The sequence below is a fragment of the Metopolophium dirhodum genome, chromosome 1 (genome assembly GCF_019925205.1).
Source record: "Metopolophium dirhodum isolate CAU chromosome 1, ASM1992520v1, whole genome shotgun sequence".
Lineage (NCBI taxonomy): Eukaryota > Metazoa > Arthropoda > Insecta > Hemiptera > Aphididae > Metopolophium > Metopolophium dirhodum.
Window position 1 is genome coordinate 72977469 of NC_083560.1, and position 60288 is coordinate 73037756.

Genomic DNA, 60288 nt, shown 5'->3' on the forward strand with positions numbered 1-60288 from the left:
AATAATTGTTAAATTACATGGAAGACATAGATGCTAAATTAAAATACGTTTGCAATATTATAGTACTCTTAAATTTAAACCTGGGTGAATTTTATAACAATCTATACACACTTAAAATGTAGAAGTCCATATTGACGTCAATTCATTGAATTAGATCCACTTTTAAATTCTAAACATAGACACCATGGATCATAAAGTAGATGGGTAGTTTATAGGTACTGATATAAAGTTAGTTTGTTGATTATGAATTGGGTCCAATTTGATTTGTTTCGAATATGGTATATTATAATACTGCAATAGGCTGGGATCCTGAAAATTATTTTCTTCCTTAGAAATTAAGTCACACAATATAATGTGAGTTTTTTCTCACACAAAATAAACTTTTTATGACAGTTATATTGTTCTAGAAATTTCATAAACATTGGGAAATTTAAATATAATAATATTATTCTATAATGTATTTGTTTAAAAAAAAAATCATTAATTCAAATAAAAAAGAAAGTATTTGTTAAACGATATTTATTTTATTGTGAAATGGTGTATTTTCTTAAATAAATACAGTATGGAATAATATATTTTCATGTTTGTGCAATGACTTTAGATTTCCTTGAACAAAATAACTGTCTAAAAAAGTAAACTTTGTGAAAAAAAACCTATGCATTATAATCTATACGTCAAGTATAAATGTGAAAAGTGTTTTTTTTAACGGGTTGACTCTTGAACCACTCTTCTAATATTGTCATGTCGTTTCTTTAATTTATAGAGGACATTGCAAATCAGGTTATAACTTTTAAGCATAATCTTAAGAACGCAACTCTTGTCCACGGAATATTGATAGATAAAATAAAAATACGTCAGTGGTGCCTTCTGTTCAGTAAAATAAAATTATAAAAATTTAAAAATTGTTTGTACCCAAAAACTAATCGACCGGTTTTGACCAAAGTTTCAGAGATTGTTCTTTGAAATATCAGGAAGAGAGTAGTTTAAACCAGGGCTTGCACTTGAAAAAACAATTCCATATTATATTATTTACAACTAAAACGTTACACAATATTTGAGTTAACCGTTATTAAGAATTAAAACGTTATTCAACTTTTAGGTTTATCGTTACTCAGAATTAAAACGTTACTCAAGTTTTGCGTTTATCGTTATTTAATACTAAAATGTTATACACATTTTGCGTTTAACGTTATTTAAAATAGTGTTAATACCTATTAAATTTAAAAATAATAACTAATGTGGGTAGTAGGTAATCGCCCGGATACGGAATATAATATAATCGATTCTTAGATTGTTTGCATGAAATAAATGTTTCCGCGAAACCAATAGACCTTTTAAATGAATAGATTTTAAAATATTTCGTTTTGTGTAATTTTTCGTTCAACGATATTCTATAAATTACGTTTTGCATTATGTTTTGTTTAGTGGTATATAATATATTTTGTTAATCATTGCGTTTTGTTTTGTGGTATTTAATTATTTTTGATTATAACTTTCCGTTATAATAACGTTCACAAATTTCAATCGTTTTTTTGTTAAATATAACGTTATTATTAAGTTTGTAAGCCCTGGTTTGAACCATGTTCGTAAACATACAACGAATTGTTATATCCAATACGATAGAGGGGGATTACCATATCGTTCGAATTACTTTACAAAGCGAGATATACCGTTACTGATCCCCATTTACGTATAGCCTGTTGCTTGATCCCGCGTAAGCTCAAAAAAAAATTATACATTTATGTACCATTGTGTGCATCTGACCAAAAAATGAATAATATAATGTTTAGAAATATTAGAACGTTAACAAATTTAAATATGTTATGTTTAAAAATGTTTGTACATTCAAATACTATATAGTCCAAAAAACGGTCCAAGCCATGTCCACGAACAATTATTTACGGTAGGAATTTTTCAGTTTGATCAGCTTTAGGTTAGGTTAGGTTTTAGGTAAATAATTGTTTATCCAAAAGCTACCATAGGTCAATAGATATTTTTTCGCCAAAACTATTTTCAAAAAAAAACACATCAATGCTCAATAATCTAGCATAATGATAATTTTTCTGTTGGCGCAAACAACGCAGGGTGGGACAGCTAGTATACATATATAAAATAATAATTTCTCTGATATTATATTAGTTTTGAGCTGAGCACAGGTTAAGTAATCAATATAAGGTTAGGTTTAGAATAAATATAATATGTACCTCCATACCTATATAGATAACCAATAATATTAGTCGCCTTTAAAAAAAATCTCGACTGTCTTCCGGTTACTTCGCTCGCGGGATCGTTTCGATAGATGATAATATATTAATATTTAATATACTATAAGTAAACGTATTTTTTAGTCCTGATATTATGAATGAAGGAACTAGCTCCAGTAGTCAATTCATTTCTGTAGTTTCAGCTGCACATATTATTGCGATGTGTTAATATTATAATATAATGTCTATCGTATACACGGCCCGCATGAGTGGGATAGGCGGATGCACATCACAAAATCTCGGAGTCACGTGCGTTTAGATTTATGACGTACATTTTGTTTTAATATTTATTATCACCCAAACACTACGCGTATGTAAGAATAAATTGAAGACGTCACACGCGAATTACAGTCCTTGAAAATTATTCTTGTTATAGGTTGACAGTCGACAGGTATAAGTAAATCGTGTTAACAATAATTGTACCTCTTCACAATACGCCAAATCGGCAGTACCTCTAAAGTTATAGTTATATACTTATATGTTTGAAATCTATAATACAGGGGTGGCTAAACGCTCAAACTGTCGATCTTGGACGATTTTATATAAGTCGATTTCCTTTGTTAGAATTTATTAATTATTGTTATACCTACATTTGTAATTTAGTAGATACATTTATTAAATACATATATTTCGGATTAACCCGTGAAATTGAATTTTCTCACATGAAAGTTATAAAAGCTGAATAGGTACCGAGCTATACTTTCTGATGATCATTTAGACTTAAGCGCAGCGTCTGCGTTTGGCAGTTAGCGACTATTACCGTGATTATAATTAACTGGCCATGATATGATGATATGATGATATGCTTACGACACACTTCAACATCAAGAGTATATACTATATAGGTAATGTTAATATATTTAAAATTTATTTAGAAATTGAATGTGAAACACTCATTTTAGATAACTTTATACTTTTAATTTATTATTTTATTCATATAAGTATGTGTATTATTAATATAAAATATTTTTTTTACATTCGTTGATTCAGAAAGGAAAAATACACCCTCAGTAGATCTTAATCAAAAAAAGTTTGGCCACCCCTGCTGTAAAATAACTTATACATTTTTAAATAAAACCTTATGAAAATAAAAGTGGAAATTAGAAATATGCGTAAATAAATTAAATTTCTTTTTTCAACAATACACATTCAAAACATCTTAAATAAGTTACTTTGTATCTGTTAAATTATAAAACTTGCATTCAACGACACCGGCAGACGACCAAACACAGAACATCGAATGAGATATGAGGGCGGGGATGACATTGAATCGTAAATGAAGATTATTTATTATTGAATAATAATTATTGATAATACCTAATAATATAAAACACGAAATATAATAATTAGGCAACAACAACTGATTTGCAAATTATTCTGTTAAAAATTCATACAATTTTGAAACTTTTACAACAATACACAAACCCACACACTAATCAACGGTATGTCGATATCCACTTGTAGATTACATATATGTGATATTATTGGCAAAAAGTATAGTTAAATCTACCGAATTTAAGAAAATATTGCTAATAATAAAATATAAACTATCTTTAGAAATAGGTGCTGTTTTCTTCACTCAGAATCAAAACTCAACACATCCTTTACGATTGATTACGGCGATCAGTGGTGGTCAACGTGGGGGGGGGATGAGGGGATAGATCCCCCGTGACCTTTTTTTCAATGATTAAGAGCTAATAACCATAAATTATATTTTGAATAATCAAATAGTTCATGTTAAAAATCAGCCATATCTCCCCCCTCCCTCCCTTGATAAAATCATTTGACCTGTTAACTGACTACTCAATGACAATGACGAGATACAAATGTACAATAGTAACGTAGATATACCAGCAGCATAGCGAGTACTCGGGTACGTTTTTGATTCAAGTATTTCTAGTAAATATTTAAACTAGTACGAATGTGGAAGTTTTACTGTATAAATCTAAATCAGAATAAAAACATAATTAATATTTATAGCTTAAAATAAATGAATTTTTTTTTCATATTTGACTCTACGCAGTAGCATAAATATAATTCGTATATTATACAATATACAAGTATAATATTTTGTTTCATATTGGGTACTGGGTAACTAATACGGCTATACGATTAAACTATTGAAGTCCCAAACAAAAGGTGTATACAAATATACACATATAGTATAATATACAATAAAATACTGATGACCATAGCAATATACAAAAAGTCAAGATCCTCACTCAAAGCAAATTACAAATTATTTCTTGTGATAACATAATAATACATCATGTACAATATACATACATAAATACATAATACATAACAAATTTATCTTATAAATTCTATACTGCACCATATTTCATTCAAAATAATTTTGAGATACATGTATGAAAGTAAAATTTATAATCATAAAATAATAATAATAATACACACATTTTTTTAGTTTTAGCTTCTGAGCGGATGCATTGATGTTTGATACTTTGATGTTAAAATGATGTGCGTTTTTTATTTTGTTTTGTTTGTGTGTACACGGTAAATATACTTGATAATGTTTTGATTTTCAACTTTAGTATCGGTTTTTAACATTCACTCATAATTATAACGAATTCTCATTGAATGGTTTTATTATTTTCTTGTAATTCAAAAATGAATAACTATAGGTAGGTATTTTACATTTTCACCAAATGTTTATTTCATAATTTTCCAAACATTACAAAGTTTTCAGTTTTCAAAATATTAAAATTTTTTATAATTATTTATAGACATTTGAAATTTGAAATATTATAAGGTTTTTTTTTCATAGATGTTACCGTTTAATTGTTTCTTGAAACTATTAGATACCTAATACAATTTTTTTTTTTGGTAAAAAACCTTGTAAATGTAATACAAGGTTCCTTATATAGTTTGTTATAATATCAGTTAAAAAATATTAAAGATACATTTTATAGCTAAGGACTTAACATTTTAAACAAAGGTTGTCATATTATTACATATGTAAACAAAACATGTTATATGTGTACAATACGTGTTTATATTAAATATCTTTTTTAATAGATATTTAAGTTAAAATTTGGACAAAATTAGATATTTAAACAGAGAATAACGAATTTTGTAATTTTTTAGTAATTTAAAAATATGAATATAAGATAGGATGGCAGACCGTGCTCACTCAGAATCATTTTTATATTATTGAATTCAAATTTAACACTTCCAGTCGGACATAAAGTATAGCAGAGTGGTACCCACTTGCCCAACATTTTTTTATTTTATTGGTCGTGAAAACTGAGTTTTGACTTGAACAACTAGGCCATTATCCGCATACATTTATAAAAATAATTAAGGTTAATTACATACTGGCCTTAGTGCCTTACATAGTAGTAATACCTACAATTTATTTTACAACTTTTAAAGATAAATATTGATATGATAAAGCTGAAATTTCAAATGAGTTCAATTCATTTATTTCTATTGTTAGTATAAACATCTCTAATAAAATAAAAATACAGGATACCTAAATGATTTAAATAATAATGGTTTTATAAATAGTTCTATTTGTATACATCTATATTCAGAAAATGATTAATATAAAATAAATTTTTGAACTGAAAGAAACAACAACTTTTTATGATTATAAGGTGCCAAATGAAGTTTCAAGAAAGACTGCTACTTATCAGGGTTATGATTATAACGTTATATTTAACAAAAAATGATTGAAATTTGTGGACGTTATTATAACGGAAAACTATAATCGAAAATAATTAAAAACCATAAAACAAATCATAATGATTAACAAAATATATTATACATAATTAAATAAAACATAACGCAAAACATAATTTATAGAATATCATTAAACGAAAAATAACGCAAAACGTAATTTATAGAATATCATTGAACGAAATATTTTAAAATCTATTTATTTAAAAGATCTATTGGTTTCGTAGAAACATTAATTTCATGCAAACAATCTAAGAATCAATTATATTATAATCCGTGTCCGGGCCATTACCTACCCATATTAGTTATTATTTTTAAATTTAAAAGGTATTAACACTATTTTAAACAACGATAAACCCAAAACTTGGATAACGTTTTAATTGTAAATAACGTAAAATTGAATTTTTTTCAAATGCAATCCCTGCTACTTATATGTCAATTCCGCTGGCTATTATTTTTAATTTCTCAATTTCAATTGGCGTTTTTCCTCAATATTTCAAAAATCTATCATCATTCCCTTATATAAATAAGGAGAAAAACTCCAGAAATGCAACAATTATAGGCCAATCTTTTTATCGTTGTCTATAGCTAAAGTTTTTGATAAATTTTTAAAAAGTAGATTATTAAAATTTTTATATAAATATAACTTTTTTTCTGATAATTAATTTGGTTTCCAGATCAATTTGGTTTCTGGACAATCCACCGCTGATGCATTAATCTCATTTTCTAATTTTGTCCATACAAATTTAGATAATAAAAAAAAAGTTTTGGAGATATTCTTAGATTTGAAAAAAAGCTTTTCACTCAGTTGATCATAAAATTTCAACTAACAAACTTAAGTACTATGGTATTAGAGGAAAAGCTTTCAAATTATTTGCATAATATTTAAGCAATAGAACACAAGTAGTAAAATTAAAAATGTTCAAAGTAGGTAATCCTTTAACAGCATTACATAAAGTTCAAGGAACAGTTTTAGGTCCAATTACTTTTATTGTCTACGTTAATGGTCTTCTTAATTTTAAAATAAATGGTACAATGATATCATATACTGATGACACAATTATTTTGGTTAAGGAAAATAATAATAATGCTTCGTATAAATCTGCTATGTCCTGTTTAAATATAGGTAGTTAAACATTGGTTAGATAATAATACATATTAGATCTTAATTTAGACAAATCTAAATATCATGTTTAGTTTTGCTTATCTAATGCTTCTTGTTGAACCATTATTTTTTTCATACAACTAACTGTTTACAGTCTGATACCTACCATCCATAAACACAGGCATTCAAAATGTTAATAGAACTAAATATTTGGGGATGATTGTTGATGATAATCTCAAGTGGCATTATTACATTCAACATGTAACAATAGCTTAATACATACGTTATTTTATATATTTAAGAGTTTAAGATACATTTCAAGTCAACAATTGTTAAGAATAGTTTCTGTCTCTTTCTCGATCAGTGATGAGTTATGGTATAGCAATCTGAGGTGGAACATACAATACATATTTAAAAATGTTAGAGATTAAAATGCATATATTAATAAAAATAATTTTAAAAAAGCCAAGTTCTATTATTCCACGGAAAGCTTATTTATTGATTTTAATGTTTTTAATTTAAAGGCTCTTTTCTATAAATATGTCATAAGTTGATTTATCATCTTTTAATCCACAACATAGTTACAACACTTGGCTAAAAACGCTAAGTAATTTGAATTATATAAAAGCGAATAAGCAATTTGAGAAAATGAGTACTATATAATATATTGTACCGACTTAGGTAAAAAAACTTAACATAGATATAAGTAAATAAAAAAAATAAAAATCTGCTTGTAAAATATATTAAATTCTATTGATCTAAATAATATTGATTTTATATAAATCCTATCATGTATCCTGTATCCGATCTCATATAAGTTGTAATACTATAAGTATAGATATAGTATAATGAGTATTATTTTGTAATTTTTATATAGGTATGTATTATAAATAATAAATTTTAACTAGGTAATAGTTATTCATATTGACATATTGTAAAACACTAATTTAGTTTTTTATTGTTATGAACTCAACCTACGACCTACTCCAAGCACAAGCTTTGCTTTTTTGATAGGTTTTTATCATATGTAAAATTAATTTATATAATATGTATTATGTATTGTTTTCTTTGTTATACAATGATGAAATATATTATTATTATTATATTTACAATAATATGAATGGTTGTTTTTTTTTTGATGTAATTATTGTAATTATAATAATAGATATAGGAAGTAATAACAGTTTTGTTTATACGGCGTTTGGCTATACTAAATCAAGTATTTTGATTTGCTTGAAGAATTTAATGGTGTTGATTTAGTTTTTTGGATTTGGTTCCTAGCTGTCTAAAATTAGATGACTTACTTTGAGTTCCTCTCTGGGTTTATTAAGGGTAAAATACGAAAATTCGATAGTAAAAATAAGATTGTATCCAGAATTTGCGGGTCAGTTTTAGGTTTTTAAACATAAGTATAGAACCCCTTCATCACCGCTGTGTCCGTATCTCCGTCCGTTAGTTACCAGAACATAGTTACGATTTTTGATAATATTTACCCGTAGTTATACTGTTATAAGATACTATTTAATTATTGTTGTTGATATTAATATATAATTACTAAGGGCCGTATGCTCGATACTTAAGAATAAGTTTTGCTGAAGCTATGTATACTTATGACTCAAATGAGGTTCATAAACGACACTTGGATTTAAGAAAAGAAAAAGGATTACTTAAATTTAGGTTCATCGAGACCTACCCTGATCATTGCTTTTACTTATTATCATAATTTTTTTTTGAATTATCAAAATTAGCTTGAGCAATACTTATTCTTAAGCATCGATTATGAATACGGCGCTAATTGTATAAGTATGCTGGCCAAAATATATTACCAAAGTATATAAATGTTACCAAATTCCGTTTAAATTGTACTTGGAGGTATAGTTTATTGCATTGTATTACAATTTATTTAAAATACGTTTGGCATCCGGGAATTTAGCACGCTCGCAAAGTGAGGTTTTCTAACTTGTTTTTTTTTTTGTTTGGTTACCATAGGGGAATGTAATTATTTTATTAATCGGTTGCTAAGGGTTACTTAGGTACTACAACGAGAAATTATAACGTTACTAGCCAAATATCTCGGTATCGCCCGTGTGCAGTTTTTTTTTTTATGGCAAATCATACATATTACATATTATACGCTACCTAAATAGGTGTATCTCGGTGTAAATCAGTTTTCATACAACCGTATTTCAAGGCGTACCGTCTTCTTGAAGTGCTCAAGCTAGCCGCGTTCTGCAGGTGTAAAATGGACAAACACGTGTGCTTACAAGTATCGTATATAATATTATATGTATAGTTGCGACCAAATATTTCGTGCGACATGATATCTGCGGAAATGGTTTTGAGATGACCGCGGTGAAAATAATCGTTAATACCGCAGGTGCAGGACGACTTATTACCGCGTATCGCATAATAATAATATATACCTAATACCACCTATACCCACGACAATAATGATATTATCGTATATAATACTATTATATTGCACACATTAATATGCGATCGACGGTCGTGTTCGTCTGTCCGCTATACCCATCATAATATTATATTCGAACGTGAGTCGTACCTTGCCATAATATCATACCTACTACCATTACTATTACTGTGGCTGTATAATATACGCGAGCGCGCGCGTGTAGGTCGAAATCGTTTCCTACTTTTTGTTTCGTTATTATTTTTATTATTATTATAATATATATATATATATTTTTTCTCATCTCGCCGCCGCGAGAGCCGTGTGAATCCGTGATCACAATAATTTATATCGCTGTTATTATAATATTATCATGACTGTCGTCATCGACATTGGCCGCTGCGGCGAAGACGACGAGGAGACTGCGATGCGCGTTGCACGGGGACCAGCGTATGCAATTTGACTACAACGCGAAGGGAAAGGGAGCTTCGGTGGCCGTGAGCGACGAGCGGATCCGCGTACGGTGGCACCCGGCAAACGAACCGATACTCCACAGGCTGCAGTCATTGTTCGGTGCCCGTTGGCTCTATCAGTCCTGTTCTGGTCAAACACATTAACTGCAATATCGGCACATAGAAATTGTGTGTATATTATATATTATTATATCGCACGTGTTGTGTGTATCCGTGTGTTTGCGCGTATTTTTCTTATATATCATATTATATTAAATTTTAACGCAATACTGCAAGCTACACACTCGATATTATAGATTTTTTTTTACACCGGGACCGGGCCGGGCACCTGACGGACAATTAATTAATCGACCACGTTTTCATCCGGTGAAATCTCGCGGGCTTTTCTCGGTTCATGTAATTTTTTTTTTATATTTTGTTTTTTCCGCTACGCTCGTGATATTATACCTATCGTCATATTATTAACCGTTTTTCACGAAGACTGCAACGATAATATTATTATTGTTAAAATCGTTATATTCGTCTAGAGCGCGCGACATCGACGTCCGGACAACAACGTGAGTGTGCACATCCATAAAATAATACAATCTGTACAGTATTTTTATGTAGGTACCTTCGTGATGATTCATTTTTCTTGGGTCCGCGCCGTAACACGGCCGCGTTTGTATTCTTATAACCACGCGGTTCGGTGTAAGATCGCGAACCTATATAGCACAATTCATCGTAATTCATCATATTATATTATGCTCAAATGCGTGATATCGATTATGGATTTTTTTTTTTTTATTATAGTCAATACGAAAGTTACGGTCACGCTCATCATACTGTATTGAGTCATACATTGTGTGTAATCATTTGTATGTTACACAGTTACAGTGTACTTACCTATACCTATACGTAAACGGTGAAAGAATAAGTTGAAAGAAATTACGGATACCAATATCTTGAAAATTTTTTTTTATATAATTATTACTCTGACTTAATGCGTTATAATTGAAAAACAAAAAACAGCGATGTATTATGTCAAAATAGAATTGTATAACTTATTCATTCAAGTATGGTTTGTACCTTAATAATGCATTTTCATTAGAAGTAGTTTTTTTTCTACTTGACGTTTGGCACGTTACGATTTTCAATCAAAACGACTGAGAGAACTACATTTTCGTAAATTATGGCATTTGTTCGAATACAATAATAATTCATTTTTTATGGTACTTAAATTAATTTAAGTATCAACTTAAATAATGTTTTGTGAGGTAATTACTTTCAATTAATTTGGCGTATAAATGTGTCGTTATGTAATTGTATAGGTACCTATAACGTTATATTAATCATACAAATTATAATAAATATCATACGTAATATACAACTAAGTAAGTACCTATATTACATTATGAACTTAACGTATAAAATATTTTAAAGTATTGAAAATAAGTTTTAAATAAATTTAAATCTTTATTGTACATTTTTTCTTATATTTGCTAATGCACGCTTGGTAATAATATTACGATACGTGCACATTATAAAATTAGTAATAATATAAACTATAAGTATGATAGACTTCATATTATATTGTAACTGAAAATAATTATTTAAAAAAATTGTATTTTATTAATACATATTTTTTTTAATATAGTTGTCAACGAGATTTATTATTTCTCCTCTCTACGCGATCACCGACGTAGGTAATGAACGAAAGTAGTATTCTTGCGGTTCGCCTTGTAATATAAAATGCATTTTACATTAAATCGTTCCAATCGTTCGTTTGCAATACATAAACGACCAATTATTAAGTCATAAAAAAAATGTATTATCAACGTCACACGTGAGCTTTATACTAACTATTGGTGTCTAATTTTTGTTTTAGAGCTTTGTGACAGCATATTATAATATAGAAACAATGGCACGAAGATAGATTGTGCATTGAGATATCGGATATCTCTATTGACATTTTTACCGTCGATTCGCTATTTTATTCGCCGCCACTGAACGAGCCGGACGGGGGGCGGACGACATGGATCAAAACCAGCGGAATTATTACAAAACGAACATAGCTGCTCTGAATTTGACCGCAGCACTGGTGAAAAGTGACCCACTAAATGAGAAAGAGGACGACGCGAAATGGCCCTGTCTCGAAGTGGTCAGCGGCAAAGGCTTGTCCACAGAGACGTCTTCCACAACCTCCAGAGGTGAAACGTCCAACGCGTCTAATCACACAAGGAAACCGCTCTGTACTATAGGTACGTGTTAACAATTATTGTTATTAAAATAGTATAAAATCGTATGTAATATGTAGCTGCCGATAATAATATTAAATGAGCATGACGAGCACGAATATAGGTTATTTCGCTCAACGGCGTATGACATAAAATACAATAATAATAAACCCAAAAGACATTTGTTTTTTTTGTCATATTTTCGTATAATATTATACAATGACGGAGCATGATAATAGCATGTAATATCATCTAATATTATATAAATATTTGACTAGCTGGTATTAAGTAGAATATGAATCCCAATAGTAGGTAATCAGGATTTAAAATAAAATCGAATATCGATCACGTACGTAGCCTTTCGGAGACTTACGGAGCCTTATAGAAGACTTTGGAAACTTTTTTTCCGAACATCGATGATTACGGATCATTCGCATTCGATCAAAGATATTCTCTCATAAACCGTTCAAGCTTTAATTTAAGGCAAACATTTGTTTACGTCTTATCAATCTAGTCAATCAAAGCCAGATAAGTAGTTTATAGTTGATAGTTTTTTTTCATAATAAACCGTAAATAGATTATTGGTTACAAAGATTTTATACGATGTTTTTTTTCATATCATTGGTTTTAAATATCAGATTTATATATAAAAGTAGGTATTTATATAATTATATAGTTTTCAATATTTCAGAGCGCAATATTTGTCGTCTGTCGACTTTCTTTAAACGTCATACTATTATATAAACTAATCAATATCTTGATCATTATCTTTTTTTTTTCAAAGTATAAATAAATGTTTTTATATTATTTACATAGTAATAATACATTTTTTTTTTCATTATTTTATCACTAATATAATTTTACGATTTTTGTGGTGAAACAAACCTTATATACTTTTGGTGACTAATACCTTATAATTTAAATAAGTACTTACGTACCTATGGTTAAAATAACCTAACCATCTTTTGTACCTCCAGTTTCACCATACATCAAGGTTATATTATGGTGTTCTTTAAACCACGTATATAAAGACCACAGAGGGTAAAATAATGGTTCAATAAAATTTCTAATTTAACCCAATTTCCAACTTACGTCATATTATACAAACTAATTTAATATAAATTTTATTTCAAGTGTATTTTAATGAGTACCTATATAATAATAAAGTAGGTCTGCGAATATCGGAACATTTTAAAACTAATTATTTAAATTTATTTATTGTTTCTAAGTAAATAAATCTTTTTTTGATAATATTATGTACAATAAAAAATAATAATAATAATATCCGCAGAAACTAAAATGTATTTTTTATATAATAAAATTTAAATAATAAAAGATTATTGGTACCCACATTATTATTTTAATTACATTTTGAATCCCATAATAAATAATCAGTTCGTTTCAAAACAAAATTCAACAACGTGAACTATCATCATATTCGACAGTTTTTTAAACACAATATAATTATAGCCGAGAAAGGTCATCACAATAGATGGAAAAAACATCGTGTACTATTCATATACTAATAATAATATGATTCTTTTATATATTATTTAGTCACACTATTTTGCATTTCACATTTTGCAAAAACCTACTACGACAGGCGATAGGAATTTTTCACCAATCTTAAAAAGAAGCGGTCAGCCTTGGTAATCGGTTTGTTTTTAGTATTGCGTATGCGATAGAAATTGAAACTAAATCAACCTTGCATCCCACCGGTTCCCAAACAAGCCGAATTAACAATTGCAACTTGTTTATTGGGTTAAATGAAATCGCTAGCATATGGGAATTAAAATGATAGGTAGGTATATTAAACAACGAATTGAAATTATAGAGCCGTCGATACTCTATAGAAAGCTATAACTGCAGCAATTATCCACCTAGTGATTTATTCACTGTACGTAATCGTAATTACTAATTGTTTGGAAATATAAATATTTTAAATTATATTTTTATAGTTAGGAACACACATCAACGCAACATAATATAGTTATTTAAGTATTTAAATAATGCAAAATATTTTATCGAGTTGTATATGCCTAGTGTTATTAGTTGTATACAGTTAAGTCTGCAGTTTCAGTTCGTGTAACATAAATAATGAAAACTACTTATTTAAAATAATTTACCTACCTACATTACGTGAATTGAAATAATGAAAGTAAAATTATGAAAAAATTGTGATATATATTAGGAAATTGTTATAACCTCTCGTTAAAAATTAAAATGTCTAAATAGTAATTGTGCGTTTGTGCGCGATGATTAGCATTAAATTTGGTACATGAATTCAATATACAAATGTTGCAAAAATTACAAAATTAGCACTAAAAAGTTAAAAGTAGATCAAGTATTTTGTACGTTACTTGGAAGGAAATTCTTAAATTGTTTATTTGTTTTTAATTTAGAATTGTTATGAATAAATAAAAAAATAAGAATTATTTCTGATATTTCATCAACAATAAAATAATAAACCGATGAATTGGTGTGGTGCCTAAAATAATGTAAACGTATGTCTAACAAATGAATAAGATATGGCAAAAATATAATAGATAAGTTATAAAATTAAAGCTTAAGAAATAAAGTAGTAGCAGGCAATGTTATACATCTATAATTGTATTTACGTACCTACCGAAAGCTCGTACACATAAGTAAATTACTTAAATATATAAATGTAAATATTTAAAAAAAATAAATAATTTTGAACACGTAAAGACATTAGACATAAGATAGAAAATAGGTAAATATAACGTTTAATATAAGCATTTCGATAAATATGAATAAGACACTATTAAAGTACGAATCGAATGTATAGATTTAATGTGATCGTGTTTCTAAACGCGTATAGGTACGGTTAGCTCGTGAAAATGCAAAAAAAGTTACATACATAATATTGTATGTGTAGCTTTATATAATATAATTTAGTTGTTATTTTTATCAATGTCAAGGTGAAAGCAAACACGATTTAATCGTGGTGAAGACCGAAATAAAAATATAGAAGATTTAATCATTATAACTATATTATTCAATCTTCGCATAATATTACAAGTTCCATGTATTTCATTGACTTGTTGCAACAAACAAAATAATGCATTTCCTATAATCACGTGCGCATTGTTCTGCGAGCAAAGCTTTCCGTATTTTATATAATAATTGTTACTTAGACAATGAACAAAAATACTGCATTGTTGTGGGTACAGTGTTAAGTTAAATATTGCTATTTTTTTTTTTACTCATTAACAATATTATTATTATTATAGTGTTGGAGACGATAAAATGTTAATAATTATAGCCCGTCTCTGATTTTATTATATTGTGTACTGCACCACTTACTGGTTTGTTAAATTACTTGAATTCAAATAAATAAATCGAATAGTGAGCTCCGATAGACGATATATTTAGTCACTGTCTATTCTGTTTGTAGATTTTTTTGTCTATGGTTAAACATAAAAGAATCGTTTAAATTAAGTTTTTGCGTCGTGAGACATACGAAAGAAGATACGCAAATTGTATCATTACGTATAGGTACAGTATACATATAATATCACATTAAAATGAAAATACATGCATTTATTGTACAGATTATAGTACCGTACATAATATTTAATAATAATAATACATAGGTACATAATTCCAACGTCACACACGTGCAATGCGCATTGTGCATGTTAATATAAAAAGTATTTATTTTGTGTAATTGGGAAAAATGCGATGCATACAACAATTTTTTTTCCATATTTCAATCATAATGCAATAATAATGTGAAAATCCACTTTAGCCATGCGTATATATAGTATAGGAACTTAACACAAACCAATTTATTACGTAGACGTGTTATTAAGATCGTAATGTGTCTATAATTATTATTTACTATATGAAAAAACTAATCGTTTTATGTCTACCATATAATATAATCTGCATAATGTTTACATGTTAACTGCTATCGGTACGATTTTTAAAGTCAATTGATGCATTATAATATTTAACGTATAAAATGTAATATTATTTTGCAGTATTTAATAATGAATAGTGATCCGCAACAAGTTTGTCGCGTTATACTAAAAATGCATTGTTTCTTATACGCATGACAAATTAAAAATATAAAATAAAAACCGGGTCAGTCGCTCTGCTGTATAGTAGGTTTCGATCGTACCTCGCCAGTCGTCATTGAGTATAGGTCACTGTTGTAATGAACGTGTTAAATTCAATGATAAATTATTGCGGTACTGAGCGGAGACGGACAAGCCGTACTTATATAACTAGGTAGGTACTTATTAGTAATTTGGTTTTCTATTAGTAATACAGAAGGTTCAATTAATTATTGCCAAACACATCGTACATCCTAAATATAGGACCTATATTATAGTTATTATAATAGTATATCATAATATATTACTGTTATTAACTTATAAGTGTATGTATCTTATTATAACGGTGTGAATAGGTTCGCGATATAGATGAATTAAAATATGCCTGAATATTTTTAAGCTCGTTATTATAATAATTGTCATTTAAATATCTAACTTTGTCAACATTTTAACTTCAAATATCTATAAAAAATGATTTGTATGACTAAAAAATAAATTACAAGCAACCTAGTATTACAATTTCAGAAAAGAAAAGAATTGAAAACCTTATGAATTTATAGCTAAAAAATGATTTGCAAATGTTTGTGATTTTGATGCATTTTGTCAACAATTTAAAATGTTCACTCTTTTTGATATAGAAAAATAATATAACAACATATCTACTTAGAAAAAAATATCGATAATTTCAAATGTCTACAAATAGTGCTAAAAGATCCTAAAGATAGGTTTAAAATTATAGGTACTATAATGTCAAGAAAATTAAAATATAAAGTGTTTGTTAAAAAATTTAAAATTTAATATTATCAATAATGATTGTTAATTTTTTTAGTTTTTCCTGATTATTTAATAAATTTCTGGAAATGATTTGTTTCACCCAAATCCCCAAAGTACCATAGGATACAATTTTTTACCGGAAATTATCCTCAAAGTCGAACATTATTGAAGCATTTTTACTGCTCCAAAAGACATCGGACACAAAAAAATAACACACGTCATGTCATTATAAAACCATTAACCAATACAAATTCATTGCTCATTCGCTTCACTCTGCAGAATCTAAAACGACGTTTTCATTGCCATAATTGTCTCGGGACTTTTGGAAGTACCCACTGTCCTCCACGTAGACATTGCATAATCGCTCGCACCTGCGAATGTCGGTAAATACCTTAAAAACAACTAATGAGTAATTACAGGTCCGAGGGAATCTGGGTATTTCCAAAACCAAACCGCGGCCACTGAATAAATTTAAATACAGATCAGTGACACCACCCACATTATAATCTTATCATTATCTTAACAAACTGCGGATTATACGTCATAATACAATTGTAATATATACAAGACATAATAATATTATACATTATACATAATATAATATAGGCATACGGCCCAGGATATGACGATACGTCAGTGATGGTTTTTGAAGTTTTCACGATTATATTAATTTATCGCCACAGCCGATATCCCACCCGCGGCAGTCTCGTGTTAATAATAATGTATAATATATATGTACTATAATCTCACTTGTCTGTCTTGTACTCTTGTCACGTGTCCGCCGGGCCGACCCGAATTTCAATGGACTCTCCCGCGGCGTGCGGTTGGGCCGGTGACTAAGTTCACGGATCTATACTATACTCGAGTGCGTCAATAGGATCCTCTATATTATATTATTCTATTCTACAATATATTATATTATTATTATTATTATTGTACATGCGGGACGGGCGTACGTTCTCTGAATCCTTAATGCGTCTCCTCCGCCGCCGCCGCCGTTACCCGTTTCGTTTTAACGTTGACCAACTGTTGACCTTGCCGACGAATAATGACGTGTGTACTCAAACACTTTAACGCTACCGCGGATCCCGAGACCGTGTGCCCCGGGAAGTCAACATCATCGCGTCGACCGTCTGCGGCACAAGCGACCACCGTCGTCGTCTTCGGTTCCACTATGTTATATTACCTATTACCTATAATACCTACTCACGATAGACCGATCGTCTACAGCATAATGTATAATAATTATTGACTAAGCGACTTACCGGGATCTTACAATATTATAATAATTGGTATGATAGGTATATCACTAGACACCGCAGTTGTGGTATACAAATCGTCACTGCAGTTGTAGCTACCTGTTGTACCCGGGTAACTAATCCGGACAGTGTTAATGAAAAATTGCAGTTCTACTTTACGCAGTTCGATTAGTTTCACATTTTGAATGCCTAGTTCAAAACCCGTTTTTTACTGGTTACGGTTTATGCAGTTTTAAAAACTATTATACAATTGTACACTATGTTAACGTAGATAAGATGCGATGAAATAAAGGTAACTGGCAATATATTATATAAATTTGTATTCATTAGTTTCGTTATATTCGATTATTATATCGTAATTTTTGAGCTGTAAGTATACAGTCTACGTCAACGAATAATCGTGGCACTTTTTTTAAGTTCCTTAAAAAAAGAAGAAATTTCAAAATTTGTGCACGAGTTTCTGCGGTTAGACCCACGGTAGGTCACTTACCTAATATATACCTACAACTACTGCAGCCGGAACGATAATAGACTGATCGGTTTACAACACTTTATATAATTCAATAATTATTGACTGTACGACTTACTGGGATCTACAATATTATAACTATGATAGGTTATATCAGTATATCACTGCAGTATGCAGTTTGGTATTATACAAATCTGAAATCGTCACTGCGGTTGTATATTTTTTTCTAAGGACTTTTATTCAACGAATCCTGTCAATGTCAATGAAAAATCGCAGTCCTACTTTACGCAGTGCAATTAATTTCACATTTTTAATACCTACGCCTAGTTCAAAACTCGTTTATACTGGTTACGAATTATGCAGTTTTAAATACAATATATTAAGCTTAGACAAGGTGCGGTGAAATATAGGCAACTGACAATATATTATATATTTGTGAATCATTAGTGACATTATATCCGATTATTATCCTTAGGTATCGTATTTTTGAGCTATAGCTACGTAAACGAATAATCGTATCAAAAAAAAGAACAAATTCCAGAATTTTTGGACGGGTTTTTGCAGTTAGCACAGATAATTCGTCGGTTGATGACCCATTTGACTAGTCCCCTATATTTCTACATAGTTAAACAATATCAGAAAATATAAATAAAAATACACGCAAAGTTTCTTTAAATCAGTTGGCTAGTTGGCAGTATCTAAACGTACTTTTAATTAACTATTATGCCGTTATCTTATTCGTTGTGACATCACAATTTTAAAATTCCAAAATTCTGCTTTTAAAGTATTTCTAGTCAAACTGTACGCGAACACGCTCTGCCAAATTATAAATACGTTTGAGATATTTACAATGGACCGGTAGAACGAAAAACGAAAAACGAAATACAATAATTAATATTAGAAAATACGTTAAAATATATAAGCCGAGCCCTTTTCATCACGGACTTCAATAATTATTAAATATAGACTCTACACTTACAGTGTATGGACGTGTGGTAATTTTATTGAAATATGTTAACGTTTAAAATGTGAGTGACGATGTTCATAAATATTTTTTTTAACGATATTGTTTTATTTTTAATTAATGTTTTACAATGTATTGAGTGTTGAGGTTTCATAATGTACACACTTTGATTTAAAAATTTTACACATTTACACTTTACAATAGATACACCTATACATTATCCTCACACCGCATACAGGTATCACTGAACATTAAAGCATCATATTAACATATTATTTATATTATTATTAAACATGCCACTAACCGCAAACCGTTGTTTTCATCTCACGTATTACCTGAACAAATGTTAACAGTTTTTAATGTCATCATTTCTATAAAATATACTTAATTATAAATTACAGGATTTTCATCGGTTTACACGTCATGCGTGCTTAATATATTATGTACAGTGTACACACAAGTATAGGCACTCTTAAAATGTATGTACCTACGTACGTGTATATTACCAAAGATGTTTTTTTCTCTTAAATTATAATTTATATTATTGTTCGCTACCTGTGACGTATCTAAGGAAATATTAAGCCACATGAGGAAATATTGAAATGCATTGATGTTTCATGCAAATTGAAGGTCGTGAGGACGTGAGTTATCTATGATATCCCAGGGATAGACTTTAGACATTGATTCCTTTTTATGGTAATTAACACGTTTCCAGAAAACCTTAACAATCAATAAACAACAGGTCAACACTGCAGTGATTTCCAAATACATGTTTTTTTTATTTACCTATAATATAAACATTTGTTTTTTTCTATTCAAACACCGGGTCAATATCCTACATGTTTTCATTTGTAAAATGTAATTTTTATTATATCATAATATTATGTAGTACTAATGGTCCAATCGCCGAAGCTGAGTTCGTATAGTTATTAATAAATAAAAATGCATTTTTTAATTAATTTCATACCTATCTTAAGAATATTGTAAATGGAACGGATCGCATTATAGTATAGTTAGTTATAGAACGTCTATTTTTAGTGTCCTGCGCAGCTGTTGTTATGATATGTATTATTAAAAAAAAATTACTTATTAAGTTTGTCTAACGATTTTTTATAACAATAGCTGTTATAGCAGGTCGAGGCACTTCACTAAAATATTATATTATAGTTGTAATTTTACATTGTTTTTGTATTACATTTACGTAGGTACCATTCGAATACTTTGACGCATATTTTAGTCGTTGAATAAGCGCCGCGGTAAGCGTGTAACGACACGTTATACGTTATACTTTTTTGGTTCGAAATCATTTTAATATATCAGTTATAATAATACTAGCATGACGCGTATAATATGTAATGTCGGAATGGAAGAAAACGGCCCACCGAGATTTCGATTCGTCTATCGGTATTTCGTGAGTGGTGAGTGATAAAAATAAACGTTGGTCTTTAAATAATATCGCCGCAGAAAAAAAAATAAATAAAAAATATAAAAGTCTCATGCTGGCAGATCCGGTAACTTTGATGGTTAATTAATGTCACCATACATATTATAAAGCAGCCACAAAACTATAATATTTTTTTTTACGAAAAGCTTCTGTAAAAAAAAACCTCGCTGTGCATCGTCGCAACTATTCGTGTGCTTAGTAAATGACATATGGTTAAAAATACGATACCGAAATACGAGGTGGTACCTAGCACAATATGGTAAACTCTGTTTTCGACCGTCTGTCAACCTGCAGCGGTACAATAATAATACATGCACAACTATAATATAATTATAATACATTTTTGGAAAATATTGACATAATATTGTTATACTTAGGTAAACGATATAAGACGCTGGTGGGTAACCAGCTATGCCTACTTTGATTACCAGCTATATATAGGTATAGGTAGGCACTCGCTTATCGTTCGTACGCTGCTCCGATAGTCTATAGTGGACACATAGAATATTGATTATTCGAATCATATATTCCTTCGACTAATTGAAGAGAAACACAAAAGACAAAGGTTTAATTGATATGAAATCGGTTTTTTTTCTCACGGAAATATAATACGAATTAATATTTAACTATGATGTACGTAACACGGGGCCGAGAAGGTTGAATTTTCCAGTGTGTGTGTGCAGTATTGGAATATTTAATTAATTCAAACATCGTCTTGAAGAACGCACGCACGTCATAGGTTTTGGCTGGTATAATGTATACCTATACATTATATATTATGTATATTGTATATATATATATAGAAGGTTGAAACCATAAACGAGTGCAATCAATTTCTAAAGTACATAGGTACTTATATTTTTTTGCCTAAAACGAACTTTAGCAGTCATGGAACGCAGAATTTTTATGTCAAACGCGGTTTTTACCGCATACTTACAGGCAAGCGGAAAACTATAAAAAAAATTATAGTGCTTATTATCATTTATTATATTAATTAAATATGTTAAAATCAATGGTATTTGGTATTGACCATCATTTTTATATTATTTAAATATATCTATCCGTGCTGCTGCTTTAATAGGTTTTCAGTTAGACACTTTGCATTATTTACGGTGTACGCCTAACTTTAAGGACAACTACGGTTTTACTATAAATGCAAGATAAATTAAACATTAATTTTATCATTGTCAAAGATCGGGTTTTTTTTATATTTTCAACGTATACATATACAGGTTAATTTTTAATAAATTGCATACTGAAAACTTCTATAATGGTATAAGCTACAGTATATACCAGGGATATATAATAACTTTTTCCAACAAGCGTGAGCCACACTCGAAATTGTATGCATCTGGTGTTCTACCACTTTTTGTTTAGATATAGGTACTACTTATATTATTACATGTAACAATGTAGCATAATAATAAAATATATATTATTATTCTTTCGTTGTTTCTCCATCATAAAATTGTATGTTTTTCTTCGCTAACAAATACTTTACTTTGTATATAAAGCCGTAATTAGGGTGTACTGTTTTAACTTTAAGACTAAACGTGATCAATAGATAATAGTATAATTAATTTCTAATAAGATCGACCGATATTCTTCTAATTATCGACTAGTTGGTGACTCTTGGTTTATACTTTCATCTATATCCGCGAGCCTATAAAATACTCAAGTTTCACGATTTTGGCTGGATTTTTGTTCTTTCTTTACATTTGAAACTGTACCCAATGCTTATTAAAAAAAAAACTAAAATGGATTAAACACTATAGACACTGTCTTACATTCCTCTCCGAGCGCCAATGGATACGCTATATATCTATATGTTAGTAGATTCCCACACTTCGCCGTCTGATTTATCGGTCTCTAAATGTATTGTTAACTCTTCATTTTAAGTTTTAACACATATACTATTCTTATTTACAAGAATAGATGGTATTCTATTAAAGTAAATAAATAATAATTTCATAGATAACACTTTATGTTACATAGTTGCATCATCACGAATATACACATCTCACTTTATGTACATCGTATGTACATATTAGATTACATTTTTTTTAATATTATCTGATTTCGTTTAGTTTTAAACGTGTAATGTACAATAAAATAAATTTAAATTCTTGAACAGAGGAGTTCTCGGAGTAGGTAGGTAAATAATAATATATTCAGTGTACCTACTATACTTTTTATCGTAGTATTGGGTGACTGAGCTTAGCTCAGGTTCAATTTCTTAAAAATTATATATTTGTTGGTTAATGTCAAAATGTCAAAATGATAATTTGATTATTAAACTTAAATAGGTGTGACGTGTGCATTACATTACGGAGTGTCAAAGTTTATCGACTGCAAAATGTTAGATTCTAGATGTGGAAAAGAGTTCTAAATAGGATCGTCCTGCAAAATAGAAATCAATCCGCTTTGGAAAATAACCAAAAAGTTTTATTTTCTATTTATACATTTATTTTTGTAAACGAAGCCGTTTTGAGTAAAAAATTGTAATAATCGTGGTGGCCAAGATGACCGAGTTATGACTACCCGTCTTGAACGTAACTTAAAACTGCAAATTTTCTCAATTTTGACGAAATTCTTGGAGCAAAAAAAAATGTATAAGTACGCACGCAATTATTTGTCTGTCAATACTATTATAGATGGGTATACGTATACCTTATTATGGTTTATATACTTCAAGTACCTATACAGCTAGCAAAATACGCGGATGTAATATGCTAAACATTAAACAATCATAATAATATACGATAATGGGTAGCCGAGTACAATGTATAGGTACGTCCGAGACAAGGCTACGTGTTTTACAATAATATAATATATTATTATTTAATACCATATACATACGGCGGTCTTGCGATGTTTCCGATTTCACATCCATGGTTCATCCTGACCAAATTGAAACGGAATCGTACATAGGCACATGGCACCTATAGTGTTGAAAACGTCACAGACGTGAGGTATGGACACGCATTACGGGTTAGGTATTTACCTTAGCTAGGTACCTAAATACCTAATACGCACAACTACATAATATCGTCACATCCTTAGCACGATTTCGCGTACCCAGATTTGGACCGTTAGTGATTCACATAATATTACAATAGTGCGTGCGCATCTATGCAACAATAATAATAGGTATATAATATATTATATATAGGCACGTCCTTGCGCCACACATTATATTGTTATATTAGCAGGTGCCTATACATATATATATATATATTATTATTATGAATCATTGTACCTATACATATTTTACTCGTATAATAAAATATTTGAATTCGTCCTTTTCCTATACTTACTTATACGTACACAATAATAGGTAATAGCTATATTATTACGTACATATACGCTTATAGTGCGGTTTGCCATGCGTGTTGCACAATTATTATTATTATTATAATTATTATTATTATTACTTATCCGCGTGGCGAAAATATCATTAAAAACTATGACCGTTGCCCAAAAAATATAGTAAAAGTTCCTGTTCTTTTATTTAATATTATTATGATTTATGATTTATGTTATTATTGTTATTGTTATTAATTTTTGTTATTGTGGTTGTTATTATTATACCTATATATAGGTACAACCATACAGTTTATGAAAAAGGTTAAGGCCGTGGATGTTTTATTTAGGTTCATAGAATAAACATATAGGCACCTATATAAATGCCTTATAGAAGTATAAGGATGTGCGTTTACGCGATTTGTTCGTGACCTTAACACTTTGACACTACGCGTTTGGGTTTTGGAGTTGGGAATCTGCAGAGTGCGTATACACGTCGTCATTGATAGTACCTATATAGCCAGTGGGGTATGATGAAAAAACTTATTTTAATGCCTTATAATTAAGATTACATCTATTAAATTGACGTTAATCATTCGTATTTTCTTGAATTTAATCACGGTCAATCGCAATAAACAGCCAAAATCTTTGAAGACCGCTTATTGCAGATCACGGCATCCTTTAACGTACCATAATCACATTAGTAGTAAATACTAAATAGTAATATAATATAATGAATGACGATATATTGTACAACTATCTTATATACATATACAAAGCCGCGATACGAATACGAATATTGTCGGCCCTTGACCGACTGATGGATCGATCGACTTAAAGGCCATAAATAATAAACTTATAATTAATTGCAGATGCACCGTATTATATCGTGCATACAAATCGATGTCCGTATTATATTATCAGCCTTGGATACGTTGATAATAATATTATTACTCTCCAAAATCGCTGCATTACACCTGTTGGAGACTTAAAAACCTTTGGCTAAGACAAAATATAATTTTGATAATATTACCTTTGACATTATGGCCGTGCATCTGTATTCAAATCACCAACAGGTTGTCGTTATCGTTGTTTATTTAAAGATGTAATCGACAAGAAAATGTAATATATTATATTGTACAATAATAATTAATATTCATTTCATATTTCGACACCTGTATTGTACGCCAATACGTCATTGTATGTACGTACCTATAAATGGCTTGTAAAGGTGATGGAATCAATTCAAGCTATATTAAGTGAAAATTAATACGATTTAAAAAAAAATCTTTATGGGCACACAAATCAATAGTATTTATTCAGATAAAATGAATTTCTTTTTTATTCTGCTATACTATTCATACTCGTCTCACTGGTGATCGGTACTTATCTATTCATACAATATAATATTATTATACCTGAGAATAGTTAATTTAAGTATAAGAATTAATAGGACGAACAATGAAGTATAAGCGCGAAGCTTGTATGAGGGGTACTCAAAAAAGAAGCTTATTATAATTTCTTGAACGTCCTTATACTTATTGCAAGGATTCTGCACAAGTTTTACATTAGAGCGGCCTATATAGGGTAACAACTAACGTTAGATATTATATGATTATTATAAATTATAATTACTTTTATATTGTAACCAATTAGGTTACCCTGCACGTTACTCTGCAACACATTATTATGATTGTAGTTAAATCTTTCGAATACGTACTTAATGAAATCATTAATATGTTCAATTAACAAAGGTTTTTTTATTATTATTATTTATTGTGTAATATAATACATATGGTTCGATGACCATTACGACGAATGAGTCTATTTGCTTTGCTATAATACAATAAATCTCTGTATATTAATTACCAAACAAATGACTTAAGTCATGATATACATATTTTTTATTATACATTGTCGCTTGCTGACCAATTAGTCGTTATGTTTACGCTTAACGAACTCAATCAAAGTCAATCGTTTTCAACCAAGGTCAATGCGTTTGAAAATGACTCGGTATAAAAATTCAACCGAAATGTTTATCGTTTACCCTGCACTCTTTTAGTGTAAGTATAATGTTCTATTATACACGGTTATTTCTTTTGTTGACTATGACTGTGTAAATTCCATTCATAAAAATAAATAAGCGTACATATACCTAGTACTATTAGTTGTCAAATAACAATAATCTACCTGATGCATTTATATAAGTTATTATTTGAAAAAATTGGATTTTATTGGAATTAATTTTCCTAAATGGTATAAAAAACAAAAAAAACAATTAATAGGAATACTTACGTATAATAAGATCGTGGTTTTAATATCCACATTTACAATTTACAATAAATCTAGGTAGGTATTACTTATAGCCGTTATTCGAGTCTCATAGTACCTACTATTGATTCATAAAACTATATCGTTAGTTAATTGTTTCGTTTTGTTTGAACTGTTGTAGTACCTAATCAACTAGTTTCATTTACCCCATTGTAATTGCCGTTTGGCATATCAATTGTAAAATGAAAATAAATAAACAAAATAAATTATACTATATAAGTACCTCAAAATATTAATTATAATTAAAATGATTTGTTACAATTATTGTTTTTAAATAACATTATCTATATACTGTATGCAGCAATACAGGTGTGTTGGGTGCTGGTAGTCGGTGCATACAATTATTTACCTAACTGATAATTTTCCTCGCATTTCAAAAACTTTAATTTAAAAACCTATTTAAGATTTCTTACCTACTATATATAAAAGCAATTTCTAACTTCTATTAAGGCCACAGTATATACATATATATATATTTTTTTTTACTAACTGATTAAGTATTATAAATATTTCCTCTTTCGTTTTATAAAGTTTCAAACGTCAAAATCAAACAAGTTTTTTAATCTTAGCCTAACCTCTTTATTTTGGAATGAATGAAATCTGGTTAGGCCTGGTTTTTTAAAAATGCATGTGATGCAATAGCAAATATACATAAATTTAAAATATAACTTAAAACAGATTCATCGCTATATCCTATTTCCCGGACCACCCGGAGTTCACGAATTATAGGGCAATAAAAATAAATAATGCATTAATATTATAATCATCAGTGTTAACCTTTCTACGTTTGACCAACCGAACGCGTTTCATTTCCCATCACACTTTTGGGATACGGAAATGATTATTTTTAGGCCTAAGGTCAACACGTAAATAATAATTACGTCGAGTCGTTGCTTAATTTGTTATGCATAAGTTGCTGCAGTAATCAAAAGGGCAACAGAAATCCATTTTAAATCCTAATCCTGAATAAGATAATTTCCCATGTATATCATGAATAATTATGTAAATTGGAAAACATTTGGCAACGAATATTAAATTACACCTTTGAGGAATCGTTGATCACATTTTTTTTGTTGGACCGCCTTCAGCGTTAAACATTATTTTATATACCTAGTTATCCCAACATTGCATTTGCACTTCGTGTCTTTAGAATGAAATAATGACCGATAAAATGCAGCTCAAAAACGATTTTAAACTAAATTTGATGCGTTTTCGCTAATATTTTTCTTATAATAAGTTTTGATTTTAATTTATATTTCTAAGAAATTATAGAAGTTTTGAAATGTTGTAATGCTGGATGCACAATAAATGTCCATTCAATTGATGCACATTTGACCTTTATATTTTATGTAAGCAACTTTTGAAGTATTAGGTAGGCACATACCTTAATATTTTTAAAAAAAACCTGAAACTCGCTCTGCTGTATAGTATGTTTTGAGTGTACATTATCATTGAATATGTCATAAATCGTAAATGTACCTATTGAAATTAACAATGATAAATCATTGCATTCAATAAAACGATTCCGAGCTTTGTCTTAATAAATATAAAAATTAATGTTGGTAATATTAGTATGAACCTTTTCAATTTCCACACACTGTTTCGCGTCTCTGTCAAAAGTGTCGTAGAATTTGATTAAAAAAGGAGACAATATTGTCTCATAACATACCTAATATTATTTTCTATAATATCTAATAAAGTTACCAGTTTATTAATAATTTATTCTCTTTTACGCCTATACGGATATGAAAATACTGATCGGTTGAAGTATACGTCGTTTCGTTCTCAATAAAACCATAATTTTTGGCAGGTGTTTAAATTCTACCGTCGCGTAAATCCTAGACATTATAATATAATATATTAAGTATCTACTTAGGTACTATAATAATAATACTTATTTATTTATTTTTTTTTTTTGAGGAATCAAAAACGTCTCTGACACCGGTGATCATATTTTCAAATTTTAATTAAAGAACTTTCCAACTAGAAAATAAAAATGTGCATAATATTATTCTGCTGGAAATCCTGTATAGGCAAGGTTTTAGACATTTAAACGGTTAAAATAAAAATATGCTAATAAACGAGTTATCAACATGTTATCCCAACAATCAACTTAACTGACTGTAGATGGAGACATGCTGCATATTATTCGAGTTTTGTACCACTACATTAGTAAATTATAATGTAATAAACGTGCCTATACGACCACTTGTGCTGCAGAGGACCTACAACGTGCGTTCGTGAATTTAGCCTTGACTCTTTGTGCATGTGCATTGTAAAAAAACCAGTGTCGTTCAAACCTTGCAAGGTGTATTGCTTTGTAGATTGTATTTGGGTTTATTTTATTAGATGACATTTGCTTTTAAACTACGTTTCCTCGTTCGTTTTCGTGATTGATAAAATAGAGTACACAAGCAAAATAACGATATGAAAACTAGTACAATATACTATACAAACAGTCCTCATTAATTTTCTAGATTTTCAAACAATTCTCTGTCACAAAATATCATAATAGTATTACTATACCTGCGACCTATGTCATATTATAGCTAATTTTACGCGTATAATATCGCTTGTTAATATATCAACTAAAAAATAATGTAATAGTTAGTGGACTGTATTCATGTATATTGTACATGCCTAAATTATTATGAATTATATTTTCAATTATTATTTAAATTCATGATGCGTTTCAATAGGTACAATACTTCTTGAAACAATACTGTAGTCGTTACGTTTTTATTAGAATCACGTTTTTTTCTTTGTGTTTTACACGAGCAATTTTTAGTTATAAATTATATTTTTTTCAAATTTTCTCGTTTAATTTTATTTGTTTTACAATTACGTGTTTTGTATGTAATTATTTTTCGGATCATAAACTTAATCAAAAATGATCAAAACATAATCATGTTCTGTAATATGTAAAATTAACACTGGAGATGCCTGCATAACTTTAAAGTGTCGTTTTTTTTATAATTACATAGTTGTAATAGTATTTACCCACACTAATATAAAGTACTGCTGGTTTCTTAATTAAATAGTTATTATAATAAACATATTATAACACCTATATGGGTTTAAAAAATGTTTGTTCATTTTAATCAAATATTTAGAGTTTAGGACTTAAAAAAATTTTTGGTTTATTGAACTTTTTTTATAAATTACGTATAAACTGCAGTTAACAATTTTAATTTCAACCCGAAATACAATGAGCGCATATCATTATTTTATGAAATGTTTAAGTTTATGTTCTTGTATACGTAAGTACTTGTATATGTATGATGAAATGTATTAATGCAGAGAATAATGATATCTAACCCCCACACTCTGTTTATTATTTTTATATACATTTTATATAAATGTACGAGCCAATTCATTATACTAATGTTATACAAAAATATTATATACTATCAATATAATTTATTATACGTATTTTATGTTACAGAGACAACACTTATACAAATTAGTAAAGTAAAATTCATGAAAAATATTTGAAAAATTGTTAAATATCGTAAAAAAATATATAAAAACATAGGTAATATGTTATTGGGTCAAGGTATACATTTTAAATTTGAATATATAATTAAATATAGAATAGCCATTGACGATAAATATATTAACTGTAAATATACCTACGGCTAGGCTATAAATAAAGCAATTTTTAAAGATCCACGAAATACGCAAAACAACAACAATAAAGAAGATAATATGTTATAATAATTGGTATAATATATACATTTATTTTATTTTTACTGATTCAATATTTTCAACAACACAATTTAATTGCAATAAAGTCAATCGCGTGCGTGTGTCTTGCGATTAACAGTGTGGTTGTACACTGTGCCACACACGTCTTATTCAAAGAAAGTGCCACTGGTTTTTACGGGGAGAAAAAGTAATTCACCTTGATTCGGGTCTATGCACCGCTGCAGAACGTGTACGTTATTTCGTTATTAGATCATATAGGTTAAGGGCAATCAGATCCAGGTGAACTCACGACGGTGAGTTGTTAATATGTACCTATAAAAACAACAAAGACAATATTATTTTCTTTGAGCAGAAAAACAATACAAAAATATTACTCTTCGTTACAATACGACGCGTTGTCGAGTGAAGCACGGTTTTAAAACGATCAAAACAAATCGTGCAAAGATGTATTCAAGTCTCCATTATATACTTTGAACAATAATAATAATAATTGAGGACATAATGCGCCTTTCTAAAAACTACAAGATTTATTTCGACAACCCGCTGAAATTGCACGCTGATATTCGTGTCCCGATCAACACTAGGGGCTAAAGGGGCATTACTATTATAATAGTATACTGCTATTAATATCGTTAAAATAAAGACGCTATTCTTTTCGGTTAAACTTTAAAAAAAATATTCTCAATATAAAATCGTACAACGGATAAGAAATAATTTAACGTAAATTCATTATGTAGACATACCTTTGTGAGTCACTTTAAGATTGATATTTAAAAATATATAAAAGAAATATGTCCCCCGGATAACCTGCCAGAACCCACAATCCTGCTCTGTTATAATCTCTGACGATACCATTACCTACCTATAATAGTATACCATAAAAAATATATTCTTCTTCAATACAAAAGTTTTTTTTTTTGTGAATCAGTAAAACAACTCACATTTTCGGATAACATAAGGACATAAGTAAAATGTATAATGTACACGTAAGTTTGTAGGTAAAAATGTGTATACCTATTTACCGATTATTGGTTATTTATATACAAATATTACGATTGATGATTGAGTATATTTGCCTACAATATTAAATAATAAATACACATTAGTAGATTAGATAATCTACCTTTTATTGTCGATGGTTAAAAACCATAAATATGGTATACGGTATACCCGCATGTACAAAATATACAATTCACATAGGTAGGTACATTACAAAATAGGTAATCAAAGTTGTGTGTCAGGCGGGAGCTAGTATTGAAAACTATAATTTACCAGGGTTTAAATAGCTAATTTTAGTGTCGACTTTCGTAAGTTATCGTGGTCACCAATATACCAATTTTTCATATTTTGAAGTATAATATAATATCATAGAAAATAATCGTAATTGTCCAGTTTTAATTATATTATTAAATTAATCAAACCATATAGTGTTAAGTCTTACGTATATGGGCAATAATATATTAATTAATAGTGTTACTAGTATTTATCACGTGTAATTGATAGAAACAATTATTATCGTTTTAGAAATTTAAATTTCTATGCATAATATATTGCATAATGCATAGAATTTGAAAAACTATTGGGAATTATTGTTTATATTTCACAAGCAATGAGCACGCATAGAGTGTAATTTTAAGTAGGTATAATATCGGTTGTCATATTTAACAGTTTATATATATTTTATTATAATATTTGAGTAGTAATTTTATTTTTGGCAATAACTACACTAATACTAAGTGGTCTGGAATATGCTTCAGAAATAATTTTTGTAGCTAGAATTTTTTTTTAAATTCGACAAACGTAATAGGAAGAACGTAAATAGGTACGTGAGTCTTAAAAATCATTATGAAACGTGACCAACGGAGGGTGTCCATTCTGCACCTCACTAATGCAATGAGCATCCACGCCTGGTGACACTGAATGTTTATAATATATTTTAACTCCATAATAATTAGGCTAATCACGTGTTTAAATTCAATAGCGTTTGTTTAAAACTATAGTCGTTACTTGTTACGTTCACGGCTAAAGCTATTAAAACCAGTAAAGTTGTTTAAGAAGATTTCAACCTTATTTTATTTATGTCAAAGAATATGGTAGAACATACACCTATAGTATTATAGTTTATAAAATATATTGAAACAGTTAATCAAGAATCGATAACACAATTGTTATTAAACATAATATTTGCTGTATCATTTAGGAGTGCCAGCATTATCATTAAGATAATTATTATATTTGGCGCATTACTTACAATTGCAAAACTATTTTGAACCTAAATTACAACACACGGTATTAGTATTATTACCACAATAGTTATATCTTATCTTTTTAACACGAGGGAAAGTCTCAATATATAATTGCATCATAATAAATAATAGTGTAATATTGATGTAAGTATTTATCATGCATGCATTTAAGTTTCTACAAACAAATTTGTTCATTTTATGAAAAAATATTTATTTGGAAATTGCGTATATAGAAAATTGATCAAATTATTCATTTTCTAGAGGTTACATAATATATAAGAAAACCTATGATCGCTTAACAAGTGAATCTGTTAAAAGACAAGTATCAAAACAAAATTTATCTTGTCACTAATTAACAAATTATATTCACAGTATGCATATTTCAAGGTAAATAAAATCAATATCTTTTCGAGGAACTATTAATTTTTGTATAGGAATGTATTTTTTTGTATCTTCACGTGGGAACAATTTAAATTATTCTTTATAACTGGTCAGCTTATTATATAAGACCACAGAATGTACAAAAACAAATCTTATCCAACTATAATATCTTCACAAAAAAATACAAAATTCGCATAGACAAACCATCATCGATATAATTATGTTTCTATAAAATTTCCCCGCATATTTCGAATCAAAAATCGTGCACAAGTGATATCCGTGTCATACATATTCGATATTTTGCTTATTAATAACTAGTATAATAGTATGTTATTAAACTTGGGATCATAAGATTGAAGGTAAGATTGTGTGACCTTTAACTTTACAAACGGCGAAATAACAATCAAAGAAATATTTAACAATAACGCCCACGCCAAAATGTGTGATTAATTGACGGCCCGTGTAAAAACTTATTTTAACACTGCCTTGGGACAGGATCTAGTTTTTATCCAGGACAATTTGGAGGAACCAACTATAATAAGTAGATTTTAATTTGAAAATTAAATTTGTCAAAACTCTTTGGGCTAAATAAATTTCATCTGAATTAGAAAATTTGTTAAGTTCAATATTAACGTATAAGTCTTATCACTTTTGTTTACAAATATTTATCGGTTCAAATCATTCGTACACGAAAAACAATAAGGTATTTTTGTATAGTTTGTTTATAATATATTATCATTAGATCTATAAATCATATAATATTATAGTAGGATGTATACCTACATCTGATTTTTTAATAAAAAAAACAATCTGATAATGGATAAAATACACGCTATGATTATAATAATGAATAATGATTAATGCAAAGATTTGAAGATTATACCACTGAAATTAATTAATTTAACGACTTATATAATACAACTAAAATCAATTAATATATTATATTCTATTACTAACACTAAAATATAATTTAACGTTTACGATGAGGTACTTCCAGCCATAATTTGCAAAAAGAACGATCATGTTTAACGACGCTCATGTTTCATAAGAAATGATTATATTATCAACAGTGTAGAAAAAAAAATACTCAGTGCCAGAAAATCGATCACTAATCAGCTAATATCATAACGATTTTATACAATTACCAGTATTTTTTGTTCATCTCTTTTTGGAATACTCTGTCAAGTTGGTCAACTGGTCAAGGGCACTTATCATATGCTATTTTTTTTCATAAAACTCCGTTAAATTTCCATTTCACTAAGCAACTGGAAATTATTACATCATAACACTGCCGTTGACCCCGAGCATTACTTACCTATAGTAGATTATTATTACAAGACACTGTAACTGAAGTTCGACATCGTCGAATATATTTATAAACTTGACATAGTTTACACAACTAAAACTAAATTTGAATATATTGTTTTATTTATAAAAATGCTATTTATTTTAGTAAGATTAAAAAAAGCCTGTTTCAGCGTTAAAAATATTGATGTGTCTGTTAGAAAACGACCAATACTTATTAAAAATAATGTACGGGGTGGTAGGTACCCTACCAATAATTTTGTGGTGTTATCGACGCACGGGATAAGTAAATAAAAAACGTTATCAATCGGCGAAACCCCTTTATTGCGTTGTTTACTTATGTACAACACGATTGTGCAATTTTTCCTTTTTTGACCCGAAAATCACAACCCAATTTATTACGCGTCGATCAATTTTTATTTTTATCTGATAAAATACCATCATTATATATTTCATAATTCATATTGTTTATAGCTGTCGGTGTATTTTGAAAAACACTAAAACTACCTATACCTGTTCAGACGTAAATACATGTATGATAATAAATAATAATAATAATAAAACCACAACACGATTCAACGATTTGGCACCAAACGATGTATGTACCTATTATAACATAATAATACACATCATCGTTATATAATATAATATTAAGTATACAAAATTTTCAAAATTGGTCGTATAGGTATGAAGGATAATATAATATAATATAATATAAATCCTCGGATATTATTTTCACTTGATTAAAAATTGTCTGTTAAGATTTTTCTTTTTTTTTTAACTAACAATAATAATAATATATTGTTCTTTTATATTTAGTTATATCTGAACTTGATGAAGTTAATATTATCATTACAATTTGTATCATCAATAACATATTAAATAATAAACAGTAATGATATGTCAATCAGCTACCTGTTACTGATTGACTGTAATGTCTTACTGCACGCATATGCAGATGTACTAAAGTCAAACATTTAGGTAGCTGTAAAGAATTTTACGAAATTTAAATTTCATGAATTGTTGTACTTTTACTCAATTACACAATGTACAACAGTTAGCAAAATACAACTTTTAATTCATGATTGTATTATATTTAGTAGGTATAGATACTTACATAATACTATTGCGATGAAGTACCTATATAATATTATAAATTATAATGTTTAGTGTGTTGTGCATGAACACTAAGGTAAATTATTTTCCATGCAAAATCGTGTTGTGATTTTATCAGGTAAAAAAGGGAAAAATGCGCAATCGTGATGCGCCGCTCTTAATGATTGTATATATAAAGGGAGCTTCAGCAGACCTATAAGCTTCCGTTTGAGCTGGAATTAATATTTAATACAATATAGTTTGTCATTATTTAAGAAATTGTATTACCGATGGTCATATTTGCATGACAATTATTATCAATGATGATTAAGAAATAATATAAAGACATTTTTGGATTTTACAATAATAATTTCAGGTAGGTATTTAGAATTGTTACTGTATAATATAATTACTTGTCTGTAACATTTATAATAGATAACATATAAATATATAATATGCAATTTACGTTGGCTCATTATTTTATTATATTAACGACTTGTATGGTTCTTCGTATAATTTTCCCACGCTTTGATTTGATATTATTGATTTCAATTTATGGATTTAAAGTCCATTAAGATCGTGTGTTAAATATTTCAAAATTGATTATTTTATATTTTTACCTGCCTATAGGCTTTCAGTTTTCACTATAGATAATAGTTGAATTAGTCGTATTTGCATTTATTCCAATAACCGTAGTGTTTCATAATAGTAGGTAATGTTTCTATTTTGTAACTTATTCAAAACCATTAGGTTTCATCATGTCGAATGTCGATCCAACAATAATTTGTAATCAGTTCAAAAGTTCGAGCACTTCTAAAATTACAAGCCGTCAGTATAATAATTGAAAACGTTTGAAATCGTTTTTATCTACGATTATTACTTTCGTTAAATCTATAATTTGTATTCTACCTATTTCAATATCGTATATTATATAATATTCGAGCATTCGACATTAAATTGATGACTCATTAGTATAATATTATAATGTATCAGCCACCAGATCCGGGTTAACCATTAACCCGGGTCTCTATAGGTGCCGCACATGCCATGATCCAACTATTCCAACTCAATTGCAGGGAATTTCAAAATGGGAATCGTCTCATGATAAGTAATTAAGAAACGTCGACGTATAAATGTTAGCCAAGGGCAAATAACAGGCTGGATATAATTTTTTTTTTTTTTAAAACATTGCTTATAAGTTGTAATAATAATAATAATAGGATGCACATACCTACACATTTTAATTATACATTTTAAGGCACACATTTTACGCGTTTGTAATAATAACACCATTGGAATGTTGCATAGTGCATATACCTCGAATACCATCCTTAATAAATTCAAAGCAATTTTACTTTGGACTGCATCGTGTGCATAGTAAAGATTTCTTTGAAAATTAACTATTCTAACTCATCATTTTTAGTTTTTTTTTTTTGTGAAAACAATTATTGTTCTACCTAACTAAAAACTCATTCTGACTAGGTATATTATAATAAAATTACATTTGTCCATTCAAAAGTCAACTATAATATTATAACATTATACATTATGCTCACTGTCTTACTTATAGCGTTGCATATTTTTCGTGGTACAACAAACTCATAACATTATATTTTATACTTTTTTTTTGCTAACCTTATACAATTTTTATTTCAAATATTGTGATTATTATTGTTATCAATTCGGTTTCTTATTATAGCGTGCGTCGTTGAAGAGTGTGGGTGTATAGGTGCAACTGAACCACATTTTGGGGGGCTCTAGCACTCATATTTTTTATTTGTTGATCCATGTAAAAATTCCCCTACACCTATCTAAGTTTGTATATTTGTAAATAGACAACTTGCCAATATTGTTAGCGTTATTGAAGAAAATATTTTTTGTAACTTACCATAACATTTATATTTGGTGATTTTATAAAAATATTTTAGGAGCTCAGACCCCTTAGTTTCTTTCTAGTTTCACCTATGGTAGTGGGTGAACTGGTGAAGTCCCTGACAACACTGTGTTATTGGGAAAATATTCCGAGAAATGTTTAGGTAATTACCTATGTGTAAAATAATAGTGAAAATTAATTTATAAATCTAGCTTGACTTTTGAATGCAATGATTTGTTTGGCACTGGTGAATATGGTGTATATAATATGTATGTATAATGAGTTACTAAAAATAGAAATTATTATTTTGTATTTAGCTAATTCTAAATTGATTGACCGCAAATGAACCAAAAGAGGTTTTGATTGAAAATATGGGGATATTAAGTACTCACTAACTCTATAATGAAATATATGATCCCAATTTACGCTTTACGCAGTATAAAAACTAAAAATAACAACGAAAAACTAATTTAAATACGACATAAAATAATTTTAGTCGCCAACACTCGTTTATTGTATATAACGTTTTCCATTGATTAATTCGTACAGATAAATACAGTTCATATACCTTATACTTTATTAATACATTTAGAATTTTACATTAATTTTTATGAAAGTATTAACATGAAGACAAAAATGTAAAAAAAAATGATTGGTATAAATAAGGTTACTTATTTAGGCTTCTTTAAGTTGGAGAAACCATTAATTAGATTATTTAAATATTATATATTAATACTAATAATTGTTAATTATTATATTATAAAAGTTCCAGATACTGTAGCATAATAGCACTAATCATACGATTTATTATTTTTACTTTGGGAGATTAAAGATCACATTTCAAAATTGTGAGTCAAAATAAAAAACATGAAATAACCATTTTTAACCATAAAATATATAAATCAATCCCATCGTATATAATAGGTATTATTAACTGTCTTAAATTTTCGTAAATGTTGTGCAAGAGAAAAAAATGTATTTCAAATATAATTTGACACAATGGATTGATATTATTTACGTAATATTTACATTATTTTTACAAGGAAATACGTCATATAAAGATAAATAAGATAACATAGAACTATATTTACGAAACGTGACGACGTGATAGGACTGATAGAAGTTATCGTTCATTGACAGATGACATTTGGTAGGTACATTAAAAGATTAATTGTACCATCATTCTTCAATGAAATTTATTGTTTTAATGCACATAAATTAAATTACTTTATTATAATTTACATAATGTGATAGTGTCTGTTACACAATAGAATCATAGACTATCAGTAATCCGAACCTTGATGACACGGAATTCTGGTAACTCTATTTTTTATTATTATTATGAATGAGTAATTACGATTGTCAATCTTAAACACAAAAAAGTATAATAAGTAAATTTGATTAGTGATTACACGTAAATAAATAACGGGAATAACAGAATTGGGAAAGCACTCGGTAGTGGCTAGGTTCTTTAAACAAAAAGTTCCGTCCAACTGTCTAACCAGAAATTGTTGATGGTACGAATGTCTTCATTCCTTTAATACTTAAGAGTTCCGGGTAACCAAATGCGAAGTATTATATACATTATCCACGTATAATAATATTGACCTGTCACCTGTGAAATATTTAATTCAAAGCTGTATATCAGCTTATTTAGCTATATATTGTATTAATTTTTTATAAACATCAAAAATGACCAAAAAAAATGTGGTATATTATTATAATATTTACTTTTATATAAAAAAAAAACTTAAATTTATCATATTATATATTTTTTATTAAAATACTAAAGAAGTGACATTCCCGAATGAAGTTTAGTAGAATATATAAAAAAAGGTGATAGATAATTTCGAGATATTATGAGGTTAAAACTTAAGAAGTCATGTCGTTCAGATATTTAGACACGCATGTTTATTGAAAACTCATGATTTAATAAAATACTTCGTCAAGTATTTTTTAATACTTATGCATATTTATCATTTCGTTCAGAATAAAAATTTACTTAAAAAAAATTAATGAAAGGCGGATTAATAGAATTATCAAGAGAAAAAAACATAACTTAATTTTTTACCTTTACTCAGTGTGTTCAATATGCATTTAATTATTTACATTCATCGTTGGAAGACTTTAAGTATTTTACTTCATGAAGTACCTTAAGCTTCAAGTCCGGGGGAATCGTCCAAGCTCCTTTAGTTCGACGACAAAAATATTATTGTTGGATTATAGTGGTTATACATACGACATACATAGTTTCCTCTTCAACTTCAACCATATATTATATTATACCACTCACACCTTAAAACAAACGCCAATGACTGTCATTACAGTTTAAATGGAACACCATGTATTCATTTGACTAATATTGAAATGTCTGTTTTATTTTCAGGAAACTCGTTCTACATATTCTCAGCATTAGTATTATTCCTCGTGGGCAGTATTACAATAGTATATACACCATTTAACATATTAATGAATGAGGTAAGTACTATTATTATTAGTTATTTTGTTATCTTTTAGAATTTTAGATAGGTACACGTATTACCTATATAGGAAGACACTACTTGTAAACATATTAAACCAAAATATTAATACATTGTGTAAATGAAAAATAATATAAGTGAAGAATTATCTTTAACAATGTTTGGTTGTGTAATATTGATTTTTGCACTGAATACTCGACGTCTCGACGAATGTAAAATGTTTAACAACACCATGTTTGTGTTCTGAAAAAATAAATGACTAATTTACAGGCTATTTTGGAATTTTTCGTTTTATGGCTTTTTACATAAATTCAAGATTTAAGAATTGTGGCAAAACCTATAATTTTTTGCATGGCGGATAGGTATTTAGTGGGCACCGGCGGCAGTGGAATTATATATTTAAGTTTAAAATAACTACCATTACAATACGTAATAATAAGGATTCAAAAGATTATTTTATTTTACTATCATACTAGCTATACCAATCATGAAAATGAAAAATTCATAAATTTAGATGAAAATAAAGAATTTTAGAGGTTGAAATTTATTTAAATAACTTTTCAAGTAGGTTACTGTAGATAAATTAAAGATCAATACATTAATGGGTGTTAGATCTTTAAAAAAAACTCTTTTTGGTCAGCCATATGAATGGTTTATGTTTATTTCAATAAACTAAATAAGCCACAATTTTCCCATTTTCTTATTGAGAAACTAAAATAAATTGATTATTTTATAGCTTTTCTATAAAAAACACCGTCATCGGAGCTTATCAAAACATCAAATTTATTTAAAAAAACACATATTTTTAGTTTAAAAAATGAAATGTCAAGAGTTTTTTTAAATAAATTCTAGTAGTTCCTCGGTATTTCTTCCGTGAATCGTATATTTTATACCCGAGGTTTTAGCACACCATGCATTAATTAAGCCTGTGATGTTTTTTAGGAACACCACTTTATAGAATATTTTCTTGTTATTCGATCTACGGACGACCGTTTTCACTATTTTAATGGGCATGCATTAATTTAATATTCGACTAGTATACGCCCATAGGAGATTAAAGACGTGTAGGATCCTAATCAGTTTGATATTTATATTATTTACTATATATATATATAAACACTAACGCTATGTATGTTACTATAGTCGTTCCATACGAAAATCCAACCCAGCTGGTGTCCACTGCAGAATGTGCAGCAGACAGCGTGGCGTGTTTAGAATATATTGCATGCACTATAATGTGATACACGTCCTATGTGAATCACAACGTAATAAAATACTCATTTATATTATATATGTATATAATGTTACGACAGACGTTAAAGCTTAAAACATGTTAACAGCCCAACGATAATCCGTCGAATAAATTCGTCTTGAATACATCAAAGTAACCGAATATTTTTCTTCTCTATTTCGTTAACGTGTATATAGGCATACATTTTTTTTTTTTTTATCGAAAGAAAACCTGTATTGCCCACAGGCGTCTTGTTAATTCAGTACTAGTATTATATATTATATTATAATACATTACTAGACCACCACCGATACCATTACCTTTTACTACTTTACTACTTTACTATATATATATATGTATTATTACTTATATGACTACTATACTACAACTTCAACTTCAGCTATATTGGATCGGCTAAACTGGAATATTAGTCGGCTGTTATAATAGGTATATATATTTATTGTACTATTGTGTAACTTATTTAAATGATATAGGTACATATTATTATTATACATAGCAACGTTTAGCTCGTTTATAAAGTACATACAACATACTACATTATACTAAATAATATATAGAGCGAACTATATAATATAGCCTTGTTAATTTTGATTTGAGTTTTATAGTTTTTGAATGATTTTTGATCTGTACGAATTATATTGTATACTCTTACTATTCTATTATGTTATATGTGCATATCAATAAAGCATTAAAGTCATTGATAAAATGTAGGTACGTCTTAATAAATGTAGCCATGTAGGTACCTATTAATTATTATAAGACAACTCAAAAGTGGTGTATAAAATATAAATCCTACACCGCAGTTAACGACGTACAACAATCATTTGTTAATCATTTTGCTGTAATATAATATATTAAGTAAAACAAAATAACATTATTTTTGTGTTGTATAAATAATTTGCTGCCAGTCTTAGATTCATCATGATAATATATCACTATAACACATATCACGATCTATACGCATATACCGAAAGTCAACGAACTTGCCAAACTACATTAAAAGACATTTCGTGTTTAACTCCATTATAATGACTACTCCAATTCACTCGTACAAATTATGTCATTCATTCGTCATCATTTTGTCCTGTAGGAATTCAAAACATTTACCTAAGGCTTCAGTAGAAATTGTTCCGAGGAAAATTTTGCTCAGATAGACATTTCAAAGTTTAAACTAAAATTGGTTCTGATTTCCGTTCCCATAACTCATTCAATTGAGTTTAATTTATTTTGAGTATATATGTGATTAAAAATAATACATAATAAAGAGTTTATAACAGTAAATACTAAATAATGACGAAAAGTAGGTAGTAATAATCTTTTCAAGAAACACATTAAATAATTTACAAAATAATAGCTATTGTACGGTTAGGTATGGTTACAATTTACAAAGGAACTATTGTTTTTTACAATTTAGTTTTGATTTGTGTTTGTGTGTAGGTCTTCTCTTTCTCATAATATTATTATATTATTAATAGAGTTAGTGTACACTGTAAACGTTACATTTATTTATATAGATACATATATTATAGTAAAAATAATACTGTATTTTATTTTTGATTTCTTAGAGACTGAAAATGGTTCGTGGTCTGCCAGCATACGAATGGTGGAAGAATCCTCCTGATGAGGTATTGCTCAGAGTGTACCTATTCAACGTAACAAACAGTGAACGATTCGAAAACGGAATCGATAGTAAACTGGAGCTAAACGAAATCGGTCCTATAGTGTTCAGGTGAGTAACAATATCCATTAGAAAATCATTAAACTGTATATCAATTGGCAACAAAAATAGTACATATTTTTTAAAACTTAGAAAGAAAGACATTTTAAATGTCCATAAAACAAAGATAGACTTCATTGTTTTGATAATATCATATGGAATATGGATATATATATTATAACGTCATGTATATGAATATTGTATACATAGGTAGTGTCAAAGAAAATTCGCATGTTAAATAAAAACTAAACTAGGCTCGTTTTGAGTTTTAAATTTAATTACTCAACTGAAACCAACAAAAGATAATTGAATAGTAGTATATTATTACGTAAACATTTAATAATCTTATAATTGATAAATATCATCTTACGATGTAAGTAGAATTATTACGCATTGTCTTATAAATTAGTAAATAATTTCGGTGATTTGAAAGTATGGGTATTTCTTTTTATTTTAATGGGTTCTTAAAAATAACAAACATACAATCTGCTGAAAAACATAAATATTAATCAATAAATCAATAATTCATACCAGTAATAACTAATAAAGAATCAATTGTATGACTTCAAACCATTGTGGCGTAGTGCACTGACCGGTGATCACTTGACAAATTAATTAACTTACATGATTTTCGGGCGTCTAATTGATTTGTTTGTCCAGCTATCTAATGACATTTTAACTATATGGAATTAATAATTTGTATATACACATTGTAACAGCAATAATATGTAATGGATGAGTAGGTACCTAGGTAGAATATTAAAATTAATGATATAGTATGTACCTACCGCAGGTACCTACCGACAATATATTAAACAAATAACAATCGATAGTAAAACAAATGTTAAGACTATACAAACGTTTAAGTCGTAACGTTTCACCTATGGAAACAATGCAGTGATAACATTCAAAGCCAAATAGACATAATCTATTGATGCAGCCGTGCAGGTATCTTTTTATTGGCAGTACTCATTACGATATGTACCTACCTACACGGCTACACGCTGTCATTGAACGTATTTAGTAGGTACTGAATAATGAATACCTATATATATTTTTATTTTTATTAGTATTTATTCATCGTAGGTTTGAAAACAAATAAAGTATTGAATGTAAACTCAATATTTCTTTTGAACAGTTTTATTATTTATTTATAGTCTTGGAGCCCTTGAACAATGTTAAAAATGTATACTTATATATTTATTGACAAACAACTAACAATACCCACCTTTAGCATCATAATAATATAAAAACGAATTTTTGACCATAAAACAATTTTTTTTACAACAATATATTATTATTAGGAGGTGGTTGAGATGTTTTCTTGTTTAATTTATCTTTATCATCAATTTTCTATTCACTGAGATCTATTAGTTAACAATGATATAGGTTAATAATAGTGTTGTATACACATTTCGATCACCATACACTAATAAAACAAAACACACACAATTAAAATAATACAAACACTTTTTTGTTTTACAGTGACCATGTCACACGATCACCGATGAACTCCTTTCCGTCTTAATACTTGTGTGTTGTGTCTTATAATATATCATATAGCTCAGCGCCTTAACCTAGTTTTAAACGTTGATTAATAATATTCGTTTAGCCTATATACCAATAATATTGCCGACTAATGTCTTAAATAAATTAATATCTATTTAATTAAATATATATGTTAAATTAATAATTTAATAGGTATGCAAAAAAATGTATAATCATTATACGTTGTGTTATACCTACCTAAATAGTAAATTACATAATAATGTTTTATTAACCCAACTTTGAATTCTAATAATGTTTATGTACTGCACCAACATACTTTTTCCACTACTTAATGTGCACATAATATAAATATACGACTAATTATGCTTAATACATACGTTTTTATAATTTATCAATTGGAACTTACTGTATGGAACTGGTGAAAATATTAAATTTATATTTTTTTTGTACAACTGATAATATATATCATAATATATGTTCACAAATATAAACTACGAATACATATTGATATTCAGAAGTTATTAGCATATTTTTAGTTATGCATTTTTATTTTTCATTGAGATCTTTATTGAATTATAATAGTCGTTCCTGCGTATAATTTTATGTAGAAAATATTATATAGTCAATATATGTAGGTACTATTAAATATATTTTGGATGGATAAAACACTTTTAATGTACAGTATACGGTTTTGTGTGCATTTAAAATATCTATATATTAATTGATTAATAATTCATATTCCATTGAGTCTTAGAATCTAAAGTATAAAAAAAATAGTGCTACGTTCGTTATTATAATAGCTGGTAAGAAACAGATTCATCATACATATAAATAAATATATTTCTTAATTACCTGCACACGTAATATACGAGATACAACAAATATTTAATTAATTTAAAGAATTTTTTTTCGAAATAAATTACGTTCGCGGTTGTTGGTTTATTAATTTTTTAAACGTCGGCGACCAAGTTCCGCGTACGCCATTTTATATAATTGCGCACGATATAACCATCTTCACAAGAATAACAATCGTTTAAATTGTTGATGCATTAATTAGGTATGTGTTGAAGTGGAATATTTTGATTTCCGATAAGTGTTAACGCTATTATACAATGTTGCGTGTGCTCATACACGTAACCATTAAATGCATATGCCTATCTAAAAATGATTTGTTGCTAATTCATTATTTATACACTGACGTTTACAGGATATTATTTTATGTGATTTGCTTCCAGAGAATTATTACGACACAGTGATGTTAGATTCAACGACAACGGTACAATGACTTATGTGGCCACGAGAACAGCCGTGTTTTTGCCAGAAATGACAAACATCAGTTTGGACGCTAATTTAATACTACCCAACTTTGCCGCGTTGGTACGTAATGAAAATAATGTTAAAAATTGATTACGTGCATAATGTTAATATTTTTGTAATTAAAGAGATGAACACCATTGTTCTCATATCATGTTACGTTAAATTTAATTACATCGGTTATTTTCAGGAAAAACAAAAAATCCCTATAAATTATAAATTATTAATATCACGGTTTATGTTGTTATTCAGAATAATAACTACAATAATTGTACACAAAATTAATTAAACTAATTCAGTAGTACTTTTTATTTACGAGGTTCAGTATAAATACTTATTAGTTATTATAACATTGTCGGTTCGGAGGTTACAGAAATACAGACAGCTCAACATAGAATACGACTATAAGAGCGTATCAGCTGCCTATAAATGTATGGGCTGTCGACATTATAATATGGATCAAATTGGTTATTTTTAAATAAATTACTCATATTTTTGTAATATGGTCGAAAGTTTTTAAATAATTTATTTTTAAAGGTTCCTTTTTTTTGTATTTATTAATTTGATTATTACAACATATATGTTAAATATTTGATTTAAAATTCAAAACAAATTAAATTAATACTTCACAATATTGTATACTTTTTTTATTAATTAAATTCTTATTTTTTTTAGTGTAAAAACATAATTTTCCTCAAAAATATGGTTAAGATATTTTATATTTTAATGATCAATTACATAAGTAGGTACCTAATACATTTTAAAATTTAAAAAATGGGTATCAGGGATTTGAAAAAGTGTATAGATGATTTTTAAGTTAGTATTCTATTTCGAAATTACAAGAACCTTGGATCTCCGAGCCAATAATATTTTTCTGTAGAAAACCTTAATGAGTCATAATTTTAATTTTAGAGAAAAGTCTTAGCACGTTTTGATTTATTCTAAAATGCAATGTTCCTATTAGTATTATAACGATGATTTTATCTATCTTTTTTAAATTAATTAATATGAATAATGGATTTTATAAATGAATATTGAATGATTTTTATTTTTAAGTTTATAAATATATGAACATAGAAAAGATTGTTGTTTTAGTTCAGCTACTTTAATACAATTAAGCATTAAATACATAGGTATGCAATTTTAATAATTTTACAGGAAAATATAAATTTTTCTATAATGCTATCGGAAAATTCTAACTTTATAATACATTTAATAACATTTTGCGTTTACAAAAAATAGGCATTATGTAATTATTTAATAAAAGTTAAAATAATGTTCTTAAAATATGTCATCTATCACTTAATGAATAGCTTTAAAAACTAAACATTTTTTAAAAATAATAATCGCGTTTGAACACGATAAAGTTAATAACACTCATAAGTCATAACTCATAAGGGAAGTTGATTGAAGATTACTTAATATAATCTATTGTACTATTGTAGTAGTATTACACTTATGTATATCAATATTAAATTAACAAACAATTTATTTTTATTGCGACATACAAGAAAAAACTATTAAGTACGACATAACTTTTACCAAATAGTAATTTTTATTTTATTATTTTTACATAGGGAATGGCATCGTATTTGTGGGATGCTTCATATTTCACGAGGTATGGGTTCAAATTAATGATGGAAATGTTGGATACGAAAATGTTTATTAAGACATCTATTAATGATTGTTTATGGAATCTAACTGACCCGTTAGTCCAAAAAGCAAAAACGATGATGCCTGGTTTAGTTCCTGAAGAAAATATGGGTATATTATACCAGGTAATTAATTTATCAACGCATTAAAAAAACAAAAAAAAGTTAATGCATTAAAAATAGGTGATATATATATATTATATTATATAATAGTATTAGGTTACCCTAACGTATGTTTAATAATTACATTCATTATGGTACATAAATAAATAAAACAAATATAAATGTAATGTTTCACAAACATTTTCAATTTTCAGTGGTATAGGTAGTATTTTTTAATTTTAAGCCTAAATATCCTTATAAAAAGTGAAAACTTCTGTACCTACTCTTAAATGTTTTCAGATTTATAACAAGTTTACGGACGAAGTTACCGTATTCATGGGTCCGGAAAACGGGCGACGGTTCTTCACGGTAGATAAGTATCATGGTAAATCAAATCTTGGAATTTGGCAGGATTCAAAGTGTGATAGTGTACAGGGCTCTTCTGAAGGTGTTACGTACCATCAGTTTGTATCAAAAAATGACACATTGAAGTACTTGAGAAAAACCATGTGCCGAGTGACACCACTAAAATACAAAAGTGCGTGCTGATAATCTTAACGCATTTACTTGTAATCAACAGTTTTAACTTCAACACATTTTTTTTTTTATTAAGATGAGGTGACCAAATCGGGCATGACAATGTACAAGTTTATTCTCCCAAAGAATGTATTTTCCCATCCACAAACCGACCCAAGCTTAGAAGACTGTTTTCATAATCCAAAATCAACTCCTCTCCTTTCTGGGCTCTCTGACGTATCACCGTGTTATTATGGTACGTAATTGAAAATTGAACTATTATATTTAAATTAAACAAAAATATAAAATTATAGATTCTTGTGCCATATTAAACTTAACGTTAAATGGATAGATGTACAAATAAAATAAATTAAAATATTTATAAATACTTAGTAATTTTTATAATCCATATTTTTTTAACTGCACATATTTATTTAGGCCTGAACAAGTAAGTTGCAATTATAATTCCATTCTCTAGTGTAGAAATAGCGAATGAACTCACCCATCCGGGGCCTAGCATTATTATTCACGGTTTAATTTCGACACGAAACGTCTCATTAAATAAATCATAACGCCATATGAGCCTTAACAATTAATTTTGAACTATATAATATGTTGTCATAACCAGAGAAAAAAATTAAGTTATATATATGTATATATATTACCTAATTAAAATATTAAATTTTTAAATTTAGAGTATATTATGCTATTTATGATGAAACGCAGAGTAATACTGATTAGTGATTACACTAAACAATAATTAAAATTTGTATAAATATTCGGTATTACTAATTTTCATCATATCATTATATAGTCACCAATAGCATATGTTATTTTACTGGCTTTCATTTTTAGCACACTGCACACTAATTACATAAATTAATCAATAGGCGTGGATAATAGTGTTTAGTAGAAAGACGTAAAATTAAAAAATATTGACACTGCAACGTTGTTTGTGGGGGTAAAGTATTGGGTTAGGAATTTTTTTTTTATTTGACAAATGATTTTAACGATATGTCATAATAATTGACATTTATCGTTCTCTAAGGCAATGTTGCAAATTTTTAATGTATTATGCAATAATGTCGTGTTTTAAAAATGGTGAGTATATTTGAAAATAATCGTACCATACATTGATCAATTTCTCTTTTTCAAATACATTTGTTAATTAAACATAAATACTATGACTATTTACTATAAAAAATACTTGAATAAAAATTAATTTTAATTTTGTATGTATTTTATAATATTCATGAATACCTACGATAACAATAAATTAAGTACCTGTTGGAAATTGGAATGTTAATTCATGAAATTGTGGATTCATGCTATATATTTTTTAAGTTTATAATTATACCTAAATCAAGTAATTTATTTGGTAACATTTAAAATTATATTCTATTAAATTTATTTCTATCTAGCATTAGATCAAGGACTAAATTTAATCTTAGGTTGTGCTTTAGATTAAACAAAATTGAGTTGGCAAATAAAATTATAGCTTGAAATACAATATATTATAAACTAAGTGTTAAAAGTGCAGCTTGAATAAAATAACAAACGATTAAATTTTATTTAAAAATCACAAATGTTTGTTTAAAAAACTTGAAATTGTTTTTACCTTTACAGATTTCCCTATTGCAGCTTCATTTCCTCATTTCCTCAATGGTGATCAAGCACTAGTAAAATCAATATCAGGATTAAAACCTACTGAAGAAAATCATGGCTCGTACTTAATAGTCGAACCAGTATGTACCTACCTAGAGTCTAGACTTAACAAATGGCTTTTATTGGAATTTATATTATAACTTTGACATATGTATAAAATAAATTTAAAATAGTTAACAGGGGTTCCAGTCGAAAGCAGAGCTCGTAGCCAAAGCAATCTAGTCATGCATCCCACGAGTGGATTTTCAAACATCGATAAATTCAGTAATATGACAATACCAATGTTTTGGGCAGAATATGTAAGTAATCTAATGTAATTATGTTAAGTAATCTCAAATCCTGTACTATGATAAATTTCAAACTTTGGACACACAATATTATAGGTACATTAATATTTTTTAATATTTTTACCGGTAGCCCTCTAAATCTTTTGTTATTTGATAGATAGTAAAAGTTATTAATATTTAAATAAATCAATATACCTACTGTCATTGAACTCCGTCGTCTTTGATAAAATATGACATCTCACAAAATAATAATCAATATTTATTTTTTTTTTTTTTGAAAGAATCAGATTTTATTATATTTACTACTTAGGTACCTTAATTACATTTTTTACGAACCTGTACCTACATAAAATTCAATATATTATAACTTAAAATATAATTTTTTATGCATCATTATTTAAATACCAAACAAAAATATTGACTTATGAAAATACTATTTTTAGTGTTACGCACTTTTTTGATATTTATTTTACACAGATTACCTATATAATAACATTTGTATAATTAATACATTTTTTACGTATTATTTGTTTTTGTTTTTTTTTTAGTACCCATATGAGGTCAATGAGTGTAGTTCCCTGTTAAAGTATAAATGCATTAATGCATTATACTCTTAAAAGTGTACTATTTCGTATTTTCTAGTAGGTACTTACCTGGTATTCAGGGAAATAGAGAAAACAGTTTCAATATTAATTGATGTTTAAGAAGTATAATATGAAAATACAAGCTAGTTAGAATATTTTTGCTTTTTTTCAATTTGTTATATAGTAATTACTACTGAAATGTTATCATAATACTGCAGGTGCAAGTACCTATACTTACATAAAACTCACGAGAGTAAAAATTATTATTTTTCAGAATCAAGTGGGTTTACCTTGGTACATAACAACTCTAATGTATTTTACTGTTAACGTTTTGCCGTGCACGCAATCGATCGGGAGCATCGTCATGATGATAGCCGGTTTGGCAATGATCGGCAAAACGATATTTGATGCAGTATTTGGTTATAAAAAACCACTATACTCATATAGTTCTTTGGATCTCTTGCCGTCAATTAGCTAATACATTTTGTAAACACCTATCAACGAAGAAAATGTCAAAATTTTTTTTTTATATAATTTATTTATACACATAATTTTAAGTATTTAAATTTTATTTCTTATCATTTTATGTTCATCGTATTTTGTCAAACGTGTTTATTCATAAATATGTTCTGACATTTTGTTATACCTAATAAAAATCATCTTTTTTCACCATAAACTTAATATTGTATGTTAATAAAATATGATATAGGTATATATGTACACATACATCATTCCCGTGATATATACTTGTAATGAATTATACAATAAAATATATATTAAGCAATGATATTGCCGAGAGTTGATTACAATTGTTTCATCATTTGTTTATAATGATGTCTGATTAATCAAGTATAATGATAAATATAAATGAATTTCAATATAAACAAATTAATATCAACGACGAGTAGGTATTTATATCCATCAAATCGATAAAAGTTGAAAATTTGCATCATGGCTAACGATCAAACAGTAATATATAGGTATAGTCTAAATAACATTATTTATAACACTATCCATTTTATAGGTAGGTAAGTAGTAGGTACCAACTACCAATACCAATTGGTATTATAACCTCAAATATTTTTTCTCGAATATCTATTGATTGTAACTATATATATTCTAATGGTTATTGCAATTTCTTATCTCTCTTCATAAGAGCCAAGGCCCAAGGGATTACATATTATACTGTTGGGACAATGGGAGATAATTGGAATAAAATTAAGTAGAAGTCAACCAAAAGTAGGAACTGAAAATACAATAAAATAATACTAATCAGTAGTACTTAAGAAACAGCGTAGTTAATATAATAATTTATAGGTGGTTTTTATGGTTTAAAAATTAACGTCTTGCAAATTTTAACTACAGTTCAAATTTTAAATTATAACTTTCTGTACTATGTAATGAGGTACACTCTAAACCTACATGCTACAATACACCAGATCGACTTTTTGCATCTTTACTTAAAAATAATTCAACTAATCAAACAATGGTATTTACAAGTATTATAATATTGTTTAAACAATTCCAGGTGTTATTAAGGAGGGGAGGACATAATATGGAATCCAACTCTGGGTTATGCCAAAAAATCCAACCCAAACAAATTTCATACATTCAAATCAAAATCCTACGCTCAATCACCAATGCCTCTAGCTCCTTATATTTCTAATAATTTTGCTTTACACTCAGACCTAAAAATGAAAACCATTCATGAAGAATTTAAGACGTATTATTAAAGATTTTTTAACAGACTATCCTTCCATCCCAACCACCTGATGTCTGATTTGGCCAATCGCACAATATCTGTAAATCACCCACGATGTTTGAAAAGAAATTGGTGTAAACGTCTTAATGATAATAACCAATAACGACAGAAAGAGAGAACAAAATATATATATAGATTATAGATAGGTATATAGATATTTATGTATAAACAAAGGGTAGTGCTATACTGCTATCACTGGGTGGCTTCTTTTCTCTCATTTTTACTTTTATTATTCATGTTTTTCTTTCTCGAGGGCACGCAGAATACAGATTGAATATTTCTAATAAAAATTCGAAATGTTATTAAGGAAGTGCCATTTTATTGGTATTAATATAAAAATATTAAGTTAATAATAAATAATATTATACTATTTAGTAGGTACTAGGTAGTAGGTAGGTATGATAAATTGAACAGAAGGGTCGAGTGCAACAACCTGGTGAATCCACGTTTTTGTGAAATCGTTTTTCAGAACAATGAATATATTATGTAGTAGGAATATAGGATTATCCGATTTTAGGTAAGGTACACGTTTCAGTGCAACAAATGGGTATGCCCGTCTATTAGATAATAGATATGGTAATATCACTAATATAGTAATATCAACAAAATAGATGCCCCCGTAACCGCATGTTAAATTGATAATAAAATATTAATAATTTATTAATTTATCATTATCTTACGACTGTTATTTAATAAATTAAATGATTATTTGTGATAAGAGTATATTTTTATTAATTTACGAGCAAGAAATAAGGTAAGTCCATTATTTATTATTATATTCTATTCAATGGTCATAATTTGTAATTGGGATCATATAAAAGTAATTTGAATACACATTACCTATCAATAGGTACATAAACAGATTTACCACATGTGTTCACTATAAATAAATCAGATATCACAAATATCAATGATTATTCTGACATTTCTTTTACTGAAAATAATATAAAAAAAATTATTAGCAAGAAATTTGGTAGGTAGGTATTCGTCCATACTTGCATGTTATATTTCATATTAATAACTGTCTGTACCCTATGAGTTAGTAAAAAAGTAATTTAAATACATAATATCTATAAATAAAAAGGAAAGTTAGTAACTACCTTCATGTTTTCAGTACTTTTCACTATAAACGTATAAGTTATCAAAAATAATAATGAATTGAAAGTTTTTTCTTTTACTGAACAATAAATTATGAAAAGCGGGCATACCTGATTGTTGCACTGGACCCTTCAGTTGTGGTATTATTGTTTTATCTTTAGTACCAAAAAATTATACTATAAGTTATAACTGTTGTATAAACAAATAATATTATTGTATTGGACTAATGTACTATTATAAATTATGATACTATTCATATTTTATAAAGGACTAACTTATTCAATACCAACTAATAACAATATTATTGCCTTATTACCTTAGGAACATGTTTATAATAATAATCACAGAAACGCTGTAATAGTGAACTGGCTTAAACAATTAAAAGTTTAACAGGCAACCACAAATGCATTGACTATAGTACTCAAACAAAATATTTCAAAAATTTAAATTTCAAAAATATTTAAAATCAATTAGGCACACATTTAAGACTTAGCAACTACAAAAACAATGACTACACATGAACACTTGATCGAAAGTCTAATACAGTTTACACAGAAATTTAACTGCGGTTCATCAATTATCACATTATTGCCTTCATTTTTTTATTTGTATTACTTCTGGCGTTTATCGGAAACATACATAATAGCATACATGAATCCAATTCAAAGACCACGCCGCCTGCACAGAGTTCCAAAAGGTCAATGGTGGAAATTCTGGTTGAAGGTACTGCTAAATACATCTATAGTGACAGACACTAATCAATGTTTGGAAGGAACGAGTTCCAAAAGGAACGGATTTCTTTTTATAAAAAAAGAACGAGAAAATGAACGAGTTCTTTTTTTCAAGAAAAATAACAACATTTTTCGTTCTTTTCTAGTTCCAAAAATTTACACAGATATGTAAATAATTGAAATTAAGATATATTATTTTAAATGTTTTTAATGAATATTGCCAATTAGTAATCATTATCGAGTATCGACGTCAATTGTCAGGTACTCATTAGTAATACTTTATTAATATTTCTCATAAGCTATAATTTATATAGAAATAAGTATCTATATTATAACAATAAATGATAAGACGGTCGACATACATCAGCCAACAATTTAATTTCGAAGAAAATCTCAAAATAGAATTATAAAATATGTACCTACTTGTAAGTATAAACATCATAATTAAAAATTAAAGAAGTTTATATCAAAAAAAACCTTAATGATTAAATAAGAATTTTTCATTTTATTTGGAACTAAAAAAGGAACTCGTTTATTTTCCAAAGGTTCGAATTCTTTTTTTTTATGTTACAAGGAACGGAACGAATTCTTTGTTTTTAAAAAGAACGAGAAACGGAACGAATTCCTTTTTATAAGGAACTTGCCAAACATCATAATAATGTTCATAGTTGTAATACTTTTTCAATGTTGTTTTAATTAAATTATAGTAACGAACTTTATTATAACTATTTTAGTATGATAACAATGTCTTATAGTAGTATAATAATTAAAAGAATTTTAAAATGACGAGACAATAACGATTTGTAAGGGGTTAAATATAGACAATTTAAACACAAAACAATATTAATATTATTTTATGTCTTCGAACTAGGAACAAATGTGATGTCTGTAGAAATGTAGAATGCTCGTATATTATTGACTATCTTGATAAAACTGTTTTTATAATTTTATCTTTATTTTGATAGAGATTGATTTATGTATTTCACGTATAATAATTTATTGATATGAAAAAAATAATTAAAATAATCACGTACATCATATTAAATTATAAAAGAATAAAATCACAAACCAAACTTAAATAAAGTTAAACTTCTTTCTTTCAAACCGAAAACAAAAAAAAAACAAAACAAAATTTACCATTTTATCGCAATTGTAAGTAACCGATCAAAATATAATATAAAAACTAATCGATGTATAATGTTGAATAGCTAATAAGTAACTAATGTTATGGCTTTTTAAAATTTAAAATTACTATACATTTTTGATTCTCTTATACATTTATTATGTGAATATTATATTTACTATAAATTTATATTCGTATTTACTTATATTTTCAGATAATACTTACTTCAATGTTAGTATGGAGTGGTAGTCAATGTTGGTCAGATGGATTAGTACCTTTGCTTAAAACTTACACGCTACCTATTCTTACAATGGTACGTACGTATTCGTTTTTATTAAGTTATTGAAGATAAAATATATACCTAATAAACCAATTAATAAATTACTTAATAACAATAGGTACGAAATTACCTATTTTTTTTTATTCATTTCATTTTCAATTACGTGCTGACGTATTTTGTATGCTTTTCATTTTAATAACATTTAATATTCAATACTCCTCGTGATAATATGATATTCAGACAAATAATGTATTTTTCAATTATATAGATAAACAACTGCTTGAAACCACAATTCAAAATGAACCAAACTTCTCTACAGTCACTGGAATGTATATGTAAATTAATCGTCTGTTATTCTGTAATAGCTCTTGTACGTTGGTGTTACATTTATATTGATAATAACTATCAATACACGAGAAGGAGATTAAGAATACGCCGAATATACAACTGGTACCTAGTTTAAATTACATGTTTTAATGTTTAATTTACAACATTCACAAATAGCTTTGTAGCCTCGTAAGTCCTTAACGTCAAATACAGTATTAACATTTTTAAACTTAAAGAAATTAGAAAACCTATTCGAAATTTCAATGTTTGTAAGTCGTATTTCAAGTATAACTTGGTAAACCTTAATATTGTATTAATTTGTAACATTAAAACTTGAACTCTTAATATTAACCTGAAAATGCTTATAACTCACTATAAAATATATAATTAGGTAATGAATAATATAAGAAGTTTTTAATCTTGGTTTAAATTAGACCACAATATAATTCCAACGATTACAAGAATAATGAAATATTAATATATTTTATTTATTATTTGCTTACTTTATAAGTACTAGCTAGTATTAATAAATTTAATTAATTTCTAAGTTATAGAGTGTAAATCAAAATAATGATTAAATTACTATAAAATATTTATTATAACAATTTAATATTTGTTCAATTATATTTAACAATTATTTTATTTTATTGAGAACAAAAATATAAATATTAATAACTGCAAAACCGCATAGGTACCTAAAATATTATCATAATATTATAGGCAAATGCCTAAAAATATACAAAACACGATAGGTACATTTTTGTAATCTCGTTTTCCGTTCGCTTCATAGATAACTGGATAAGTACACCTATTATATCACTTAATAGTGAATACTAATTTTTTCCTGATTATACACATCATGTAAGGTTTATCTTTAAGTATAAAATTTCTTTGGAGATTCTCATAATATTATAGTTACAAATTACAAATAAAAACAAAATCATTTTTATTCATCCAGGGGTACGCTCATTCCTGGGAGAGGAACAAGTGAACTAGGAGAAGATGGTTATTTGCTAATGCAAACAATTTTACCTACAGAACCCCAAGAACATCAAGAGTTGGCGGAAAATAATAATCCAAAAAAATTGAAACTAACACAAAGTTGCCAACTGTCCACGAAATATACGTCGATTATTCCAAAAGTAATTGTTAGACGTAAATCCGTATAAATTTTAAAATAAAATGTTTGAGCATGAAATACTATATTTCAATATTTGATACATGCAAACAATTTGTGTATTTTATTTTATCTGCTATGATAAAACTATATCTCTATTACATATTTTATAGCTATTACTTTAATTTTTTGTATAATAAAGAAGTGTGTTTAATGTATATATTACATTCTTTTTTCAAGTTGGCAAGAATTGTCTTATTAGTTGCGCAGTTAACCATTTTAATTTAAATATTTTTACGCGCATTGAAAAAACAGACATGCACTAAAAGTGCAGGGCTGCATGCTAGTTGCATCCCAAAGATAGAAATTGCAATAAGTGCCAAACAGATATTGTATATCCGGGATGTGGTTTTACGGGCTTTATATAAGTACGCTGGGGCACTAATAGTGCTCGAATCCGGTTGGACTGTGCGTAATGCGTGTCTTCGCTTTACCTACGTCCCCTAACTGATTTAGGGCACATTATTAAATACTCATACTGTAAGAAGCATGTTTTAGTTATATTAATTTTATTCATAATTAAATAATAATACGTTAACACATGTTATAACTTATAATTTACGTATACATGTAATCTTTAATCTAAAGTATTTATATATTATGTACCTAAATACCTAATAAACAATTTATAATTGTAACTTATAACTTATAATTTATAAATATTTTATATTATAATAACGTACATTATAATGTATTATATTTCAAAATGCATAGTAACCTTTTCAAAATATCTAGAGTTATTTTAATTTATTAGGTAGGTACCTAGGTACTAATCACGAACTTAGACCACAAACGTATTCGTTCTTGCAGAAAGTGTTGGTATCGACCAAAAAGTTAATAACAATAATAGCTATATGATTAAAATATTTATAGATACTAATAATTATAAATTATAATAATTAAATAATATAATAAATATACTTATCGTATGTCCGTATTATTAATAATTGTAAAATAAATTATAAAGAATTACAATGACATATAGAAACATAAATAATTAATAAAATATAAGTAGATACTTACTATGATAGTTACCTACTAATAATTAATAAAACTGACGTAAGGTCTACGTTTTCGCTCAGAATCTTTTTTCGTATTTAAAATTTAACACATACATTTTCAATTACACTGATGAGGTATACACTTGACATTTACTGTACTGCAGATCGGTTACCTACTTAGTACTTATACCCACTATTTTGTGTTTGAAATTTATTTAAATACTATTCTTGTGTCTAGATACTTATAAAAATATTCTTGTTTAAACCTAAATTAGAAGACTACCTACATTCAGTAGCGTATTTAGAGGGGTAGGGTTGTATCCCCTCCCTAAAAGTTGTAAATAGGTAATAAAAAATTTTGATTACCTAATAAATCATTTTCAGATAAAATTTGTCAACAATTAATTTTCAACCCCCTCTACCAAGAAAAAAAATTCAAACTTTCTCTACCTCAAGATAATTTGCACATTTTCGTGGTTTTTTCGCCTTTTATCAAAATTTGAACTTAATTATACCTATATGCTAATAAAAAAATTGTGACAATGGATTTTTAATATTTTTCAAATGTCATTGTAACAATTTATTAAGAGCCTCGTATTACATTTTCAAGCTTTTTAACCCAACAAATAAAATTTTATTGACATTCTTAGAAAAACGCTTGTCAAGTCAGGGATCGGCATGTAAACTTTCTAGATTTTTAATTTTTAGAAATTTATTAACTGATAACACACCCAAGCGGTATAACAATTTGAATCCAGAAAAAATGTTGGTATGAACAGCCCCACAAAAAATCATTTTAATTTTGTGAGATAGATCTCCGAAACCGGAGAGCAGATTTTATTGTTTGGGGTCTTATTAGATTCACATTGTTTAGGAAAAGTGCAGAAATCTTTAATAGTTAATTCACTACAGAACATTAAAAAAAATTAAAACAAATTTTATTGGGCATTTTTGGATGTTTTTTAGCTTTACAACTTTGTAGTGAATTAACGATTGGAGATAAAGTTCTAAAAATCTTCACTGCACTTCTCCTAGCCAATGTGAATCTAACAAGACCCCAAACAACAAAATCCGTTCTCCAGTTTCGGAAATCTACTTCGCTAAATGAAAATCTATTAAAAAATAAGTCTTTTTTTATCTGTGAAAAATTAAATAATTTAATAAAAAAAAATTTAATTCCACATTTAGTATCTACTTGACAATCCTTTTTTAATGAGTTATCAACCAAATTTTTAGCTATTATAGTTTAAGAAAAAAGTTTAAAAAAAATAGAAATTTTAGGACTGTTCACGCCGACGTTTTTATGGATTCAAGTGGTTATACCGCTTGGGTGTGATATCAAATCTCTCTCAATAATATTTTATATTAAAGCTAGCTAAATTACCCACCAACTCATCATTACTGAGTTACATTTTTATTATTTTCCTATTTAACACAAATTCTTGAAGTTTTCAAAATTCGGACTTTTTTCATTTCAATTACGATACTTACTTGATTAAAAATCAAGAAAGTAAAAAAAACTAAAAAAAAAATAGAATCTGAAAATGTCCGTAAACAGTTCAAAACAAATCAAAATTTTATCGTGTATAGAAAATGCTAATATAAATGTTTAGTAAAAAATTCATGCAACTACGATCATTTGTTTTAGAGTTACGCCAAAAACTAAAATCGATTTTGTCAAAAGCCGAATTTGCGTAAAAATTTCCGTTTTTTCCTTAATTTGTATGTTGTTTTTCCCGGCGCTTTTGAAAACTATTGAGAATTTAAAATTTTGACCTCCCGAATGTTCTAACTAGATTCACTTTCCCATCGAACAAGATACTTTTGAAGAAAATCAAAGCAGTTTTACTGCTCCGAACATTGATGACAAACACGAATATTTAAAAAAAAAAACAAACACATCATTGTAAAATCAATATATTCATCGCTCCGCTCAGAATCCAAAATATTAATATATAGGTATATAGTCTAAAATCTAAATTCTAAATAATTAAACAAAAAAAAAAATATAAATTAAAAATTCTTATGAAAAATAAATGTGAAAGATATTTAAAAATTCGATGATGAAAGAAAATGAAGGACAGAACACAACAAAAATAATTTAATAACTAAAAGTAAGTTATTATGGGGCTTGATGGATATTTACCGGTAATTTACCAGCCGATACCTAACCAGTAGGTATAATTTTTATTTAGCTATTACCTATAGTATTGTATGACCGACGACCAACTGACGATATTGTATAATATTTTGTTTATTAACTCAGTAAGCCACGTCAGGTAGGTATACTTTCCCGTAATAAAATTAAAT

The 60288-nt window shown here is 27.9% G+C and overlaps 2 protein-coding genes across 2 annotated transcripts; both read left to right on the forward strand.

The window, feature by feature from the left end:
• The first annotated feature begins 10013 nt into the window (after positions 1 to 10013).
• On the forward strand, positions 10014 to 51155 carry LOC132935822 (scavenger receptor class B member 1-like). The gene is made up of 11 exons (XM_061002452.1): positions 10014 to 10508; positions 11819 to 12191; positions 39788 to 39879; positions 42699 to 42862; positions 45595 to 45736; positions 47251 to 47451; positions 47728 to 47965; positions 48041 to 48199; positions 49570 to 49688; positions 49782 to 49907; positions 50754 to 51155. Exons 2-11 carry the CDS (start codon positions 11966 to 11968, stop codon positions 50955 to 50957), a joined length of 1671 nt encoding a protein of 556 aa, XP_060858435.1. The 5' UTR covers positions 10014 to 10508; positions 11819 to 11965; the 3' UTR covers positions 50958 to 51155.
• Positions 51156 to 53846: 2691 nt separating this feature from the next.
• Positions 53847 to 56969, forward strand: LOC132937507 (uncharacterized). The gene is made up of 4 exons (XM_061004327.1): positions 53847 to 54062; positions 55408 to 55506; positions 55742 to 55923; positions 56759 to 56969. Exons 1-4 carry the CDS (start codon positions 53847 to 53849, stop codon positions 56967 to 56969), a joined length of 708 nt encoding a protein of 235 aa, XP_060860310.1.
• The last annotated feature ends 3319 nt before the right edge of the window (positions 56970 to 60288 follow it).

What these genes read in the sequence shown, in the direction of transcription:
- LOC132935822 (XM_061002452.1), top strand. Translation starts at nt 11,966, where the DNA reads ATGGATCAAAACCAGCGGAATTATTACAAAACGAACATAGCTGCTCTG. An exon ending in TTAACATATTAATGAATGAG is followed by an intron (nt 39,880 to 42,698) that starts GTAAGTACTATT and finishes TTGATTTCTTAG; the next exon opens with AGACTGAAAATGGTTCGTGG. An exon ending in ATCGGTCCTATAGTGTTCAG is followed by an intron (nt 42,863 to 45,594) that starts GTGAGTAACAAT and finishes ATTTGCTTCCAG; the next exon opens with AGAATTATTACGACACAGTG.
- LOC132937507 (XM_061004327.1), top strand. Translation starts at nt 53,847, where the DNA reads ATGACTACACATGAACACTTGATCGAAAGTCTAATACAGTTTACACAG. An exon ending in CGCTACCTATTCTTACAATG is followed by an intron (nt 55,507 to 55,741) that starts GTACGTACGTAT and finishes TCAATTATATAG; the next exon opens with ATAAACAACTGCTTGAAACC. An exon ending in ATACGCCGAATATACAACTG is followed by an intron (nt 55,924 to 56,758) that starts GTACCTAGTTTA and finishes TTATTCATCCAG; the next exon opens with GGGTACGCTCATTCCTGGGA.